The sequence below is a fragment of the Lepidochelys kempii genome, chromosome 24 (genome assembly GCF_965140285.1).
Source record: "Lepidochelys kempii isolate rLepKem1 chromosome 24, rLepKem1.hap1, whole genome shotgun sequence".
Lineage (NCBI taxonomy): Eukaryota > Metazoa > Chordata > Testudines > Cheloniidae > Lepidochelys > Lepidochelys kempii.
This window is the reverse complement of record NC_136403.1, coordinates 603,919-672,023: the sequence shown is the minus strand read 5'-3', so window position 1 is coordinate 672,023 and position 68,105 is coordinate 603,919. Positions and strand designations below refer to the sequence as shown.

Sequence of the window (68,105 nt, the reverse complement as noted above, 5' to 3'; positions counted from 1 at the left end):
GAGCCAGTAAGAAACGGCACTAAAGGGCGGCTCCGCCATAGGCCCCGATCCCCAGCAAGAGCCCCTGAGAACTCCAGCGCCCTGCAGAACGAGAGCTCAGGGCTGGCACAGCTCCACCCAGCCCCATCCCAGGGCCAGGGCAGCCACTGCTCCCACCCTTCCCCAGGGACTGGCCTGTGAGCCAGCGGTGCCCAGTGCCAGGAACAGGGCTGGATCAACGCCTATGCACACTAGACATGCCTGGGGCCCACATGTGGGGGGAGGGACCTGGGGGCCGACAAACAGCCAAACGGTGCACTCTGTGGCCTGGGAAATTTGAGTGGAGGTGCGACACCCCCCCCAGCCATGATGAGCAGCAAAAGGACGCACAGCTGGTCCCAGAGCAGCCACAGCACGGCCAGCCCAGCTGCAGGGAGTGGGCTGTCTGATGCCGTGCTGTTATGCATCACTGGGTAGGGCCCCTATGTGTGTTTTGCCTAGGACCCCAATGGGTTAATCCAGCCCTGGCCAGGAAGTCTGGCTACCAGCTGTCAGCTTCCCTATGTGTCTGTCCCTGCCCTCGCCCACGACACTGCCCATGCCCGTCACAGGAACAAGCAGCGCTGCCCAAGCAGGCCCACGACCCCAGGCCATGGAAAGGCATCTCAGCGTCCGAGCATCAAAACAGCTGGGTCCTGGGCAGCCCTTGAAGAGCTCCCCTGGAGACGCCGGGCTCAGGAAGATCAATGCACTAGCTCAGTTAAAGCAAGGGGCAGCTGGGTCTGTTCTGGCCCCTCGTGATGGTTTTATGGCCCCCGCCTCCTCTCGTCCAATTTTGCCTTTGGTGACATTGCAGGTTACGTGTGGCTGCCGTGAAACCCCATTTCCTGCAGTTCAGTCCCACTGAAATACCAGACAGAGCTTTGGCGCTGACGAGAGGGCTCTGGGTAACACCCGGGGGGATTCTGGGCACTGCCAACGTGCTGCCCCTCAGGATTCTGGGCACTGCAGGGCTCTTGGTCACACCGAGGCCAGTCTCAGAGCCAGACTTTTCTTTGAGTCCATTTTACACCTGCACAGCCATTTCCTTGCTGCGTTTTTGCTGCCCTCCTGCTCTCACCTGGCTGGAGGGGAGGAATTTTCAGGGGCTGAGCTCCCCTTTGTCAGAGCAGGAGAGGGCACCGGGTACCCTGGCCCTAGATGGCAGGATGACTTGCTGGGCTGTTAGCTGTGTGCTGGGCGGTGCTGGCTCTGAGGGATGCCGGTCCCACAGCCCCCTGCGCATGAACCGTGGCGCTGATTCGCCTGCCCTGCGGGCAGCGTTGCCAAAGCAAACGTCCGAGAGGTGCAGGAGAAAACCAAGCAAGAGCCTGACTCATCACAGATCCCTTTATTGTGCACCCCTATAAATACAGACCTTCCCAAGGACATTGTGACCCCCACTTCCCCGTCACAGCGGGGCGGCCATCACAGAACGGCGTGGTTACAGATCACAGGTACAAAAACAGAGTCCCAGGCCAGCGGTGCAGGCCAACGCAACCCCTGGGGAGTCCCTGCCCCACTCCCTGCACTGCCCAGGCTGGTTGGCTTGGGGGGGATATATGGGGCAGCCCCTTTGCCCTCCCTTGTGGAGTGGGAGAGGAATTTGCCCCATTAGTGCTTGCCCCATGTGGCCCAATCGCAGGGCCAGGGGTTGCAGGGTCGGGGGGGCAGTCACCCCCTCCCCAATTGTGAATCCAACCCCCTGTGCGGCAAACCCCTGCCCGGGGCTGCCTTGTCGCCCTGCCCGGCACCCTGGAGTCCAGCTGCAGGAAGCACGCGGCGATGCTGGGAGCTCTGCTCCCGCCGGTCCTCGGGGTGGCCCCCTAGAGATTCTCTGACGTGGCAGGGTTGGCGTAGAAGGCGTTGGTGCCTTTGCTGGCGGTGATCTGGGAGGAAGCAGAGGGGATGGGGTTAGAGCCAGGCTGGGCCAATCCACCCCCAACCAGGCAACCAGCATGTACCCCTGTCGGCATGGAAACCGGGGCTCTGGGGCTGGGGAGGGGCTCACTGGGCCGAGCCCTGGCGAACAGATCCCAGTCCTGTTCGATCCCGGCCACCCTGTCCCCGCTCACTCCATCACCCCTCTGTCGCTCGCTCTCCCCGACCCTCACTCACTTATTTTTACCAGGCTGCGGCAGGGGGTTGGGGTACAGAGGGTGTGAGGGCTCTAGGGTGGGGCCAGAAATGAGGGCTTCAGGATGCGGGAGGGGGCTTCAGGCTGGGGTAGGGGGTTGGGATGTGGGCTCTCGAGTGGAGCCTGCGATGAGGGGTTTGGGGTGCAGGAGAGGGCTCCAGGCTGCGGGGTGGAGGCGAGGGGTTCACAGTGCGGGAGAGGGCTACGGGCTGGGGTAGGGGGTTGGGATGTGGGCTCTCGAGTGGAGCCTGCGATGAGGGGTTTGGGGTGCAGGAGAGGGCTCCAAGTTGTGGGGTGGAGGCGAGGGGTTCACAGTGTGGGAGGGGGCTCCGGGCTGGGGTAGGGGGTTGGGGCGTGGGAGGAGGCGCCTAGGAGCTAAGGGGTATGTCTCTGCTTCCGGGGAGCTGCGTGGAGCCGGGCAGGGATTCTGCAGCCCCACTGTACCGCCAACTGCCCTTTAATGGACCGGCGAGCAGTGCTGACCAGAACCACCAGAGTCCCTTTTCAACCAGGCATAAAACTGGATATGCCTGGCCACCCTCGCTGGGCCTGGGGCTGGCCTGGGCCGGACCTGGGGCTGGGGCTGGGGCTGGTCTGGCTGAGGCCATTGAACAGCAGAGTGACTCAGTGCCCTGACATCCCCCCCTGGTCCCTGGCCAGCGTCCGTCAGGGCAGGCATCCCCCAGCCAGGAGCCTCCCACCGGGCGTGAGAGTGACACTAACCCCCCGTCCCAGGGCAGGAGTGGGGCCACCTGGGATCCATGGGCAAGGGGCCCAGCCAGCGCTGCCAAGGAGGCCATTTGTAGAGAGCCTTGTCTCAGAGCCAGGCATTGACCCACCTCCACCCCCCTCCCTGCCTGCCCCACCACCTCGCTCTGCGACCCCACCCCATCCCACTACCCCACCCTCAACCTCACCCCCACTCCATCCCCCCACCCACAGTGCCATCCTCTGACCCCACCCCCCTCTCTCCCTGCCCCACCACCCCACCTCCTCTCCATCACCTCACCCTGCCCCTACCCACACTACCAAAGCCACCCTGTGACGAAGTGGGACTGTTCTTAATGTTTCCTCTGAATAGTGTGGGGGTGCCTCAGTTTCCCCTAGGCAGTTCTTAAGTATCTAGGTGGTGGGGTAAGGGTGTATGGTCATTGCAGAGCCCTAGAGGGCCGGTGTGTGCAGGAGTCTGGACACAGAGAATGGCCGACACCCTGTTTCCTGGCAACTGATGGCCTGGGCCCTTCCCCCCTGCGAGGTGAGAGCTAAAGGGTTGGAGAACAAAGGAATCAGGTGACCACCTGGCCCGGGAAAGGAACAAAGCCCAGAGGAGGAGGGGCTGGAGGGAGTTTCAGTTTGGGGCTGGCTGGGACATGGAGTGAAGGGCAGACGTGGTTGTCTGGCTCACTGCCCCCCAAAATGGACCCAGCTGAGGGGTCCCGTTCTCTGCACCTGCAAGCTCTGTTTTAGACCATGTTCCTGTCGTCTAATAAACCTTCTGTTTTACTGGCTGGCTGAGAGTCCCGTCTGACTGCGAAGTTGGGGGGCAGGACCCTCTGGCTTCCCCAGGAGCCCCACCTGAGTGGACTCACTGGGGGGAAGCGCACGGAGGGGCAGAGGAGGCTGAATGCTCCGAGGTCAGACCGGGAAGGTGGAAGCTGTGTGAGCTGTGTGTCCTGAAGACAGGCTGCTCACAGAAAGGCGACTACCCCAGAGTCCTGCCTGGCTTCATGGGGAGCAGTTCCAGAGCATCGCCCAGGGACTCCGTGACAACTGGTGGCAGCGGTGGGATGTACTGCACCCCGTGGATGGCACTTCCTGCAGTAAGTGACTGGGGAGCAGTAACACGAAGGGGGATTGCCGAGGACCAGGCGTGCTGAAGGCTCAGAGAGGAGCGGTTTCGGGGGGCAGTTAACCCCTGGGAGTGTGTGACTAGCGAGAAGGACTGTGCAGTAATGGGGTCCCCCTAGGGACTGCAGTGAGCAGTCTCAGGGGCGGAGGAGCCTGCGGCTTGGCCCGGGGAGAGAGAAGGACTTTTGCAGTAACAGGGTTCCCCTGGGGATTGCAGTGAGCAGTCCAAGGGGCGGAGGAGTCTGCAGCTCGACCCTGGCAAAGAGGTGGTGACCTCGAGAAGGGCTGGCACACTAGGGGTTCTCCCTGGAATCCGTGGGGAGCTGAGAACACACGGGCCTGTGAGTCCACAACAACTTGGGAGGAGCGGAGTGATGGCCTGTCACCATCTCCTTAAGAAGGACATTGTAACCCTGTGCCAAAAGAGAGGGTTGAGCGTTGGAAAGTTCACCAAAGCACAGTTAATCGTGCAGCTGGAGGAGGATGACCGCTCTAAGGAACAGATTCCTGACCCCCAATGGGGCTATAGCAGGATCTGGGAGCAGCTGGAGTGGGAGCCAGGCATCCCCAAGACTCCTGTCCCCGACCAGACGGGGGTCTTCACGATCAGGTTCCCCATCCGGGGATCGGAGATGGACAGGATTGGAGCTGAGTCCGAGGGAGCAAGAGGACTGTGAGAGACAGCGAGAGCCCGAGAAAGAGCTGCAGAAGCAGCAGCAGCATGAACTGGCGGTGGGAAGTGGAGAGGCCTAGGGGACCTCCCCGGGGTGAGTGGGGATAGACCCTGGGGGGCCAGTTCCGCAGGGAACCTCGAGACTAAATTGCTGCCCCTGGTTAAGGAGTGGGGGGATGTGGATGCCACCTCACTGCCTTTGAGCAGGCTGGCGATTTGAACCAAGGGGACCCTGCGGAAAAGCCCCGGTGTCTAGCTCCCTTGCTGGGTCCTAAGGCCATAGACTCCGTCAGCCAGATGGTTGGGGATGTGGACAGGCTCCCACTCCTGGTCCCAACCTATATGTCTGTGTGGAGTTTCCTGGGGCCAGGCCCCTCGGATCTCCAGTGGGAGCAGAAGGTGATGGTCAATGGGGAGACATTCTTGGGGTGGCCAAAGGGCATGGGCTGCATAAACCTTCCCACATGCGGCCTGCGAGTGCTATCGACCACCCCCGACCTAAGGGAGGGCGTGAAACTGGAAGGGCCTGGTGTAACTCCTACCAAGGAAGGCTGGGGCATCCATGGGAAGGTTGGTGGCTTCGAACTTCCCCAGGTCACCGGCTAAAGTGACCCCGCTCAGTTCGATCTCGAAGGGGGGAGAGATGTGACGAAGTGGGACTCTTCTTAATGTTTCCTCTGAATAGTATGGGGGTGCCTCAGTTTCCCCTAGGCAGTTCTTAAGTATCTAGGTGGTGGGGTAAGGGTGTATGATCATTGCAGAGCCCTAGAGGGCCGGTGTGTGCAGGAGTCTGGACACAGAGAATGGCCGACACCCTGTTTCCTGGCAACTGATGGCCTGGGCCCTTCCCCCCTGCAAGGTGAGAGCTAAAGGGTTGGAGAACAAAGGAATCAGGTGCCCTCCTGGCCGGGAAAGGGACAAAGCCCAGAGGAGGAGGGGCTGGAGAGAGTCAGTTTGGGTCTGGCTGGGACATGGAGTGAAGTGCAGAGGTGGTCGTCTGGCTCACTGCCCCCCAAAATGGACCCAGCTGAGGGGTCCCCTTCTCTGCACCTGCAAGCTCTGTTTTAGACCATGTTCCTGTCGTCTAATAAACCTTCTGTTTTACTGGCTGGCTGAGAGTCCCGTCTGACTGCGGAATTGGGGTGCAGGACCCTCTGGCTCCCCCAGGAGCCCCGCCTGAGCGGACTCGCTGGGGGGAAGCGCACGGAGGGGCAGAGGATGCTGAATGCTCCGAGGTCAGACCCAGGAAGGTGAAAGCTGTGTGAGCTGTGTGTCCTGAAGACAGGCTGCTCACAGAAAGTAGACTTCCCCAGAGTCCTGCCTGGCTTCATAGGGAGCAGTTCCAGAGCATCGCCCAGGGACTCCGTGACACACCCTCTGACCCCCCTCTCACTCCGTCCCCCGACCCACTGTTGCACCCTCTGATCCCAGCCCCACTCCAGGCCCCCGCCCCTCTGGAGCAAGGCAGGGGGCTCATTCCCCACAGACAGCAACAGGAGTCACAGAGTCTAGGTTGGACTGTCCCAGGCCGGCCGGCCCATGGTGACCATCTCGTCTGACCAGAGACCGGCCCGGAGTGAATTGCTGCCGAACTAGGGCCGAGCGTTCAGCAAACGCCCTGTCTGGCGCAGGACCTGCAGGGGCTGCAGAAGCCAGCGGGGCCGGGGGCTGGTCAGGGGTTACTCGCCCCCAGCCACACCTAACGCTCTTCCCAGGCTGAGGCGGAGGAGCCGGTGGCTCCTTCTTTCTCTCCCCAAACAGCCCTGCTGAGGGTCCCGCTGGAGCCGCGCCGAGCCCCCATGGGAATGGAGAGCGATGGGGCGGGGGTACGGACCATCCGAGCCCTGGTCCCAGGGCAGGACCCGGGCAGAGCCGTGGGGGCAGAGCGGGCAGAGCCATTAGCTGCTGGTTTCACATCAGCCAGGAGCTGCCCTGTTAGTGATTAACTCAGTGAGGGGGGCCAGGGGCAAGGTCAGAGGCTGCCCCACGGGACCTGGGCTGCAGCCCCTCCCTCTCCAGCCCAGGGTTTGTGTTCTCTCTGGTGAGATTTTCTGGGATGAGCTGACCAAACCTCTGCCCCCTAAATCCCCCACCCCTGTGAGCAATGTGGGGGGCATCCACCATCTTCACCAGCCACTGGCACCTGCAGCGTGTGCCAGGCAGGGCTGCCATGTGCCGGGCACTGGCGTCCAGGGGTGAATCCAGGCAGTGTGCGGAGACAGGCATTGGGGCAGGACCAGGCCCCAGTGCTTACCTCATCATAGGGGGCACGCTTCATGCTACTTGCTCATGGTCTGGTACGAGGTCATTGAGCTGAACAGATCCAGGCTCCCTTGGCTCCTCCTGCAGCACATGGAGATGATCTAGAGGGGCGAGAGGAGGCTGGTGAGCGGGGGCGTGGAGGGGATGCAGGGGTCAGGCAGGGAGAAGGAGAGCGGCTGGAGGGGCCTGAGGCCGGAGGGATGGGCAGCGGGGGGCACTCACCAGCAGGATGAAGAGGAGAATGCTCAGCACCAGCCCAATGCAGACCAGGACCAGCAGGGCGATGCCCCAGCCGGGCACCAGGGGTGCTGGCGCCGAGGTGGGCGAACTTGTACCGATAAAACTGGCTGAAACACAAGTAGGAGCAGTCAGGGCTGGGGAGGACCCGGAGGGGAGGGATCCCGTAGAGGGGCCCACGCCAGGGGACGCAGCTGGCCAGGCAGAAGAGCCAGGGAAAGGGGCTGTGGGAAAGGGGCTGGCCCAGGGGTGCTGGGAAGAGGCTGAGTTGATGGCCGGGGGCCCAGCCGCAGGGTCAGCGAGGACGGCTCTGAATGGGCGCCCTGCCAGGGGGCCCAGAAACCCTCGCTCCCTCCCTGGGACAGATACAGGCTGGGCCGGGCTGGCAGGGCAGGGCAGGCACCCTCCACAGACACGCCCCAAAGCAGCCCAGCCAGGGGGCTCTGCTGGGAGCTGGAGGAGCCCCTGAGGGCAGCCCAGTCTCCACAGAGCTCTGCACAAGGGCCAAGGACACCAGCCCCCCTCAGCCATGGGCTGAGCCCCCCAGGACAGGGACCCCCGGACACGTGGCTGTGGCCACACTGTGGGGCCCGGCTGGAGCCTGCTCACCGCGGATACTGTCCAGCTGGAGCCCATCAAAGCTGTTATTCCTGCCCAGCCTTTGTCTCAGCTGCTGCTCAATGTCGGCGGCGCTGATGCTGGTGTCGTCGCTCACTCGGTACAGCAGGACGGACTCTGTCACCACCGAGCCCTGGCTGCCGAGCGTGCCGGAGAGGGGGCGTTAACTGGGTCTGGCCCCGGCCCTTCCCGTGCCCCTGCACCAACCTCCCCTATTCCCACCTGCCTCTGCCCCAACCCCCCCCTTCCCACCTGCCTCTGCCCCAACCCCCCCCTTCCCACCTGCCCCTGCCCCAACCCCCCCCTTCCCACCTGCCCCTGCACCAACCTCCCCTATTCCCACCTGCCTCTGCCCCAACCCCCCCCTTCCCACCTGCCTCTGCCCCAACCCCCCCCTTCCCACCTGCCCCTGCTCCGGCTCCTCCATTCCCACCTGCCCCTGCACCAACCTCCCCATTCCCACCTGCCCCTGCCCCAACCTCCCCCCTTCCCACCTGCCCCTGCACCAACCCCCCCCTTCCCACCTGCCTCTGCCCCAACCCCCCCCTTCCCACCTGCCCCTGCCCCAACCTCCCCCCTTCCCACCTGCCCCTGCCCCAACCCCCCCCTTCCCACCTGCCTCTGCCCCAACCCCCCCCTTCCCACCTGCCCCTGCCCCAACCTCCCCCCTTCCCACCTGCCTCTGCCCCAACCCCCCCCTTCCCACCTGCCTCTGCCCCAACCCCCCCCTTCCCACCTGCCCCTGCTCCGGCTCCTCCATTCCCACCAGCCTCTGCCCCAACCCCCCCCTTCCCACCTGCCCCTGCCCCAACCCCCCCTTCCCACCTGCCCCTGCACTGGCCTTCCCACACCATTCGTCTGCCCCCCACCTGCCACCTAGCCCTGCACCAATTTCCCCATACTACCCACTGGGCCCTGCACCAGCTGCCCCACCCACAACCCCCTTGAACCGTCCCTCCTTATGTCCCCATCTGCCCCTGCCCCAGCACCTCCGCCCCCTCCCCAGGGCAGCACACCTGCCCAGCACGGCCTCAGGCAGCCAAAGCTCTGGGCTGCTCAGATGTGACCCCCCAGGGTCACATGCTCACAGATTTAGCCTCTCTCTCCTCACCTTTCTCCCCCACCCCAGCCCTCCCCTGCCCACAGCTGGGGCAGCCCCATGGCACACACTGTACCTGAAACGCAGATCAGTCAATCCCAGGTAGTTCTGCCCATTCGGGCACGTTGGGCAGCCATAGATCTTGCCGTACTGTCACAGACAGAGGGGAACAGGGTCACCGCCAGCACCCAGCCAGCTCGGGGAGGCTGGGAGCACCCAGCTTGGCGGATCTGCCCCGGCCCCTGCCAACCTTCCTTGTTCTTCTTTGTGCTCTTCGCTGGGGTGCAGGGGCACGGGGTGTCTCCCCACAGCTGGCTGGAGAGGGGCAGAGGGGCCCAGAGCTGAGGGCAGGGTCCCGGGGAGGGGGCTCCCCAGACAGGATTGAGGGTCTGTCCCTTCACTGCTCCAGGACAGGAGACTCTGGGGCTGAGGGGCCTGGTGCCCAGGGCTGGGCCGGGGGGTGGGGTGGGGGTGTCTCCCCTCCCTGCTCCATGGGGTCTCTGTGTGTGGAGCCCGAACGGCAGCAGCCACCAGAGGCCCGAAGGCTCATTGCACGGCAGCTCGATGGAGCTCCCCGCGAAGCCCCCAGCCTGGGCCTGGCAGCCACCCGCAGCTGGCAGGCCGGGGCAGGGTGCCGGGAGGGGAGGAAGGGGCTGCTGTGCTCACCATGATCTGGATAGTGACTTGCAACTTCAGGTAGTTAATGGAGTTGGGGTCGAGAAGAGAGTTGTCGAAGATCCTGTTCACAATGCGGAACAACAGAGAGATTCGGATCACGACTGTCGTGGAGGGGCTCCGGGTTGAGGTTGTGTTGGTGCTGCCGGGGGGAGTGGTGTTTGCAATTTTGGTGGCGGTCACATCACCAGGGACGGTCGTGTCGCCAGGAGGCCCGGGGGTGGCTGTGTCACCGGGGAGTGTGGGGGTGGTTGTGTCACCGAGGGGGGCCGGGGTGGTTGTGTCACCAGGGGGTGCCGGGGTAGTCGTGTCACCGGGGAGTGTGGGGGTGATTGTGTCACTGGGAGGCCCAGGGGTGGTTGTGTCCCCTTGGGGCATGGGGGTGGTTGTGTCGCCAGGAGGCCCAGGGGTGGTTGTGTCACCGGGGGTAGTCGTGTCACCAGGAGGCCCAAGGGTAGTTGTGTCGCCGGGAGTCTCAGGGGTGGTTGTGTCGCCAGGGGGTGCCAGGGTGGTTGTGTCACCGGGAGGCTCAGGGGTGGTTGTGTCGCCAGGGGGTGCCGGGGTCGTTGTGTCGCCAGGAGGCCCAGGGGTGGTTGTGTCACCAAGGGTAGTCGTGTCGCCAGGAGGACTGGGGGTAGTCGTCTCGCTGGGAGGCCCAGGGGTAGTCGTGTCACCGGGGAGTGTGGGTGTGGTTGTGTCACCAGGGGGTGCTGGGGTCATTGTGTCGCCAGGAGACCCAGGGGTGGTTGTGTCACCGGGAGGCTCAGGGGTGGTTGTGTCGCCAGGGGGTGCCGGGGTCGTTGTGTCGCCAGGAGGCCCAGGGGTGGTTGTGTCACCAGGGGTAGTCGTGTCGCCAGGAGGACTGGGGGTAGTCGTCTCGCTGGGAGGCCCAGGGGTAGTCGTGTCACCGGGGAGTGTGGGTGTGGTTGTGTCACCAGGGGGTGCTAGGGTCGTTGTGTCGCCAGGAGACCCAGGGGTGGTTGTGTCGCCGGGAGGCTCAGGGGTGGTTGTGTTGCCAGGAGACCCAGGAGTGCTTGTGTCGCCAGAAGGCCCGGGGGTGGTTGTGTCACCGGGGGTAGTCGTGTCACCAGGACGACTGGGGGTAGTCGTCTCGCTGGGAGGCCCGGGGGTAGTCGTGTCACCGGGGAGTGTGGGGGTGATTGTGTCACTGGGAGGCCCAGGGGTGGTTGTGTCACTGGGAGGCCCAGGGGTGGTTGTGTCCCCTTGGGGCATGGGGGTGGTCGTGTCGCTGGCGGTTGTCATGCTGGCTGTGGCTGTGTCGGTGGTCGTGTTTCCTAGGAGAGAATCGGTCTGTTCAGTTCAGAGAAAACAGAACAAAATGCGGGGTTCAAGTGAGGAGCAGAAACCCCCAGGGCCATCAGGCGCCCACGAGTCAGGGGCAGTTATTTTACACAGCACGTGATGAGCCTGGGGAACTCACTGCCACAAGGTCCCAGCGAGGCCGAAAGCTCCCAGGGCTCAGCCAAGGCCTGGCCTGTCACAGGGACAAGGGGGGCAGCCGGTGACCCCGAGGGGATGAAGTGGCTCCTAGGCAGGGGTCAGACAAGGAGGGGGCACGTCACTGTTGCCTGGGGGTCCTGCAGGAGCCGGGGGTGGCCTGTGGGGACAGGTCCCGGGGCTGTGCTGATGATCCCCGTGCTGGTTGGATGGGAGCAACTGGAGCGCCTGGGGCCGCAGACTGACACATCGAGTCCCCCTCCCACCCCCGAACTCGGAGAGGGGCTGCGCTGCTGGGGCTCCAACACCCCGATGTGGGGTCTGATGTGGGCCCCGCCCAGCGATCCCTGGGCTCCAGCACAGCTCAGCCCCGCTGCGTATCAGGCACCTTCCCCGAGCCCCGTGTCTGGAGGCCGGACTCGGTGCGTGGAGCCGGGTTTCGGGAGCCCTTGGGGTCCCACCTGGAGCTGCCCGATGTCCCTCGTAAAGACAAGCCCTGCAGGGTCCCCGGGGAGCTGCCCCCACCCCTGGGTTCCCTGGAAAGCTCCCCAGACCTGTGTGCCCCATGTGGAGCGAGCCGTGGGGCGGGCTGGGCTGGACTGGGCTCTGCGTTCTGGCCCGTTGGTTTGGATTTTGACTTGGCTCCTTCCCCAAGTGGCTTTCGTTGGCGACGGTAGCCGGGGGTCCAGAGCGGGGGCCTCGCAGCGCCAGCCTGGCCAGAGTGTCCTGCCCACAAGGGGCTCCAGCAGCCTCTGCCTCCCTCCTTGCTGTGGAAGGTGCCTGGAGGAACGGCGCTGACCCCATGGGCAGGGCCCTCCCTGCCTCTCCTCCGCCTGCCGACACCCCCCAGGCAGTGCGGGCGGCCTGGGCTCCAGCCCTGGAGCGCTGAGGCTCTGACCCCATCCTTCCTGGGCCTCGCAGCGCCCCGCTGCGGCGTCCCGCTGAGCAATTCCTGCCGCTAACACAGCAGCCCACCCCGATGCCCAGAGCCCGGCCGGCCAGTGGGCAGCACTGCCCCGCTCACAGGCGGCCCATGGGCCACGCAGTCCTGGGACTGATAAAGACGCCCTCGACCTGAGCCCGCAGCTGGGGCCTGTCCTGCAGCCAGCACCAGCCTGGGGCTAACATCCCCCCTTCTCTTGGGGCGCGTGTCCCGGCCTCCTGGCAGGTCACTCGGGGCGTGGGCTCCCTGCACTCTCAGGAAGGGACCCACATGCTGCCCCCGGGGGTCCTGGACCGGACGTTCCCTGCTGGGCTTCCCTGACTGGTCCTGGGCCGTTAGCACTGGGCTCAGCCAGACCGACACAGTCCAGACACACCTGCGTCAGCCCCTGGGGAGTGTCGGCCAATGGCTGTCGGCCAACGCCCTCCTGGGTCCCAACCCGGGAGTTCCTGGGCACCGTCAGAAAGGGGCTCGGGGGAGGAGAAGGGGCTCCCCAAAGCACCCAGCCCAGGGGAGAGGGGACCCCATGAACACAGAGCCCTGGGTGGGGGCTGCGCAGAGGGCACCCTAGGAACACTGCGCCCTGGCGGGGCCTGGGCAGAGGGGACCCCAGGAGTGACAGGTGCTGCCCATGGTCCTCTGGGTCACTGGGCATCTGGGACGATCAGGCCCCACTCGCCCATTGTCCCCCTGTTGAGGGGCAGATCAGCAGTGAAACCAGCCCCGTGTTGGCAGCAAGAGCTGATAGGCCCCATCTGAGCAGCCCAGTGCCCTGGGGTGGGTCTGAGCCCACAAGTGCTGCTCAGGCCCGATGGCCCCCTCCCAGCAGCTCCTGGAGACTAAGGCTCACCTGTGGCCAGCAGCAGCAGGACTAGACCCAGCCGCAGGGCATCTGTGCTCAGGCTTCTGGGCTTCATGGCGGCTGGTGGGGTCGGGGCTTGGCCCCAGGTGTCCCAGCACCGGGCTCTGTCTCTCTCTGCCTCGCCTGGTGGGGCTGCGCCTCCCGTTAGCCCGCAGGGCTCTCGACAATCCAGGAATTGGGAACTGGGAGCGGCTTTGGGACTGGAGCTTTATAGCAGCACCTGCGAGCAGGTGGGGAGGGAGGGAGGCCCCACCCAGCGGACTGGGCTGGGCTGTGTCGCAGTGGGAATTTTTCATAATATTTTGGATGGCTATTGTCTGTGCCTCAGTTTCCCCATCCGCTGCATGGGTAACTAGGTGAGGGAAAGGGTTGTTTGCTCTTTGCAGGGACCCAGACACACAGGTATGACCCACCCAGGCTGCCTGGGGCCTGGAGAGCCAGGAAGAGTCCCAGACCACAATGGTCACTCCAATTGCCCAGAATTTGGCACCCAGGAACAAAGGACCCTGGGTGTCCCCCCGCCTTAGGACACAGCTGGCGGAGAAAGGACTGGGGAGGGGCCAGGTGGGGTTGGTTAGTATGGGCTACCCAGGGGAAGCTTCTGGACTGGGACTGAAGAGGGGTCAGAGGGCTCTGGGTTCTGGACTAACCCAGCTGGTCTTTGCTGTAACTTTCTGTTCTCGGTGGTAAGGCTATTCTCATAACCCACCGGCTGTTACGCTGCTGGCTGAGAGTTGCTGCAGTCAGGAAGTCGGGGTGCTCTGCTGCCTTTGTGGGTGCAATTCTCCCTCTGGTGTCCAGCTCGGGGAAACTCGGTGCAGGAAGCTCACGGTGTGATCCAGTGGGCTCCTCCCCTCCTGCCCCAGCCCTTCCCACATCCCTGTGGCCCCTGTTGGGCGGTGAGGGCAGCTCATTGCTCGAGCGACGCTGCCTCCTGCTGGGCATGTCTGTGTTCGCAGCAGCTCCCCTGGCCGCTCAGAGGAGGCGCCTGACGCTGCGCTGGGGTCTCTGAAGTGCAGCTGAGTCTGAGCCTGAGCGAGGGTCCCCAGGACAGGACAGTTCGGGGCCCGGCCCCTTGCTGAGCACCAGCCGCATCATCGTGCCTGGTTCTCTGGAAACGTGCTCAGCGTGCAGCGGCTGGCTAAGTAGAGGACACGGTGCTAGGCCCTGCTAGGGAAGGGGATAGACAATGAGACAGTAAATATCGTAATGGCACGATGTAAACCCCTGGTATCCCCCGCCCGAACACGGCCTGCGGGGCTGGTCGCCCCCTCTCCGAAAGACGTATTAGCCTTGGAAAAGGGGCAGAGAAGGGCAACAAAAACCGTCAGGGGGCTGGAACAGCTTCCGTATGAGGAGATTAAACCTGGGACAGCTTCAGCTTGGAAAGGAGCCGACTAAGGGAGGCTATGACAGAGGGCTGTAAATCTTGAGTGGTGTGGGGAAAGTGAAATGTCATTTACCCCTTGAAGTAACACAGAGACTGCGGGTTATGCCACCCCCGCGGTGGGACCCAGCCCTGGAGGAGGCACCCAGGCACACTCTTGCTGGCTGTACGCATCTGGGTCCCGCTCCCTCGTACAAATCTTTGGCCTTTGTGTAGCACCTTCCAGCAGCTGCCCCAGAGACCTTGGACATCCCAACCGCCCTAGGGAGAAGCCCGTGGGGGTGAAGAGATTTGCCCAAGTCAATCAGTGGCAGAAGGGGAACAGAACCCACAACTCCTGACCGCTGCTCTCACCACTAGGCCATGGTGCCTGCTGAAGAATGGCTGGTAGCTGCTGGGGGAGTGTCCAGAGCCCACGCCTGGCCTGGGTTCTGCTACGCTGGCCCGCCTCCCCCCGTTAGCAGGGGGCCTGGCCCTGGGGGGTGAAAGTGGCTTCCCTGGGGTCACAGCTGCTGCTCCCCGGTCTGTGCAGTCAGGCGTCCACCCGAACAGGCCTGTGGGTGGCAGACACGGGGCTGCACCACGACTGACGGCTGGCAGAGGGCAATGCCAGCCCAGCGATGGACACCGGGAGCCAGGGGAGGGGCTGCTGTGCAGACAGCTCCATGCGCTGCCGTGCCAACCCTACACTCTGGCCGTGTGTCCCGATGCCGTGGGCAGCAGGGGGCCGCCTCACGCCCGGGCACGGTGCGGGGCTGAGGCCCAGGGGCGTGCAGGGCTGTGGACACGTAGCTGGGAGGGCGCTGCCTGCTCGCCCGGCCCTCGGACGGCCCCAGACACGGGCTCTGCAGGCAGCGGCTGGGTGGGACGTCTGGGGCACCACTTCCTCGTCCCTGCCCAGCCTTCCCGTAAGGAGGTGGCATGTCCTTGCGGTGGGGACTGTAAAGGTTTATGAATGGTGTAAAGGGTCATAAAAGATCATAGTTTGGGCTGGGAACACCAGAGTCACACAGGTGGTGGGGGAAGGGGAAGGGGGGACAGGGAGGGGGTGGTAGAGGGCTGCACAGATTCCCCCGGGGGAGGGGGGTCTCATTCCCACGCGAGAGCCAGACGCGTGTCTTGGGGTTATGGACCCCCCAGTGCCCCGCACAGCCCACAAACTCCAGCCCGGCTCAGCGATGGGCCCGCTAGGAGCCAGCTGCTAGCACTGGGCCTCCAGCTCCCTGAGCAGGGCCTGGTTTGGGGCCCCAGGGGCTGAGTGTGACTGGCTCAGTGCCCGGGGATTCCCAGCTGAGCCCCGGGGAGGCGAGGAGGCTCATGCCCCTGGGCAGGGGCTAGCTGGCACCCCAGGGAGCCCATCCCGCTCTGATGCCTGGAAGCCCCTTGGGCGAGAGGAGCAGGGGCCCTCCCAGGGGGTGGGGGACTGTGATGCAGAGGGGCACACACACCCCCGCCCATCCCCTTGGCTCCTTTCATCTGGTGCAGCCAGGTCAGGGAAGAGTGGTCGGTGTAGACGGTGAAGTGTCGCCCGAAGAGATAGGGCTCTAGTTTCTTGAGGGCCCACACCATGGCCAGGCACTCCTTCTCGATGGCCACGTAGTTTTGCTCCCGGGGTGGCAACTTCTTGCTCAGGTACACGATGGGGTGTCTCTCCCCCTTTTCATCCTTCTGCATTAACACCGCCCCCAGTCCCGTGTCTGAGGCTTCGGTGAACACCACAAAGGGCTTGTCAAAAAAAGGATTTGCCAGAACTAGGCCACTGACCAGAGTCTCCTTCAGCGCCCGGAAAGCCTCCTGGCACTGCTCGGTCCAGACCACCTTGTCCGGCTTCCCCTTCTTGCATAGCTCAGTGATGGGGGAGGCTATGGTGCTAAAGTGGGGTACAAATCTTCGGTAGTATCCTGCCATCCCAATAAAGGCTTGGACCTGCTTTTTGGTGTGGGGAGCGGGCCAGTCTCTGATCACCTCCACCTTGGCTGGTTCCGGCTTTAGGCGGCCGCTCCCCACCCGATGGCCCAGGTAAGATACTTCAGCCATCCCCACCTTGCACTTCTCCACTTTTACAGTCAGCCCAGCCCCCTGGAGTCGGTCCAGCACTTGTCTAACCTGGGACACGTGGTCCTCCCAGGTCTGGCTAAAGACACAGATGTCATCAATATATGCCACGGCAAAACTCTCCATCCCCCTCAGTAGCTGGTCCACCATGCGTTGGAAGGTGGCCGGCGCTCCCTTGAGGGCAAAAGGCAGGGTCAGGAACTCGTAGAGACCCAGAGGGGTGATAAAGGCCGATTTCAGCCGGGCATCTGCATCCAGCGGCACTTGCCAGTAGCCCTTTGTAAGGTCCATGGTGGTAAGGTACCGGGCTCCTCACAGCTTGTCTAGGAGCTCGTCAGGCCTGGGCATGGGGTAGGCATCCGATACAATGATGGCATTGAGCTTCCGATAGTCCACACAGAACCGGACCGACCCGTCCTTTTTGTGAACCAGCACCACCGGGGAGGCACAGGGGCTGGCCGATGGCTGGATCCCCCCCAAAGCCAGCATGTCCCGGGCCTCTCTTTCCAGGTCCTGAGCAGTTTTCCCTGTGACTCGGAAGGGGGAGCATCTTATTGGTGGGTGCGACCCTGTCTGCACCCGGTGGACAGTCAGCCCTGGTCTACACTAGGACTTTAGGTCGAATTTAGCAGCGTTAAATCGATGTAAACCTGCACCCGTCCACACGATGAAGCCCTGTATTTCGACTTAAAGGGCTCTAAAGGAAAATCGATTTCCTTACTCCACCCCTGACAAGTGGATTAGCGCTTAAATCGGCCTTGCCGGGTCAAATTTGGGGTACTGTGGACACAATTCGACGGTATTGGCCTCCGGGAGCTATCCCAGAGTGCTCCATTGTGACCGCTCTGGACAGCATTCTCAACTCAGAGGCACTGGCCAGGTAGACAGGAAAAGAACTGCGAACTTTTGAATCTCATTTCCTGTTTGGCCAGCGTGCCAAGCTGCAGGTGACCATGCAGAGCTCATCAGCAGAGGTGACCATGATGGAGTCCCAGAATCGCAAAAGAGCTCCAGCATGGACCGAATGGGAGGTACGGGATCTGATCACTGTTTGGGGAGAGGAATCCGTGCTATCAGAACTCCATTCCAGTTTTCGAAATGCCAAAACCTTTGTCAAAATCTCCCAGGGCATGAAGGACAGAGGCCATAACAGGGACCCGAAGGAGTGCCGCGTAAAACTGAAGGAGCTGAGGCAAGCCTACCAGAAAACCAGAGAGGCGAACGGCCACTCCGGGTCAGAGCCCCAAACATGCCGCTTCTATGATGAGCTGCATGCCATTTTAGGGGGTTCAGCCACCACTACCCCAGCCGTCTTGTTTGACTCCTTCAATGGAGATGGAGGCAACACAGAAGCAGGTTTTGGGGACGATGATGATGATGATGATGATGAGGTCATAGATAGCTCACAGCAAGCAAGCAGAGAAACCGGTTTTCCGACAGCCAGGAACTGTTTCTCACCCTGGACCTGGAGCCAGTAGCCCCCGAACCCACCCAAGGCTGCCTCCTGGACCCGGCAGGTGGAGAAGGGACCTCCGGTGAGTGTACCTTTTAAAATACTATACATGGTTTAAAAGCAAGCATGTGAAAGGATTACTTTGCCCTGGCATTCGCGGCTCTCCTGGATGTACTCCCAAAGTCTTTTCAAAAGGTTTCTGGGGAGGGCAGCCTTATTGCGTCCTCCGTGGTAGGACACTTTACCACTCCAGGCCAGTAACACCGTACTCGGGAATCATTGTACAACAAAGCATTGCAGTGTATGTTTGCTGGCGGTCAAACAACATCAGTTCTTTATCTCTCTGTGTTATCCTCAGGAGAGGGAGATATCATTCATGGTCACCTGGTTGAAATAGGGTGCTTTTCTTCAGGGGACACTCAGAGGAGCCCATTCCTGCTGGGCTGTTTGCCTGTGGCTGAACAGAAATGTTCCCCGCTGTTAGCCACGGGGAGGGGGGAGGGTTGAGGGGGTAGCCACGCGGTGGGGAGAGGCAAAATGCGACCTTGTAACGAAAGCACATGTGCTATGTATGTAATGTTAACAGCAAGGTTTACCCTGAAAGAGTGTAGCCACTGTTTTATAAAATGTGTCTTTTTAAATACCGCTGTCCCTTTTTTTTCTCCACCAGCTGCATGTGTTTCAATGATCACAGGATCTTCTCCTTCCCAGAGGCTAGTGAAGATTAGAAAGAAAAAAAAACGCACTCGTGATGAAATGTTCTCTGAGCTCATGCTGTCCTCCCACACTGACAGAGCACAGATGAATGCGTGGAGGCAAAAAATGTCAGAGTGCAGGAAAGCACAAAATGACCGGGAGTAGAGGTGGCGGGCTGAAGAGAGTAAGTGGCGGGCTGAAGACAGGGCTGAAGCTCAAATGTGGTGGCAGCGTGATGAAAGGAGGCAGGATTCAATGCTGAGGCTGCTGGAGGATCAAACCAGTATGCTCCAGTGTATGGTTGAGCTGCAGCAAAGGCAGCTGGAGCACAGACTGCCACTGCTGCCCCTCTGTAACCAACCGCCCTCCTCCCCAAGTTCCATAGCCTCCTCACCCAGACGCCCAAGAACATGCGCTTCCCCCCAGCGAGTCCACTCAGGCGGGGCTCCTGGGGAAGCCAGAGGGTCCTGCACCCCAACTTCGCAGTCAGACGGGACTCTCAGCCAGCCAGTAAAACAGAAGGTTTATTAGATGACAGGAACATGGTCTAACACAGAGCTTGAAGGTGCAGAGAACAGGACCCCTCAGCTGGGTCCACTTTGGGGGGGCAGTGAGCCAGACAACCACGTCTGCACTTCACTCCATGTCCCAGCCAGCCCCAAACTGAAACTCCCTCCAGCCCCTCCTCCTCTGGGCTTTGTTCCTTTCCTGGGCCAGGAGGTAACCTGATTCCTTTGTTCTCCAACCCTTCAGCTCTCACCTTGCAGGGGGGGAAGGGCCCAGGCCATCAGTTGCCAGGAAACAGGGTGTCGGCCATTCTCTGTGTCCAGACCCCTGCACACACCTGCCCTCTAGGGCTCTGCAATGATCATACACCCTTACCCCACCACCTAGATACTTAAGAACTGCCTAGGGGAAACTGAGGCACCCCCACAATATTCGGAGGAAACATTAAGAACAGGCCCACTTCGTCACATCTCTCCCCCCTTCGAGATCGAACTGAGCGGGGTCACTTTACCCGGTGACCTGGGGAAGTTCGAAGCCACCAATGTTCCCATGGATGCCCCAGCATCTCTCCCATTCCTTGGTAGGAGTTACACCAGGCCCTTCCAGTTTCACGCCCTCCCTTAGGTCGGGGGTGGTCGATAGCACTAGCAGGCTGCATGTGGTAAGGTTTCTGCAGCCCATGCCCTTTGGCCACCCCAAAACCCCAGGGGGTCAAACTGGGATTGGGTTTTCTCCGAGTGCTCCAGTCTGGAGGGCTGCAATTCGGGCTCTCTTGGTTAAGGGCCCTCCTCGCCTTCCCACCCTGCTGACTGGACACAGCCATCAGATCACAAGGCTGCCTAGGCTCATCCAAACTTTCCTTACCAAGCACCTTGCCACTCCCCACAGATCCCCTTCCCTGCCTGTGTCTCCCCCCACTCAGCTGGGGTCTCAGCTCCCACTGTGCTCAGCGCTGCCCTTGCTGTCCTAGTGGGGCAGGCCACTGCTTTCCTCAATGCATCAGAGCCAGCGAGAGTCCCCGCTCTGGTGTGCAAGGGGGCAGGGAGCATCTCTCTGTCCCACCCAGCCCCAGGGGTCTGGTTACAGGCAGGCAGGTAGCCTGAGCCTAGCGGCTCCTCACTGCTGCCAGCCAGGTCATCTGCATTTTCACTGACCATTTCCCTCTCCGCCGATTGGTTCCCTGGATTCAAATTCAAAACCCTTCGCGGTTACAGGAACAGGGCCTGGATCCTGTCCCAAAGAGACACAGTCACCCCACAACAGGGTCTCGCAGCTGGTGTCCTGGAGAACCCCAACGACCAGCCAGCCCCACTCCTCCTGGGTCTGCACAGGGATCTGGGCCATAGGGAAGGCGAGGGGCTTCGTCCCTGGGACCCTCACCCAGCTCACACAGCCCCTCAGCATCTGAGGCTGCACCACCCAGGGCCTGACACCAGTTCTCTCTGTCCCAGGATCTCGCCACCCCAGGAATGTCTCCCCATTGACCATCACCTTCCGCTCCCACTGGGGGTCTGAGGGGCCTGGCCCCAGGAAACTCCACACAGACATAGAGGTTGGGGTCAGGAGTGGGAGCCTGTCCACCTCCCCACCCATCTGCCTGATGGAGTCTATGGCCTTGGGACCCAACAACGGAGCTAGACACCGGGGCTTTTCCGCAGGGTCCCCCTGGTTCAAATCGCCAGCCTGCTCAAAGGCAGTGAGGTGGCATCCACATCCCCCCCCCTTAACCAGGGGCAGCAATTTAGTCTCGAGGTTCCCTGCGGAACTGGCCCCCCGGGGTCTATCCCCACTCACCCCGGGGAGGTCCCCTAGGCCTCTCCACTTCCCACCGCCAGTTCATGCTGCTGCTGCTTCTGCAGCTCTTTCTCGGGCTCTCGCTGTCTCCCACAGTCCTCTTGCTCCCTTGGACTCAGCTCCAATCCCGTCCGTCTCGATCCCCCGATGGGGAACCCGATCGTGAAGACCCCCGTCTGGTCGGGGACAGGAGTCTTGGCGATGCCTGGCTCCCACTCCAACGGCTCCCAGATCCTGCTATAGCCCCATTGGGGTCAGGAATCTGTTCCTTAGAGCGGTCATCCTCCTCCAGCTGCACGATTAACTCTGGTTTGGTGAACTTTCCAACGCTCAACCCTCTCTTTCTGCACACGGTTACAATGTCCTTCTTAAGGAGATGGGGACAGGCCATCACTCTGCTCCTCCCAAGTTGTTGTGGACTCACAGGCCCGTGTGTTCTCAGCTCCCCACGGTTTCCAGGGAGAACCCCTAGTGTGCCAGCCCTTCTCGAGGTCACCACCTCTTTGCCAGGGTCGAGCTGCAGACTCCTCCGCCCCTTGGACTGCTCGCTGCAATCCCCAGGGGAACCCTGTTACTGCAAAAGTCCTTCTCTCTCCCCGGGCCAAGCTGCAGGCTCCTCCGCCCCTGAGAGTGCTCACTGCAGTCCCTAGGGGGACCCCATTACTGCACAGTCCTTCTCGCTAGTCACACACTCCCAGGGGTTAACTGCCCCCCGAAACCGCTCCTCTCTGAGCCTTCAGCAGGCCTGGTCCTCGGCAATCCCCCTTCGTGTTACTGCTCCCCAGTCACTTACTGCAGGAAGTGCCATCCACGGGGTGCAGTACATCCCACCTTTGCCACCAGTTGTCACGGAGTCCCTGGGCGATGCTCTGGAACTGCTCCCCATGAAGCCAGTCAGGACTCTGGGGCAGTCGCCTTTCTGTGAGCAGCCTGTCTGCCGGACACACAGCTCACCCAGCTTCCACCTTCCTGGGTCTGACCTTGGAGCCTTCAGCATCCTCTGCCCCTCCGTGCGCTTCCCCCAGCGAGTCCGCTCAGGCGGGGCTCCTGGGGAAGCCAGAGGGTCCTGCACCCCAACTTCGCAGACAGATGGGACTCTCAGCCAGCCAGTAAAACAGAAGCTTTATTAGACGACAGGAACGTGGTCTAAAACAGAGCTTGCAGGTGCAGAGAACGGGACCCCTCAGCTGGGTCCATTTTGGGGGGCAGTGAGCCAGACGACCACGTCTGCACTTCACTCCATGTCCCAGCCAGGCCCCAACTGAAACTCCCTCCAGCCCCTCCTCCTCTGGGCTTTGTCCCTGTCCCGGGCCAGGAGGTCACCTGATTCCTTTGTTCTCCAACCCTTCAGCTTTCACCTTGCAGGGGGGGAAGGGCCCAGGCCATCAGTTGCCAGGAAACAGGGTGTCGGCCATTCTCTGTGTCCAGACCCCTGCACACACCTGCCCTCTAGGGCTCTGCAATGATCATACACCCTTACCCCACCACCTAGATACTTAAGAACTGCATCGGGGAAACTGAGGCACCCCCACAACACTCGGAGGAAACATCAAGAACAGTCCCACTTCGTCACAGGCAGCTCAGGGGACCAGGCCCCTGAGGCTCTGGCTGGCACCATGCCCTTGGTGTGTCTGGAGGGTTTCCAGGAGTCTGCCTAGCCCCATGCCAGGGCCCATCCAGGGCTCCCTGGCCCCTATCTTCAAAAAAGAACTAGATCAGTTCCTGGAGGACAGGTCCATCAATGGCTATTAGCCAGGATGGGCAGGGATGGTGTCCCTAGCCTCTGTTTGCCAGAGACTGGGAATGGGCGACAGGGAAAGGATCACTAGATGATCACCTGTTCTGTTCATACCTTCTGGGGCACCTGGCACTGGCCACTGTTGGTAGACAGGATACTGGGCTGGATGGACCTTTGGTCTGACCCAGTCTGGCCGTTCTTATGTACCTGGGGTGGTGCTGCCTGGCCCTATGCCCTGGGCCTAGCTCCACAGACAGTTCCTTACATAGCTATTCACTTTTATTGCCTTGTTTTCTGGCGTTTCTGTGTTTGCCCAGTGCCTTGCCCATCCTATCCCATGAGTCTCAGCTTGTCCCAGGCTGGGTCTCTGGATCCACACCTCTGCACACAGCCGGAGGGAGGAGGGCAGTGGCAGGCGGTTTCTCCCCGTCACACGCAGTGAGCCAGTAAGAAACGGCACTAAAGGGCGGCTCCGCCATAGGCCCCGATCCCCAGCAAGAGCCCCTGAGAACTCCAGCGGCCCTGCAGAACGAGAGCTCAGGGCTGGCACAGCTCCACCCAGCCCCATCCCAGGGCCAGGGCAGCCACTGCTCCCACCCTTCCCCAGGGACTGGCCTGTGAGCCAGCGGTGCCCAGTGCCAGGAACAGGGCTGGATCAACGCCTATGCACACTAGACATGCCTGGGGCCCACATGTTGGGGGAGGGACCTGGGGGCCGACAAACAGCCAAACGGTGCACTCTATGGCCTGGGAAATTTGAGTGGAGGTGCGACACCCCCCCCAGCCATGATGAGCAGCAAAAGGACGCACAGCTGGTCCCAGAGCAGCCACAGCACGGCCAGCCCAGCTGCAGGGAGTGGGCTGTCTGATGCCGTGCTGTTATGCATCACTGGGTAGGGCCCCTATGTGTGTTTTGCCTAGGACCCCAATGGGTTAATCCAGCCCTGACCAGGAAGTCTGGCTACCAGCTGTCAGCTTCCCTATGTGTCTGTCCCTGCCCTCGCCCACGACACTGCCCGTGCCCGTCACAGGAACAAGCAGCGCTGCCCAAGCAGGCCCACGACCCCAGGCCACGGAAAGGCATCTCAGCGTCCGGGCGTCAAAACAACTGGGTCCTGGGCAGCCCTTGAAGAGCCCCCTCTCATGGAGTCCCCGGGTGATGCTCTGGAACTGCTCCCTACGAAGCCAGGCAGGACTCTGGGGAAGTCTCCTCTTTGTGAGCAGCCTGTCCCCAGGAAACACAGCTCACACGGCTTCCCCCTTCTTGGGTCTGACCTCGGAGCATTCAGCATCCTCTGCCCCTCCGTGCGCTTCCCACAGCGAGTCCATTTATGGTGTAACTCCCACCAAGGAATGGGAGAGATGCTGGGGAATCCATGGGAACATTGGTGGCTTCGAACTTCCCCAGGTCACCAGCTAAAGTGACCCCACTCAGTTCGTTCTCGAAGGGGGGAGAGATGTGACAAAGTGGGACTGTTCTTAATGTTTCCTCTGAATAGTGTGGGGGTGCCTCAGTTTCCCCTATGCAGTTCTTAAGTGTCTAGGGGGTGGGTTAAGGGTGTATGATCATTGCAGAGCCCTAGAGGGCAGGTGTGTGCAGGAGTCTGGACACAGACAATGGCCGACACCCTGTTTCCTGGCAACTGATGACCTGGGCCCCTACCCCCCCAAGGTGAGAGCTAAAGGGTTGGAGAACAAAGGAATCAGGTGACCTCCTGGCCCTGGAAAGGAACAAAGCCCAGGGGAGAAGGGGCTGGAGGGAGTTTTCAGTTTGGGGCTGGCTGGGTGTCACGGAGTGTGGGGGAGTCCAGGCCCTGCACCCCTCTTCCTGGGATTCACTGAGGCTCTCAGCCAGCCAGTAAAACAGAAGGTTTATTGGACAACAGGAACACAGTCCAAAACAGAGCTTGTGGGTACACCCAGGACCCCTCAGTCAAGTCCTTCTGGGGGAGCAGGGAGCTTAGACCCCAGCCCTGGGGTTCCCCGCGTTCCTCCACCCAGCCCCAAACTGAAACTAAACCCACCCAGCAAGTTCCCTGCTGCAGCCTCTGTTCACATTCCTGGCAGAGGTGTTACCTCCCCCTCCCCTTCCTGGCTCAGGTGACAGGCTCTCAGATCTCCCATCTCCAGGGCACATTCCCAGGTCAACACTCCCCCCTCCCTGTTGAGTTACATCCTCACATCTCTCCCCCCTTCGAGACTGAACTGAGCGGGGTCACGCTGACCAGTGACCTGGGGAAGTTCGGGGCCCCCTCTCCGGGACAGCGCGTCCGCTATCAGGTTGGCCCTTCCCTTCACGTGGACCACGTCCATGTGCTAATCCTGCAGGAGCAGGCTCCACTTCAGGAGCTTGGCGTTGGCTCCTTTCATCTGGTGCAGCCAGGTCAGGGAAGAGTGGTCGGTGTAGACGGTGAAGTGTCGCCCGAAGAGATAGGGCTCTAGTTTCTTGAGGGCCCTCACCATGGTCAGGCACTCCTTCTCGATGGCCGCGTAGTGTTGCTCCCGGGGTAGCAACTTCTTGCTCAGGTACACGATGGGGTGTCTCTCCCCCTTTTCATCCTCCTGCATTAACACCGCCCCCAGTCCCGTGTCGGAGGCATCGGTGAACACCACAAAGGGCTTGTCAAAGTCTGGGTTTGCCAGAACTGGGCCACTGACCAGAGGCTCCTTCAGCGCCCGGAAAGCCTCCTGGCACTGCTCGGTCCAGACCACCTTGTCTGGCTTCCCCTTCTTGCATAGCTCAGTGATGGGGGTGGCTATGGCGCTAAAGTGGGGTACAAATCTTCGGTAGTATCCTGCCAACCCAATAAAGGCTTGGACCTGCTTTTTGGTGTGGGGAGCGGGCCAGTCTCTGATCACCTCCACCTTGGCGGGTTCCGGCTTTAGGCAGCCGCTCCCCACCCGATGGCCCAGGTAAGATACTTCAGCCATCCCCACCTTGCACTTCTCCACTTTTACAGTCAGCCCAGCCCCCTGGAGTCAGTCCAGCACTTGTCTAACCTGGGACACATGGTCCTCCCAGGTCTGGCTAAAGACACAGATGTCATCAATATACGCCACGGCAAAACTCTCCATCCCCCTCAGTAGCTGGTCCACCAGGCGCTGGAAGGTGGCCGGCGCTCCCTTGGGGCCGAAAGGCAGGGTCAGGAACTCGTAGAGACCCAGAGGGGTGATAAAGGCCGATTTCAGCCGGGCATCTGCATCCAGCGGCACTTGCCAGTAGCCCTTTGTAAGGTCCATGGTGGTGAGGTACCGAGCTCCTCCCAGCTTGTCTAGGAGCTCGTCCGGCCTGGGCATGGGGTAGGCATCAGATACAGTGATGGCATTGAGCTTCCGATAGTCCACACAGAACCGGATCGACCCATCCTTTTTGGGGACCAGCACCACCGGCGAGGCCCAAGGACTGGCCGATGGCTGGATCCCCCTCAAAGCCAGCATGTCCCGGACCTCTCTTTCCAGGTCCTGAGCAGTTTTCCCTGTGACTCGGAAGGGGGAGCATCTTATCGGCGGGTGCGACCCCGTCTGCACCCGGTGGACAGTCAGATTAGTGCGTCCAGGCTGGCTGGAAAACAGCTGTCGGTACGGATGCAGCACCCCCCTGACCTCAGCTTGCTGGGCAGGGGTTAGCTGATCCGAGAGGGGAATTGTTTCCAGGGGGGAACCAGCTCTGGTCCCAGGGAATAGATCTACTAAAGGGTCATCTCCCTGCTCCTCCCACTGTCCACGCACGGCCAACACCACATTCCCCCTGGCATAATATGGCTTCATCATATTCACATGGTACACCCGGCGGTGGTGCGCCCGGTTCGACAGCTCCACCACATCGTTTACCTCGTTTAGCTGCTTGACAACCTTGAAAGGGCCCTCCCGGGCGGCCTGTAGTTTGTTTTTTCTCACGGGGATGAGAACCATCACCTGATCCCCGGTGGCGTAGGCACGGGCCTGCGCCGTGCGGTCATACCAGACCTTCTGCTTCCTCTGGGCTCTGGCCAGATTCTCCCTGGCCAGGCCCATGAGTTCAGCCAGTCTCTCTCGGAAGATCAGGACATACTCCACCACTGACTCTCCATCGGGAGTGGCCTTCCCCTCCCACTCGTCTCTCATCAGGTCCAGGGGGCCCCTCACCCTCCTGCCATATAACAGTTCGAAAGGCGAAAATCCGGTAGACTCCTGGGGCACCTCCCTGTACGCGAACAGCAGGTGAGGTAAGTACTTGTCCCAATCCTGCGGGTGCTGGTTCATAAAGGTTTTCAGCATCATCTTTAGCATCCCATTGAACCTTTCCACCAGCCCATTGGACTGGGGGTGATAAGCTGAGGCCCAGTCGTGCCGGACCCCACATTTCTCCCACAAGCACCGGAGCAGGGCCGACATGAAGTTGGAGCCTTGGTCTGTCAAGACTTCCTTGGGGAACCCCACTCGGCTGAAAATGGTCAGGAGCGCATCGGCCACGGTGTCTGCTTCAATGGAAGCTAAGGGCACTGCCTCGGGGTAGCGGGTGGCAAAATCTACCACCCCCAGAATGTATTTCTTCCCCGACTGGGTCGTCTTGCTGAGAGGCCCCACGATGTCCATGGCCACCTTCTGGAAAGGCTCCTCTATGATGGGCAAAGGTCTCAAAGCCGCTTTCCCCTTGTCCCGGGCCTTCCCCACCCTCTGACAGGGGGCACAGGATGGGGAATACTGCTGGACCGTGGTAAAGACCCCGGGCCAGTAAAAGTTCTGTAGCAACCTCTGCCGGGTGCGCCGGATTCCCTGGTGCCCTGAGAGGGGGATGTCGTGGGCCAGGTACAGGAGCTTGCGGCGATATTTCTGGGGGACCACCAGCTGCCTCCTGATCCCACAGGACTCTACTTCCCTTGTGGGAGCCCATTCTCGGTACAGGAACCCCTTCTCCCACAGGAACCTCTCCTGGCAGCCTCTCCTCATGGTCCACCCCACACTGAGGTCGGCCCAGTCCCTGAGCTTCCGCAAGGAGGGATCTTTCCTCAACTCGGCCTGGAACTCAGCGGCTGGGGCAGGGACGGGGCCCGGTTCCCTCTCGCTGGCCGGGTCTGAGACCTCTGCCTCTCTGAGCCGTGCCCCTCGGCGCTCCCTCCCCACCAGGGTAGGGTCCTGCGCCTCCGGTGTGGTACCCTTCCCAAGATCAGGGCACAGTGCCCCTCGCCGGCTCTGGCTACGCGTCACAACCAGGGCAGTCTGGGGCTTGCTTGGCCAGTCCTCTAGGTCTCCCCTCATCAAAACCTCAGTGGGCAAATGGTGGTGCACCCCCACATCTTTGGGGCCCTCCTTGGCCCCCCATTTCAGATGTACCCTTGCCACGGGCACCTTAAATGGGGTCCCGCCCACCCCTGTCAGTGTCAGGTAGGTGTTGGGCACCACCCGATCTGGGGCCACCACCTCAGGCCGGGCCAGCGTCACATCCGCGCCCGTATCCCAGTATCCATTGACCTTCCTCCCATCCACCTCCAGGGGAACAAGGCACTCTCTCCGGAGGGACAGCCCCGCGCCCACCCTGTAAACCGAGCACCCTGAGTCCAGAGCCTCCAGCCCTCTGGCGGAGCTGGCCTGGGGTACTCTTTCCTCCTGCGCAGGTGGTAAACTGGTAGCCCCCCTTTCCTGGGTTGTCTGCCCTCGTCCAGCTGAGTCCTTACCCAGTTAACCCTGGGTAGGTTGGGTTAGCTCAGTTTGTCCCTGAGCCCAGGGCACTGGGTCCGTACGTGGCCTCTCTGGCCACAGTGATAGCAGCTCAGGTCACGTTGGTCCCCTCGAGCGGGTCGGAGGGGCCCGACGCCAGGCGTTCCCCTTGGGAGGGGGTTCTCCCTATTTCCCCGCTGGGAGGCCCCATGGTGACTCTCTCTCTGCATCGGGGGGGGGGGGCCTGTTCTTTTGGGACTCCTCCCGGCTACCCCCTGACCGACTGTTCACAAACTCGTCGGCCAGCTGCCCTGCGTGCTGGGGGTTCTCGAGCTTTTTGTCCACCAGCCACAGCCTCAGGTCGGAAGGGCACTGATCATACAGTTGCTCCAGTACGATTAGGTCCAGCAGGTCCTCTTTAGCTCGGGCCCCAGCTGTCCACTTGCGGGCATACCCCTGCATCCGGTTGACCAGTTGTAGGTAGGTGACCTCAGGCTTTTTACGCTGACTCCGGAACCTTCTCCAGTACATCTTGGGGGTCAGCCCAAATTCACGGAGCAGGGCCTGTTTGAACAGTTCATAGTCCCCTGCCTCCGCCCCTGTCATTCGGCTGTACACCTCCACGGCTTTGGGGTCCAGTAAGGGGGTGAGGAACTGGAGCCTGTCTGCAGGGTCAACCCTGTGCAGCTCACAGGCATTCTCAAAGGCCGTCAGGAAGCTATCTATGTCCTCCCCCTCCTTCCGCTGGGCCAGGAAGCACTTATCAAAGTTCCTTGCAGTCTTGGGTCCCCCCTCACTCACCGCAGCCGGGGCCCCACTGCTCCTCAGCCTGGCCAGCTCCTGTTCATGCTGTCTTTGTTTCTCCTTCTCCTGACGTTCCCTCTCCTTCTCCTCCTGCTCATGTTGACATCATTTCTCCTCATGTTGACGTTGTTTCTCCTCATGTTGACGTTGTTTTTCATGATCCTCCAGCTCCCTCATTTTCATCTCCCTCTCCCATTCCAGCCGCCTCCGCTCCAGGGATGGGGAGCTCCGCCGGGAGGATCCCCTGCTGGCTGCTGGGGTCAGGGTGCCCTCGGTATTTCCTGGGCTTCCCCCAACCCCTCCCCCAGCCCTAGGTAGGAAGGGTCTTGGGATGTCCTCAGCAGCAGTCTGACCCTTCGCAGCCCGGTCAGGCCCCAGGGCCCACGCTGCGTCCGCTGGGCGGCTTCCCTCAGGGACAGGGATCGGGTCATCCAAGCGATCCCCCTCCTCCAACTGGGCAATCAGCTGTTCCTTGGTGGACCTCCCGATGCGCAGCCCCCTCTGCCTGCACAGCTCCACCAGGTCGCTCTTCAGGTGTTTAGCGTACATCTCCCTGCTGGCCACTCGCAGGCCGGGCAGCTTTCCACGGTTTCCAGGAAAAGCCCTTAGTGTGCCAGTCCTTCTCGAGGTCACCACGTCTTTGCCAGGGTCGAGCTGCAGACTCCTCCACCCCTGGGATTGCTCGCTGCGATCCCCCGGGGGACCCTGTTACTGCAAAAGTCCTTCTTTCTGGTCACACACTCCCAGGGGTTAACCGCCCCCTGAAACTGTCTCTCTCTGAATCTGAATCCATTCACGGGGTGCAGTAGATCCCACCTCTGACACCAGTTGTCACGGAGTGTAGGGGAGTCCGGGCCCTGCACCCCTCTTCCTGGGATTCACTGAGACTCTCAGCCAGCCAGTAAAACAGAAGGTTTATTGGACAACAGGAACACAGTCCAAAACAGAGTTTGTGGGTACACCCAGGACCCCTCAGTCAAGTCCTTCTGGGGGAGCAGGGAGCTTAGACCCCAGCCCTGGGGTTCCCTGTGTTCCTCCACCCAGCCCCAAACTGAAACTAAACCCACCCAGCAGGTTCCCTCCTGCAGCCTCTGTCCACATTCCCGGGCAGAGGTGTTACCTCCCCCTCCCCCTCCTGGCTCAGGTGACAGGCTCTCAGGTCTCCCATCCCCAGGGCACATTCCCAGGTCAACACTCCCCTCTCCCTGCTGCGTCACATTGTCACACTGGGACATGGAGTGAAGTGTAGACGTGGTTGTCTGGCTCACTGCCCCCCAAAATGGACCCAGCTGAGGGGTCCTGTTCTCTGCACCTGCAAGCTCTGTTTTAGACCATGTTCCTGTTGTTTGGGACCCAGCAGGACTTCCTGCTGGGTCCCAAGACCATAGACTCTGTCAGCCCGATGGGTGGGGAAATGGACAGGCTCCCACTCCTGACCCCAACCTATATGTCTGTGTGGAGTCTCCTTGGGCCAGGCCCCTGGGACCTCCAGTGGGAGCAGAAGGTGATGGTCAATGGGGAGACGTTCCTGGGGTGGCGAGATCCTGGGACAGAGAGAACTGTTGTTTGGCCCCGGGTGGTGCAGCCTCAGATGCCGAGGGGCTGTGTGAGCTGGGTGAGGGTCCCAGGAACAAAGCCCCTCACCCTGCCTGAGGCCCAGATCCCTGTGCAGACCCAGGAGGGGTGGGGCTGGCCTGTCGTTGGGGTTTTCCAGGATACCAGCAGCGAGACCCTGTTGGGGGGTGACTGTGTCTCTTTGGGACAGGATCCAGGCCCTGCTCCGGTAACTGCCAAGGGTTTGAATTTGAATCCAGGGAACCAATCGGTGGAGAAATGGTCAGTGAAAATGCAGATGACCTGGCTGGCATGGGGGAGGAGCTGCTAGGCTCAGGCTACCTGCCTGCCTGTAACCAGACCCCTGGGGCTGGGTGGGACAGAGAGATGCTCCCCGCCCCCTTGCACACCGGAGAGGGGGGCTCAGGGGGCTCAGGCTGGTGCTGATGCAGTGAGGAAAGCAGAGAGCTCACTGCCTACCCCCACTGGGACAGCAAGGGCAGCGCTGAGCAGTGGGAGCTGAGACCCCAGCAGAGCGGGGGGACCCACAGGCAGGGCAGGGGATCCATTGGGAGTGGCAAGGTGCTTGGTAAGGAAAGTCTGGATGAGCCTAGGCAGCCTTGTGAGCTGATGGCTGTGTCTAGTCAGCAGTGGGGGAAGGCGAGGAGGGTGGAAGACGAGTGTCCCTGGACCTTACCTGTTAGCTGGGTGGAGAATTGTGAGAGTGAAGGAAACGTGCCCGTGTCTGTCAGGGATATTGACTTGCCTATGGAGGGAGCTACCCTGATCTCCAAGCAGCTGTCTGTGACCAGCCTTGTGTGCTGGAACAAGGGGAGAGAGGTCCCAAGCTGTTTGTCTGGGAAAGGAGAAAGTTTGTCCGGCTCTTCTTTGTCTGTGGAGCAGACAGAAGGGGCCTTGCAGCCTGTGATGGTTGAGGGTCGTGCAGTTGTCTCAGAGCTGGTTCTGGATTCAGCTAAAGCCCAGGAAGGGAATGGTCCTAAGTCTGTGTCTGCTCGGGAGAATGGCCCTGTAACTAGGTCGCATCCAGTTAGTGTCTATGTAAAATCCCAGAGACCAGACAATTCTGGTGCTTCTATTTTGCCTGTTGCTAGTGTGTGGGTGGGAAAGGGTGGAGCAACTCTGTCTAATCCGGGTGAGATCCTACCAGGGCACAAGGAGAGCAGGAAGGTGTGTGATTGTGTTACCTACTGAGGGAGTGGAAACCTGTCGCAAGAAGGAAAAGATTCCTGAACTTGTGGCACCTTAGAGACGAACCCATTTATTGGAGCATGAGCTTTCGTGAGCTACAGCTCACTTCCTCGGATGCATCCTGTAGCTCACGAAAGCTCATGCTCAAATAAATTGGTTAGTCTCTAAGGTGCCACAAGTACTCCTTTTCTTTTTGCGAATACAGACTAACACGGCTGCTACTCTGAAACCTGAACTTGTGTGTGGCAAGGGGAAGGAGAAGGCTTCTGACCCTTTATCTAGGAAGTCTGTCAGTTTGCCTGAAAGGGGATTGTGTAGGAATCCACCGGATGGGCCAGAGGTAATTCTGGATGTAAGGGAGACCCAGAAAGAGTCTGTTGTTGCTCAGGAAAGTGTTCCTCTAGAGCAAGCCCTAGGGAAAGAGAGTAAGAGCAGAATTTCTGTGAGGGGTGAATTGTTGCATAGAAAAGCCCTCGGGAAAGGAATCCTCATGGAGTCTTTGCAAGCAGTTTACTGCCACTGAAGGGTGTGAAAGTGATTTAATCAAGAAAGTTTCAGTTCCTAACAGCCATAAATTTTCTGTTGTGAATGGATCCACTGACTTTCCTGTTGAAAGACACAGTGTGGAGAGCTTTGAGAAGGTCTCAGATGAAGGGAAAGCTGTTAAGAAAGTTAAACAGTCTGATAACCAAGTGGCTGTGTTTGGCCAGCTTGTTGGGGAGAAGACACAATCCCAGTTTGACCCCCTGGAGTTTTGGGTGGCCAAAGGGCACGGGCCGCACAAACCTTCCCACATGCGGCCTGCGAGTGCTATCGACCACCCCCGACTTAAGGGAGGGCATGAAACTGGAAGGGCCTGGTGTAACTCCCACCAAGGAATGGGAGAGATGCTGGGGCATCCATGGGAACATTGGGGGCTTCGAACTTCCCCAGGTCACTGGCTAAAGTGACCCCACTCAGTTCGATCTCGAAGGGGGAGAGAGATGTGACGAAGTGGGACTCTTCTTAATGTTTCCTCTGAATAGTGTGGGGGTGCCTCAGTTTCCCCTAGGCAGTTCTTAAGTATCTAGGTGGTGGGGTAAGGGTGTATGATCATTGCAGAGCCCTAGAGGGCAGGTGTGTGCAGGGGTCTGGACACAGAGAATGGCCGACACCCTGTTTCCTGGCAACGGATGGCCTGGGCCCTTCCCCCCTGCAAGGTGAGAGCTGAAGGGTTGGAGAACAAAGGAATCAGGTGACCACCTGGCCCCGGAAAGGAACAAAGCCCAGAGGAGGAGGGGCTGGAGGGGGTTTTCAGTTTGGGGCTGGCTGGGACATGGAGTGAAGTGCAGACGTGGTTGTCTGGCTCATTGCCCCCCAAAATGGACCCGGCTGAGGGGTCCTGTTCTCTGCACCTGCAAGCTCTGTGTTAGACCATGTTCCTGTCGTCTAATAAACCGTCTGTTTTACTGGCTGGCTGAGAGTCACATCTGACTGCAAAGTTGGGGGGCAGCACCCTCTGGCTTCCCCAGGACCCCGCCTGGGCGGACTCGCTGTGGGAAGCGCACGGAGGGGCAGAGGATGCTGAATGCTCCGAGGTCAGACCTAGGAAGGTGGAAGCTGGGGGAGCTGTGTGTCCTGGAGACAGGCTGCTCCCAGGAAGGAGACTGCCCCAGAGTCCTGACTGGCTTCATGGGGAGCAGTTCCAGAGCATCGCCCAGGGACTCCATGACATCTTGCCACTCCCAACAGATCCCCTGCCCTGCCTGTGTCTTCCCCCCCTCAGCTGGGGTCTCAACTCCCACTTTGCTCAGCGCTGCCCTTGCTGTCCCAGTGGGGGTAGGCAGCGAGCTGGCTGCTTTCCTCACTGCATCAGAGCCAGCCTGAGCCCTCTGAGCCCCCCTCTCCGGTGTGCAGGGGTGTGGGGAGCATCTCTCTGTCCCACCCAGCCCCAGGGGGCTGGTTACAGGCAGGCAGGTAGCCTGAGCCTAGCCGCTCCTCCCCCCTGCCAGCCAGGTCATCTGCATTTTCACTGACCATTTCCCTCTCCACCGATTGGTTCCCTGGATTCAAATTCAAACCCTTGGCTAAAAGAAAAGGAGTACTTGTGGCACCTTAGAGACTAACCAATTTATTTGAGCATGAGCATAAGGTGCCACGAGTACTCCTTTTCTTTTTGCAAAGACAGACTAACACGGCTGTTACTCTGAAACCCTTGGCTGTTACCGGAGCAGGGCCTAGATCCTGTCCCAAAGAGACACAGTCACCCTCCAACAGGATCTCGCAGCTGGTATCCTGGAGCACCCCAAAGACCAGCCAGCCCCACCCCTCCTGGGTCTGCACAGGGATCTGGGCCAGAGGCAGGGCGAGGGGCTTCGTCCCTGGGACCCTCACACAGCTCACACAGCCCCTCAGCATCTGAGGCTGCACCACCCAGGGCCTGACAACAGTTCTCTCTGTCCCAGGATCTCGCCACCCCAGGAATGTCTCCCCATTGACCATCACCTTCTGCTCCCACTGGAGGTCCGAGGGGCCTGGCCCCAGTTGGTTGGGGCCAGGAGTGGGAGCCTGTCCACCTCCCCACCCATCTGGCTGATGGAGTCTATGGCCTTGGGACCCAACAAGGGAGCTAGAAACTGGGGCTTTTCTGCAAGGTCCCCCTGGTTCAAATCGCCAGCCTGCTCAAAGGCAGTGAGGTGGCATCCACATCTCCCTCCCCTTAACCAGGGGCAGCAATTTAGTCTCGAGGTTCCCTGTGGAACTGGCCCCCCGGGGTCTATCCCCACTCACCCCGGGGAGGTCCCCTAGGCCTCTCCACTTCCCACCGCCAGTTCATGCTGCTGCTGCTTCTGCAGCTCTTTCTCGGGCTCTCGCTGTCTCCCACGGTCCTCTTGCTCTCTCGGACTCAGCTCCAATCCCGTCCATCTCCGATCCCCCGATGGGGAACCCGATCATGAAGACCCTCGTCTGGTCGGGGACAGGAGTCTTCGGGATGCCTGGCTACCACTCCAGCTGCTCCCAGATCCTGCTATAGCCCCATTGGGGTCAGGAATCTGTTCCTTAGAGCGGTTATCCTCCTCCAGCTGCACGATTAACTCTGGTTTGGTGAACTTTCCAACGCTCAACCCTCTCTTTCTGCACAGGGTTACAATGTTCTTCTTCAGGAGACGGTGACAGGCCATCACTCCACTCTTCCCAAGTTGTTGTGGACTCACAGGCCTGTGTGCTCTCAGCTCCCCACGGTTTCCAGGGAGAACCCCTAGTGTGCCAGCCCTTCTCGAGGTCACCACCTCTTTGCCAGGGTCAAGCGGCAGACACCTCCGGCCCTGGGACCGCTTGCTGCAATCCCCAGGGGAACCCTGTTACTGCAAAAGTCCTTCTCTCTCCCCGGGTCAAGCCGCAGGCTCCTCCGCCCCTGAAACTGCTCCCCGCAGTCCCCAGGGGGACCCCATTACTGCACAGTCCTTCTCGCTGGTCACACACTGCCAGGGGTTAACCACCCCCCGAAACTGCTCCTCTCTGAGCCTTCAGCATGCCTGGTCCTCGTCAATCCCTCTTCGTTTTACTACTCCCCAGTCACTTACTGCAGGAAGTGCCATCCATGGCGTGCAGTACATCCCACGGCTACCACCAGTTGTCACGGAGTCCCTGGGAGATGCTCTGGACCTGCCCCCATGAAGCCAGTCAGGACACTGGGGGAGTCTCCTCTCTGGGAGCAGCCTGTCTTCAGGACACAAAGCTCACACAGCTTCCACCTTCCTGGGTCTGACCTCGGAGCATTTAGCATCCTCTGCCCCTCCGTGCGCTTCCCACAGCGAATCTGCCCAGGCGGGGTCCTGGGGAAGCCAGAGGGTCCAGCCCCAGGGTCCAGCCCCTCCTCCTCTGGGCTTTGTCCCTTCCCCGGCCAGGTGGTCACCTGACTCCTTTGTTCTCCAACCCTTTAGCTCTCACCTTGCAGGGGGGAAGGGCCCAGGCCATCAGTTGCCAGGAAACAGGGTGTCGGCCATTCTCTGTGTCCAGACCCCTGCACACACCTGCCCTCTAGGGCTCTGCAATGATCATACACCCTTACCCCACCCCCTAGGTACTTAAGACCTGCACAGGGGAAACTGAGGCACCCCCACAATATGCAGAGGTCATTAAGAACAATCCCACTTTGTCCCACCCCCGTGGAAACGCCGGGCTCAGGAAGATCAATGCACTAGCCCAGGTTAAAGCAAGGGGCAGCTGGGTCTGTTCTAGCCCCTCGTGATGGTTTTATGGCCCCCGCCTCCTCTCGTCCAATTTCACCTTTGGTGACATTGCAGGTTACGTGTGGCTGCCGTGAAACCCCATTTCCTGCAGTTCAGTCCCACTGAAATACCAGACAGCGCTTTGGCGCTGATGAGAGGGCTCTGGGTAACACCCGGGGGGATTCTGGGCACTGCCAACGTGCTGCCCCTCAGGATTCTGGGCACTGCAGGGCTCTTGGTCACACAGAGGCCAGTCTCAGAGCCAGACTTTTCTTTGAGTCCATTTTACACCTGCACAGCCATTTCCTTGCTGCGTTTTTGCTGCCCTCCTGCTCTCACCTGGCTGGAGGGGAGGAATTTTCAGGGGCTGAGCTCCCCTTTGTCGGAGCAGGAGAGGGCACCGAGTACCCTGGCCCTAGATGGCAGGATGACTTGCTGGGCTGTGAGCTGTGTGCTGGGCGGTGCTGGCTCTGAGGGATGCCGGTCCCACAGCCCCCTGCGCATGGACCGTGGCGCTGATTCGCCTGCCCTGCGGGCAGAGTTGCCAAAGCAGACGTCCAAGAGGTGCAGGAGAAAACGGAGCTAGAGCCTGACTCATCACAGATCCCTTTATTGTGCACCCCTATAAATACAGACCTTCCCAAGGACATTGTGACCCCCACTTCCCCGTCACAGCGGGGCGGCCATCACAGAACGGCGTGGTTACAGATCACAGGTACAAAAACAGAGTCCCAGGCCAGCGGTGCAGGCCAACGCAACCCCTGGGGAGTCCCTGCCCCACTCCCTGCACTGCCCAGGCTGGTTGGCTTGGGGGGGGGAATATATGGGGCATCCCCTTTGCTCTCCCTTGTGGAGCGAGAGAGGTATTTGCCCCATTAGTGCTCGCCCCATGTGGCCCAATCGCAGGGCCAGGGGTTGCAGGGTCGGGGGGGCAGTTACCCCCTCCCCAATTGTGAATCCAACCCCCTGTGCAGCAAAGCCCTGCCCGGGGCTGCCTTGTCGCCCTGCCCGGCACCCTGGAGTCCAGCTGCAGGAAGCACGTGGCGATGCTGGGAGCTCTGCTCCCGCCGGTCCTCGGGGTGGCCCCCTAGAGATTCTGTGACGTGGCAGGGTTGGCGTAGAAGGCGTTGGTGCCGTTGCCGGCAGCGATCTGGGAGGAAGCAGAGGGGATGGGGTTAGAGCCAGGCTGCGCCAATCCACCGTTACCTGGCAACAGGACCCCAAACCAGGCAACCAGCATGTACCCCTGTCGGCATGGAAACCGGGGCTCTGGGGCTGGAGAGGGGCTCACTGACGATCAGACCCCAGTCCCGTTCAATCCCGGCCACCCCGTCCCTGGCAGCAGGGAGAGACCTCAGGGACCGCGCCAACTCCGCCGCCCCACGGCAGCGTGGGGGGCACGTGATGGGTGCTGGGCCTAGGGTGGCCAACTTTCTAATCACTCAAAAGCTAACGGCCTTGCCCTGTCCCCTTCTCCGAGGCCCTGTCCCCGCTCAGTCCATCCCCCCTCTGTCTCTCGCTCTCCCCGACCCTCACTCACTTATTTTTACCAGGTTGGGGCAAGGGGTTGGGGTACAGAGGGCGTGAGGGCTCCAGAGTGGGGCCAGAAATGGGTGGGGGGGGTGCGGTTCCAGGGTGGGACCAGAAATGAGGGCTTCAGGGTGCGGGAGGGGGCTTCAGGCTGGGGTAGGGGGTTGGGAAGTGGGCTCTGGAGTGGAGCCTGCGATGAGGGGTTTGGGGTGCAGGAGAGGGCTCCAAGCTGCGGGGTGGAGGCGAGGGGTTCACAGTGTGGGAGGGGGCTCCGGGCTGGGGTAGGGGGTTGGGGCGTGGGAATGGGGCGCCTAGGAGCTAAGGGGTATGTCTCTGCTTCCGGGGAGCTGCGTGGAGCCGGGCAGGGATCCTGCAGCCCCACTGTCCTTTAATGGACCGGCGAGCAGTGCTGACCAGAACCGCCAGAGTCCCTTTTCAACCAGGCATAAAACTGGATATGCCTGGCCACCCTCGCTGGGCCTGGGGCTGGCCTGGGCCGGACCTGGGGCTGGGGCTGGGGCTGGTCTGGCTGAGGCCATTGAACAGCAGAGTGACTCAGTGCCCTGACAGCCCCCCCTGGTCCCTGGCCAGCGTCCGTCAGGGCAGGCATCCCCCAGGCAGGAGCCTCCCACCGGGCGTGAGAGTGACACTAACCCCCCCCGTCCCAGGGCAGGAGTGGGGCCACCTGGGATCCATGGGCAAGGGGCCCAGCCAGTGCTGCCAAGGAGGCCATTTGTAGAGAGCCTTGTCTCAGAGCCAGGCATTGACCCACCTCCACCCCCCTCCCTGCCTGCCCCACCACCTCGCTCTGCGACCCCACCCCATCCCACTACCCCACCCTCAACCTCACCCCCACTCCATCCCCCCACCCACAGTGCCATCCTCTGACCCCACCCCCCCTCTCTCCCTGCCCCACCACCCCACCTCCTCTCCATCACCTCACCCTGCCCCTACCCACACTACCAAAGCCACCCTCTGACCCCCCTCTCACTCCGTCCCCCGACCCACTGTTGCACCCTCTGATCCCAGCCCCACTCCAGGCCCCCGCCCCTCTGGAGCAAGGCAGGGGGCTCGTTCCCCCCAGACAGCAGCAGGAGTCACAGAGTCCAGGTTGGACTATCCCAGGCCGGCTGGCCCATGGTGACCATCTCGTCTGACCAGAGACCGGCCCGGAGTGAATTGCTGCCGAACTAGGGCCAAGTGTTCAGCAAATGCCCTGTCTGGCGCAGGACCTGCAGGGGCTGGAGAAGCCAGCGGGGCCGGGGGCTGGTCAGGGGTTACTTGCCCCCAGCCACACCTAACGCTCTTCCCAGGCTGAGGCGGAGGAGCCGGTGGCTCCTTCTTTCTCTCCCCAAACAGCCCTGCTGAGGGTCCCGCTGGAGCCGCGCCGAGCCCCCATGGGAATGGAGAGCGATGGGGCGGGGGTACGGACCATCCGAGCCCTGGTCCCAGGGCAGGCAGGGACAGGGGACGCTGGTGCTGCCCAGGACAGGACAGGCCATGGCAGGTACAGGACTGGCGGCCCCCAGAGACCCGGGCTGAGCCGTGGGGGCAGGGCGGGCAGAGCCATTAGCTGCTGGTTTCACATCAGCCAGGAGCTGCCCTGTTAGTGATTAACTCAGCGAGGGGGGCCGGGGGCAAGGTCAGAGGCTGCCCCACGGGACCTGGGCTGCAGCCACCTGACTGGGGAGAACAACACTTCCACTGGCTCTGGTCAGACCCATCCCCTGTCCCCCCAGGAACATGCACCCCCACACCACAGGACTACCCGCCAGGACCTCGCTCTATAATCCCCCAGACACCCCCAGGAACCACACCCCATAACCAAACCAAGACCATGCCCTATAATCCCACAGGATCACACCCCATAACCTCCTCTCTACCCCAGGAACACCCCCCACATTGCATCACCCCCAGCACATCACCCCGCCCCCCGACGAGCTGTATAGTGCAGCAGGGCCCCGTGCTCACATTCCTGGCTCTGGGACTCCCTGTGCTCTTGACCCTCCCACTTGGCTCTCTCGCGGGGGTGGGGGGTGCATTGAGTGGGGCAGTTAGGACCATGGGAAGCACCATGCCACCATCGCACACTAGCCCCCCCACGCCCCCCCCGGGTTTGTGTTCTTCTCTCTGGTTAAATTTTCTGGGATGAGCTGACCAACCCCCTCCTCCGCCCAAAACCCCCCTCAGTGAGCAATGTGTGTGGTGGGGCATCTGTCATCAGTGCCAGGCATTGGCACACCCAGCGTGTGCCTGGCAGGGCTGCCATGTACTGGGGGCCGGCGTCCGGGGTGCACCCAGGCAGCGTACAGGGGACAGGCATTGGGGCACACGCTGGGCGAGGGGGCACCCCAGGGCAGGACCAGGCCCCGTTGCTTACGTTACTGTAGGGGTTCTGCTTCTTGCCGGGGGCGCTGAAGCGCCCGTGGGTGTGGTAGGTGGGGTACTCGCTCCTGGGCTGGTACGAGGTATGTGAGCTGAGCAGATCCAGCTTCCCACGGCTCCTCCTGCGGTACGAGCAGACGATCTAGAGGGATGAGAGGAGGCTGGTGAGCAGAGGGGGATGCAAAGGGGATGGTGGGTGTGACACCCTGGCACCCCAAAATTCAGTACTGTCATGTAATTAGGATGTGTTTTGAACAAAGTGTGCCTTGTGAGGTGTCATTCTAAAAGTCTTGATCTGCTCGACAGTAATATCTCATTGGATTGTGTGTGTTGTCGTCGTGTGTGAAGTTATGAAGTTTGGCTACGTGTGTGTTACTGGAACGTGTTGTGAGGGTAAAAACACCCCCAAGCAGCCTTTCAGGTACAACAGTAAAAAGGCCAAACAATGTTAATGACTCATGGAGGAAATACACACAAGCACCAGGGCTACCCCAGGAACTGTAGACAATAGAAACCTCTCAGAGACAGCGCCACACAATGGGAACTTTTTGACCCAGGTCACAGCAAAAGAGCTTTCCAGCAAGTGGGGAGAAGATTTCAAAGGGGGGAAATGACATTACGAGGGGACCTCACTCTCCCTGCAACAACACACCTGGAAACACCTGAGGGGCAAGGACTGAACTGTGGGAAGTGATGGTCCCAGAACAGAGGGATTTCTAGCCTGTATATGAAAACCTGGGAAACTCAAGCTGCAAAGCAAAAGCAGCTTGTGCCATAAGCATCGGCCAGCCTGTTTATCACCCAAGGAGAGAATTTGCTAATTCATATCCTACCTATCTAGTGTGGTGAGCTCAGTTGGCGGTATTGTTTATTTACTAGGTAATCTGCTTTGATCTGTTTGTTATCACTTGTAATCATGTAAAATCTATTTTTTATAGTTAATAAACTTGTTTTTGTTTTGTCTAAAACCAGTGTGTGTGGAAATCATGACTTGGGGCAGAAACCTGTGTATATTCCTCTCCACATTGAGGGAGGGAGAAAATTTCATGAATTTACGCTGTACAGTTCTCTTTGCAGTGCAAGATGGCATAATTTTGGGTTTACACTCCAGAGCGGGGTGTGCACTTGAGTAATTGGGTAGTTCTTTAGCTGAGCCTCCCACTGATCTCAGCATCTGTGTGTGAAGCTGCAGCTGAGTGTGTCCCTACTGGTGTGAATGCTGGTGAAAGAGCAAGCTTGGAAAGCTTGGCAACTTCTCACAGCAGCATAGTGTGAGAGGGAGCCCAGGCTGGTGGGCCAGGCGGGTTCAGTGGTACCCCAGGTCCAGATGGCACCCTGAAGAGTGCGGGGGGGAAACACATCACAGTGGGGTCAGGCAGAGAGAAGGAGAGCGGCTGGAGGGGCCTGAGGCCGGAGGGATGGGCAGCGGGGGGCACTCACCAGCAGGATGAAGAGGAGAATGCTCAGCACCAGCCCAATGCAGACCAGGACCAGCAGGGCGATGCCCCAGCCGGGCACCAGGGGTGCTGGCGCCGAGGTGGGCGAACTTGTACCGATAAAACTGGCTGAAACACAAGTAGGAGGAGTCAGGGCTGGGGAGGACCCGGAAGGGAGGGATCCCGTAGAGGGGCCTACGCCAGGGGACGCAGCTGGCCAGGCAGAAGAACCAGGGAAAGGGGCTGTGGGAAAGGGGCTGGCCCAGGGGTGCTGGGAAGAGGCTGAGTTGATGGCCGGGGGCCCAGCCCCAGGGTCAGCGAGGACGGCTCTGAATGGGCGCCCTGCCAGGGGGCCCAGAAACCCTCGCTCCCTCCCTGGGACAGATACGGGCTGGCAGGGCAGGGCAGGCACCCTCCACAGACACGCCCCAAAGCAGCCCAGCCAGGGGGCTCTGCTGGGAGCTGGAGGAGCCCCCGAGGGCAGCCCGGTCTCCACAGAGCTCTGCACAAGGGCCAAGGACACCAGCCCCCCTCAGCCATGGGCTGAGCCCCCCAGGACAGGGACCCCCGGACACGTGGCTGTGGCCACACTGTGGGGCCCGGCTGGAGCCTGCTCACCGCGGATACTGTCCAGCTGGAGCCCATCAAAGCTGTTATTCCTGCCCAGCCTTTGTCTCAGCTGCTGCTCAATGTCGGAGGCGCTGATGCTGGTGTCGTCGCTCACTCGGTACAGCAGGACGGACTCTGTCACCACCGAGCCCTGGCTGCCGAGCGTGCCGGAGAGGGGGCGTTAACTGGGTCTGGCCCCGGCCCTTCCCGTGCCCCTGCACCAACCTCCCCTATTCCCACCTGCCTCTGCCCCAACCCCCCCTTCCCACCTGCCTCTGCCCCAACCCCCCCCTTCCCACCTGCCTCTGCCCCAACCCCCCCCTTCCCACCTGCCCCTGCCCCAACCTCCCCCCTTCCCACCTGCCTCTGCCCCAACCTCCCCCCTTCCCACCTGCCCCTGCCCCAACCTCCCCCCTTCCCACCTGCCTCTGCCCCAACCTCCCCTATTCCCACCTGCCCCTGCCCCAACCTCCCCCCTTCCCACCTGCCCCTGCCCCAACCTCCCCCCTTCCCACCTGCCCCTGCCCCAACCTCCCCTATTCCCACCTGCCCCTGCCCCAACCTCCCCCCTTCCCACCTGCCCCTGCCCCAACCTCCCCCCTTCCCACCTGCCCCTGCCCCAACCTCCCCCCTTCCCACCTGCCCCTGCCCAACCCCCCCCCTTCCCACCTGCCCCTGCCCAACCCCCCCCTTCCCACCTGCCTCTGCCCCAACCCCCCCCTTCCCACCTGCCCCTGCCCAACCCCCCCCTTCCCACCTGCCTCTGCCCCAACCCCCCCCTTCCCACCTGCCCCTGCCCAACCCCCCCCTTCCCACCTGCCCCTGCCCCAACCTCCCCCTTCCCGTGCCCCTGCACCAGCTCCCCTATTCCCACCTGCCTCTGCCCCAACCCCCCCTTCCCACCTGCCCCTGCCCCAACCCCCCCCTTCCCACCTGCCTCTGCCCCAACCTCCCCTATTCCCACCTGCCCCTGCCCCAACCCCCCCCTTCCCACCTGCCTCTGCCCCAACCCCCCCTTCCCACCTGCCCCTGCCCCAACCCCCCCCTTCCCACCTGCCCCTTCACCAACCTCCCCTATTCCCACCTGCCCCTGCCCCAACCTCCCCCCTTCCCACCTGCCCCTGCCCCAACCCCCCCCTTCCCACCAGCCTCTGCCCCAACCCCCCCCTTCCCACCTGCCTCTGCCCCAACCCCCCCCTTCCCACCTGCCCCGGCTCCTCCATTCCCACCTGCCCCTGCCCCAACCTCCCCTATTCCCACCTGCCTCTGCCCCAACCCCCCCCTTCCCACCTGCCCCTGCACTGGCCTTCCCACACCATTCGTCTGCCCCCCACCTGCCACCTAGCCCTGCACCAATTTCCCCATACTACCCACTGGGCCCTGCACCAGCTGCCCCACCCACAACCCCCTTGAACCGTCCCTCCTTATGCCCCCATCTGCCCCTGCCCCAGCACCTCCGCCCCCCTCCCCAGGGCAGCACACCTGCCCAGCACGGCCTCAGGCAGCCAAAGCTCTGGGCTGCTCAGATGTGACCCCCCAGGGTCACACGCTCACAGATTTAGCCTCTCTCTCCTCACCTTTCTCCCCCCACCCCAGCCCTCCCCTGCCCACACTGGGGCAGCCCCATGGCACACACTGTACCTGAAACGCAGATCAGTCAATCCCAGGTAGTTCTGCCCATTCGGGCACATTGGGCAGCCATAGATCTTGCCGTACTGTCACAGACAGAGGGGAACAGGGTCACCGCCAGCACCCAGCCAGCTCGGGGAGGCTGGGAGCACCCAGCTTGGCGGATCTGCCCCGGCCCCTGCCAACCTTCCTTGTTCTTCTTTGTGCTCTTCGCTGGGGTGCAGGGGCACGGGGTGTCTCCCCACAGCTGGCTGGAGAGGGGCAGAGGGGCCCAGAGCTGAGGGCAGGGTCCCGGGGAGGGGGCTCCCCAGACAGGATTGAGGGTCTGTCCCTTCACTGCTCCAGGACAGGAGACTCTGGGGCTGAGGGGCCTGGTGCCCAGGGCTGGGCTGGGGGGTGGGGTGGGGGTGTCTCCCCTCCCTGCTCCATGGGGTCTCTGTGTGTGGAGCCCAAACGGCAGCAGCCACCAGAGGCCCGAAGGCTCATTGCACGGCAGCTCGATGGAGCTCCCCGCGAAGCCCCCAGCCTGGGGCTGGCAGCCACCGTCAGCTGGCAGGCCGGGGCAGGGTGCCGGGAGGGGAGGGAGGGGCTGCTGTGCTCACCATGATCCGGACTCTGATCTCCAACTCCTGGTAGTAACTGGTGGTGGGGTCGAGAAGGGAGCTGTTGAAGATCCTGTTCACAATGCGGAACGAGAGAGAGAAACGGCTAACCACTGTGGCAGTGCTGAGGGGGTTGGAGGAGGTCGTGTTGCTGGGGGGTGCCTGGGTGGTTGTGTCGCCAGGAGACCCAGGGGTGGTTGTGTCACCGGGAGGCTCAGGGGTGGTTGTGTCGCCGGGAGACCCAGGGGTGGTTGTGTCACCGGGAGGCCCAGAGGTGGTTGTGTCACTGGGAGGCTCAGGGGTGGTTGTGTCGCCGGGAGGCCCAGGGGTGGTTGTGTCGCCGGGAGGATCAGGGGTGGTTGTGTCACCAGGAGACCCAGGGGTGGTTGTGTCACCGGGAGGCCCAGGGGTGGTTGTGTCGCTGGGAGGCCCAGGGGTGGTTGTGTCGCCGAGAGGCCCAGGGGTGCTTGTGTCACCAGGAGACGCAGGGGTGGTTGTGTCACCAGGAGACCCAGGGGTGGTTGCGTCGCCGAGAGGCTCAGGGGTAGTTGTGTCACCGGGAGGCTCAGGGGTGGTTGTGTCGCCAGGAGACCTAGGGGTGGTTGTGTCGCCGGGAGGCCCAGGGGTGCTTGTGTCACCGGGAGGCTCAGGGGTGGTTGTGTCGCCGAGAGGCTCAGGGGTGGTTGTGTCACCAGGAGACCCAGGGGTGGTTGTGTCACCGGGAGGCTCAGGGGTGGTTGTGTCACCGGGAGGCTCAGGGGTGGTTGTGTCGCCAGGAGACCCAGGGGTGGTTGTGTCGCCGGGAGGCCCAGGGGTGGTTGTGTCACCGGGGGTAGTCATGTCACCAGGAGGCCCAAGGGTAGTTGTGTCGCCGGGAGTCTCAGGGGTGGTTGTGTCGCCAGGGGGTGCCGGGGTCGTTGTGTTGCCAGGAGGCCCAGGGGTGGTTGTGTCACCAGGGGTAGTTGTGTCGCCAGGAGGACTGGGGGTAGTCGTCTCGCTGGGAGGCCCAGGGGTAGTCGTGTCACCGGGAGGCCCAGGGGTGGTTGTGTCACCGGGAGGCTCAGGGGTGGTTGTGTCACCAGGAGACCCAGGGGTGGTTGTGTCACCGGGAGGCTCAGGGGTGGTTGTGTCACCGGGAGGCTCAGGGGTGGTTGTGTCGCCAGGAGACCCAGGGGTGGTTGTGTCGCCGGGAGGCTCAGGGGTGGTTGTGTCGCCAGGAGGCCCAGGGGTGGTTGTGTCACCGGGGGTAGTCGTGTCACCAGGAGACCCTGGGGTGGTTGTGTCACCGGGAGGCTCAGGGGTGGTTGTGTCACCGGGAGGCTCAGGGGTCGTTGTGTCGCCAGGAGACCCAGGGGTGGTTGTGTCGCCGGGAGGCTCAGGGGTGGTTGAGTCGCCAGGAGACCCAGGGGTCGTTGTGTCACTGGGAGGCTCAGGGGTGGTTGTGTCGCCGGGAGGCCCAGGGGTGGTTGTGTCGCCGAGAGGCTCAGGGGTAGTTGTGTCACCGGGAGGCTCTGGGATGGTTGTGTCGCCAGAAGACCCAGGGGTGGTTGTGTCGCCGGGAGGCCCAGGGGTGGTTGTGTCGCCAGGAGGCTCAGGGGTGGTTGTGTCGCCGGGAGACCCAGGGGTGGTTGTGTCACTGGGAGGCTCAGGGGTGGTTGTGTCGCCGGGAGGCCCAGGGGTGGTTGTGTCACCGGGAGGCTCAGGGGTGGTTGTGTCGCCGGGAGGCCCAGGGGTGGTTGTGTCACCGGGAGGCTCAGGGGTGGTTGTGTCGCTGGGAGGCCCAGGGGTGGTTGTGTCGCCGAGAGGCTCAGGGGTAGTTGTGTCACCGGGAGGCTCAGGGGTGGTTGTGTCGCCAGGAGACCCAGGGGTGGTTGTGTCACCGGGAGGCCCAGGGGTGGTTGTGTCACCGGGGGTAGTCGTGTCACCGGGAGTCTCAGGGGTGGTTGTGTCGCCGGGAGGCTCAGGGGTGGTTGTGTCACCAGGGGTAGTCGTGTCGCCAGGAGGACTGGGTGTAGTCGTCTCGCTGGGAGGCCCAGGGGTAGTCGTGTCACCGGGAGGCTCAGGGGTGGTTGTGTCGCCGGGAGGCCCAGGGGTGGTTGTGTCACCGGGAGGCTCAGGGGTGGTTGTGTCACCAGGAGACCCAGGGGTGGTTGTGTCACCGGGAGGCCCAGGGGTGGTTGTGTCACCGGGGGTAGTCGTGTCACCGGGAGTCTCAGGGGTGGTTGTGTCGCCGGGAGGCTCAGGGGTGGTTGTGTCACCAGGGGTAGTCGTGTCGCCAGGAGGACTGGGTGTAGTCGTCTCGCTGGGAGGCCCAGGGGTAGTCGTGTCACCGGGAGGCTCAGGGGTGGTTGTGTCGCCGGGAGGCCCAGGGGTGGTTGTGTCACCGGGAGGCTCAGGGGTGGTTGTGTCACCAGGAGACCCAGGGGTGGTTGTGTCACCGGGAGGCTCAGGGGTCGTTGTGTCGCCAGGGGGTGCCGGGGTCGTTGTGTCGCCAGGAGGCCCAGGGGTGGTTGTGTCACCAGGGGTAGTCGTGTCGCCAGGAGGACTGGGGGTAGTCGTCTCGCTGAGAGGCCCAGGGGTAGTCGTGTCACCGGGAGGCTCAGGGGTGGTTGTGTCGCCGAGAGGCTCAGGGGTGGTTGTGTCACCGGGAGGCCCAGGGGTGGTTGTGTCACCGGGAGGCTCAGGGGTGGTTGTGTCGCCGGGAGGCCCAGGGGTGGTTGTGTCACCGGGAGGCTCAGGGGTGGTTGTGTCACCGGGAGGCTCAGGGGTGGTTGTGTCGCCGGGAGGCCCAGGGGTGGTTGTGTCGCCGGGAGGCCCAGGGGTGGTTGTGTCGCCGGGAAGCCCAGGGGTCGTTGTGTCGCCGGGAGGCTCAGGGGTGGTTGTGTCACCGGGAGGCCCGGGGGTGGTTGTGTCACCAGGAGACCCAGGGGTCGTTGTGTCGCCGGGAGGCCCAGGGGTGGTTGTGTCACCGGGAGGCTCAGGGGTGGTTGTGTCACCAGGAGACCCAGGGGTGGTTGTGTCACCGGGAGGCTCAGGGGTGGTTGTGTCACCAGGAGACCCAGGGGTGGTTGTGTCGCTGGGAGGCTCAGGGGTGGTTGTGTCGCTGGGAGGCTCAGGGGTGGTTGTGTTGCCGGGAGGCCCAGGGGTGGTTGTGTTGCCGGGAGGCCCAGGGGTGGTTGTGTCACCTGGAGGCTCAGGGGTGGTTGTGTCACCAGGAGACCCAGGGGTGGTTGTGTTGCCAGGAGACCCAGGAGTGGTTGTGTCGCCAGAAGGCCCGGGGGTGGTTGTGTCACCGGGGGTAGTCGTATCACCAGGACGACTGGGGGTAGTCGTCTCGCTGGGAGGCCCGGGGGTAGTCGTGTCACCGGGGAGTGTGGGGGTGATTGTGTCACTGGGAGGCCCAGGGGTGGTTGTGTCCCCTTGGGGCATGGGGGTGGTCGTGTCGCTGGCGGTTGTCATGCTGGCTGTGGCTGTGTCGGTGGTCGTGTTTCCTAGGAGAGAATCGGTCTGTTCAGTTCAGAGAAAACAGAACAAAATGTGGGGTTCAAGTGAGGAGCAGAAACCCCCAGGGCCATCAGGCGCCCACGAGTCAGGGGCAGTTATTTTACACAGCACGTGATGAGCCTGGGGAACTCACTGCCACAAGGTCCCAGCAAAGCCGAAAGCTCCCAGGGCTCAGCCAAGGCCTGGCCTGTCACAGGGACAAGGGGGGCAGCCGGTGACCCCGAGGGGATGAAGTGGCTCCTAGGCAGGGGTCAGACAAGGAGGGGGCACGTCACTGTTGCCTGGGGGTCCTGCAGGAGCCGGGGGTGGCCTGTGGGGACAGGTCCCGGGGCTGTGCTGATGATCCCCGTGCTGGTTGGATGGGAGCAACTGGAGCGCCTGGGGCTGCAGACTGACACATCGAGTCCCCCTCCCACCCCCGAACTCGGAGAGGGGCTGCGCTGCTGGGGCTCCAACACCCCGATGTGGGGTCTGATGTGGGCCCCGCCCAGCGATCCCTGGGCTCCAGCACAGCTCAGCCCCGCTGCGGATCAGGCACCTTCCCCGAGCCCCGTGTCTGGAGGCCGGACTCGGTGCGTGGAGCCGGGTTTCGGGAGCCCTTGGGGTCCCACCTGGAGCTGCCCGATGTCCCCCGTAAAGACAAGCCCTGCAGGGTCCCCGGGGAGCTGCCCCCACCCCTGGGTTCCCTGGAAAGCTCCCCAGACCTGTGTGCCCCATGTGGAGCGAGCCGTGGGGCGGGCTGGGCTGGGCTGGGCTCTGCGTTCTGGCCCGTTGGTTTGGATTTTGACTTGGCTCCTTCCCCAAGTGGCTTTCGTTGGCGACGGTAGCCGGGGGTCCAGAGCGGGGGCCTCGCAGCGCCAGCCTGGCCAGTGTCCTGCCCACAAGGGGCTCCAGCAGCCTCTGCCTCCCTCCTTGCTGTGGAAGGTGCCTGGAGGAACGGCGCTGACCCCATGGGCAGGGCCCTCCCTGCCTCTCCTCCGCCTGCCGACACCCCCCAGGCAGTGCGGGCGGCCGGGGCTCCAGCCCTGGAGCGCTGAGGCTCTGACCCCATCCTTCCTGGGCCTCGCAGCGCCCCGCTGCGGCGTCCCGCTGAGCAATTCCTGCCGCTAACACAGCAGCCCACCCCGATGCCCAGAGCCCGGCCGGCCAGTGGGCAGCACTGCCCCGCTCACAGGCGGCCCATGGGCCACGCAGTCCTGGGACTGATAAAGACGCCCTCGACCTGAGCCCGCAGCTGGGGCCTGTCCTGCAGCCAGCACCAGCCTGGGGCTAACATCCCCCCTTCTCTTGGGGCGCGTGTCCCGGCCTCCTGGCAGGTCACTCGGGGCGTGGGCTCCCTGCACTCTCAGGAAGGGACCCACATGCTGCCCCCGGGGGTCCTGGACCGGACGTTCCCTGCTGGGCTTCCCTGACTGGTCCTGGGCCGTTAGCACTGGGCTCAGCCAGACCGACACAGTCCAGACACACCTGCGTCAGCCCCTGGGGAGTGTCGGCCAATGGCTGTCGGCCAACGCCCTCCTGGGTCCCAACCCGGGAGTTCCTGGGCACCGTCAGAAAGGGGCTCGGGGGAGGAGAAGGGGCTCCCCAAAGCACCCAGCCCAGGGGAGAGGGGACCCCATGAACACAGAGCCCTGGGTGGGGCTGCGCAGAGGGCACCCTAGGAACACTGTGCCCTGGCGGGGCTTGGGCAGAGGGGACCCCAGGAGTGACAGGTGCTGCCCATGGTCCTCTGGGTCACTGGGCATCTGGGACGATCAGGCCCCACTCGCCCATTGTCCCCCTGTTGAGGGGCAGATCAGCAGTGAAACCAGCCCCGTGTTGGCAGCAAGAGCTGATAGGCCCCATCTGAGCAGCCCAGTGCCCTGGGGTGGGTCTGAGCCCACAAGTGCTGCTCAGGCCCGATGGCCCCCTCCCAGCAGCTCCTGGAGACTAAGGCTCACCTGTGGCCAGCAGCAGCAGGACTAGACCCAGCCGCAGGGCATCTGTGCTCAGGCTTCTGGGCTTCATGGCGGCTGGTGGGGTCGGGGCTTGGCCCCAGGTGTCCCAGCACCGGGCTCTGTCTCTCTCTGCCTCGCCTGGTGGGGCTGCGCCTCCCGTTAGCCCGCAGGGCTCTCAACAATCCAGGAATTGGGAACTGGGAGCGGCTTTGGGGCTGGAGCTTTATAGCAGCACCTGCGAGCAGGTGGGGAGGGAGGGAGGCCCCACCCAGCGGACTGGGCTGGGCTGTGTCGCAGTGGGAATTTTTCATAATATTTTGGATGGCTATTGTCTGTGCCTCAGTTTCCCCATCTGCTGCATGGGTAACTAGGTGAGGGAAAGGGTTGTTTGCTCTTTGCAGGGACCCAGACACACAGGTATGACCCACCCAGGCTGCCTGGGGCCTGGAGGCCCAGGAAGAGTCCCAGACCACAATGGTCACTCCAATTGCCCAGAATTTGGCACCCAGGAACAAAGGACCCTGGGTGTCCCCCCGCCTTAGGACACAGCTGGCGGAGAAAGGACTGGGGAGGGGCCAGGTGGGGTTGGTTAGTATGGGCTACCCAGGGGAAGCTTCTGGACTGGGACTGAAGAGGGGTCAGAGGGCTCTGGGTTCTGGACTAACCCAGCTGGTCTTTGCTGTAACTTTCTGTTCTCGGTGGTAAGGCTATTCTCATAACCCTCCGGCTGTTACCCTGCTGGCTGAGAGTTGCTGCAGTCAGGAAGTCGGGGTGCTCTGCTGCCTTTGTGGGTGCAATTCTCCCTCTGGTGTCCAGCTCGGGGGAACTCGGTGCAGGAAGCTCACGGTGTGATCCAGTGGGCTCCTCCCCTCCTGCCCCAGCCCTTCCCACATCCCTGTGGCCCCTGTTGGGCGGTGAGGGCAGCTCATTGCTCGAGCGACGCTGCCTCCTGCTGGGCATGTCTGTGTTCGCAGCAGCTCCCCTGGCCGCTCAGAGGAGGCGCCTGACGCTGCGCTGGGGTCTCTGAAGTGCAGCTGAGTCTGAGCCTGAGCGAGGGTCCCCAGGACAGGACAGTTCGGGGCCCGGCCCCTCGCTGAGCACCAGCCGCATCATCGTGCCTGGTTCTCTGGAAACGTGCTCAGCGTGCAGCGACTGGCTAAGTAGAGGACACGGTGCTAGGCCCTGCTAGGGAAGGGGATAGACAATGAGACAGTAAATATCGTAATGGCACGATGTAAACCCCTGGTATCCCCCACCCGAACACGGCCTGCGGGGCTGGTCGCCCCCTCTCCGAAAGACGTATTAGCCTTGGAAAAGGGGCAGAGAAGGGCAACAAAAACCGTCAGGGGGCTGGAACAGCTTCCGTATGAGGAGATTAAACCTGGGACAGCTTCAGCTTGGAAAGGAGCCGACTAAGGGGGGCTATGACAGAGGGCTGTAAATCTTGAGTGGTGTGGGGAAAGTGAAATGTCATTTACCCCTTGAAGTAACACAGAGACTGCGGGTTATGCCACCCCCGCGGTGGGACCCAGCCCTGGAGGAGGCACCCAGGCACACTCTTGCTGGCTGTACGCATCTGGGCCCCGCTCCCTCGTACAAATCTTTGGCCTTTGTGTAGCACCTTCCAGCAGCTGCCCCAGAGACCTTGGACATCCCAACCGCCCTAGGGAGAAGCCCGTGGGGGTGAAGAGATTTGCCCAAGTCAATCAGTGGCAGAAGGGGAACAGAACCCACAACTCCTGACCACTGCTCTCACCACTAGGCCATGGTGCCTGCTGAAGAATGGCTGGTAGCTGCTGGGGGAGTGCCCAGAGCCCACGCCTGGCCTGGGTTCTGCTACGCTGGCCCGCCTCCCCCCGTTAGCAGGGGGCCTGGCCCTGGGGGGTGAAAGTGGCTTTGCTGGGGTCACAGCTGCTGCTCCCCGGTCTGTGCAGTCAGGCGTCCACCCGAACAGGCCTGTGGGTGGCAGACATGGGGCTGCACCACGACTGACGGCTGGCAGAGGGCAATGCCAGCCCAGCGATGGACACCGGGAGCCAGGGGAGGGGCTGCTGTGCAGACAGCTCCATGCGCTGCCGTGCCAACCCTACACTCTGGCCGTGTGTCCCGATGCCGTGGGCAGCAGGGGGCCGCCTCACGCCCGGGCACGGTGCGGGGCTGAGGCCCAGGGGCGTGCAGGGCTGTGGACACGTAGCTGGGAGGGCGCTGCCTGCTCGCCCGGCCCTCGGACGGCCCCAGACACGGGCTCTGCAGGCAGCGGCTGGGTGGGACGTCTGGGGCACCACTTCCTCGTCCCTGCCCAGCCTTCCCGTAAGGAGGTGGCATGTCCTTGCGGTGGGGACTGTAAAAGTTTATGAACGGTGTAAAGGGTCATAAAAGATCATAGTTTGGGCTGGGAACACCAGAGTCACACAAATGGCGGGGAAAGGGGAAGGGGGGGCAGGGAGGGGGTGGTAGAGGGCTGCACAGATTCCCCCGGGGGAGGGGGGTCTCATTCCCTCGCGAGAGCCAGACGCGTGTCTTGGGGTTATGGGCCCCCCAGTGCCCCGCACAGCCCACAAACTCCAGCCCGGCTCAGCGATGGGCCCGCTAGGAGCCAGCTGCTAGCACTGGGCCTCCAGCTCCCTGAGCAGGGCCTGGTTTGGGGCCCCAGGGGCTGAGTGTGACTGGCTCAGTGCCCGGGGATTCCCAGCTGAGCCCCGGGGAGGCGAGGAGGCTCATGCCCCTGGGCAGGGGCTGGCTGGCACCCCAGGGAGCCCATCCCGCACTGATGCCTGGAAGCCCCTTGGGCGAGAGGAGCAGGGGCCCTGTGGGGTGGAGGAGGAGCCCTCCCAGGGGGCTGGAGGCTGTGATGCAGGGGGCAGGACGGCCACGCTCGGGGCAGGGGACGTGGGAGGGGTTGGGCAGCAGGGCGGGGAGGAAACATCTCGCCCTGTCCCCAGCTGTCTCCATTCCTTGCTCAGTGACTTAGAGGGAACCGGGGGCTGTGGCAGGCGGGTGATAAGCGTCTCTGTGATGTACCTGTGTCCAGGGCCGCGGCAGGGTGGGCCAGGCGCTAGGGGGCAGGGTGGGCAGCGCTGGTCCAGCTCCTGCCCAGGGCCCTGCTGAGCCTAGCGATGGCTGGGCAGGGCAGGCAGCCCTGGCGCCGTGTCCGGTCCCCAGGAATGGAAGGTGGCTCGTTTGCACATGGCAGCACCTCCACCCAGCACATGGGACTCAGTTCTGAGCCCGGGAGAGAGAAGCCCTGAGGGAGAGACCCAGGCTCCTGGCCCAGCCGTGCTGCCTGCGGTGCCCCAGGCCAGGGATCCCCTGGGCCCTGGCCCTGCTTCCCCATAGGCCCTTTGGCCCCACTGGGGTTCTTTGTCCCTACATGCAGCACTGTGCAGACGGCGCAGCCAGGTGGTGACTCAGGTGTCCCCCTGCACAGAGCGGGTGCAAGGTGCTCCTGGATTGCCCCCCACCAGCCACAGCCATTGCAGGGGGGCCAGCGGCTGAGCCCACGGGCTGGAGAGCCAGGCAGAGCCCTGCTAACCCTGGCTTTGGCTGCCCCGGGGACAGGCACTGTGTCCAGCACTTACCTCCGGAATAGCTTTACTGCCTACCATCTTGGGGTGCCCCACACACCTACCTGCCTCAGAAACCTCCGCCACCGCTTCCCCCGAGTCGACGCCCTGCCCCAAACTGGCTGGCAATGGACTGGAGCAGTCTGGGGTAGCCGGCTTCCAGACGGCTCTAGGAACCCGCTTCTGGAATGCCCACGGTGCCCTCGTGCGGGTGTCTACACTGCAGGGTCGGAGCAAGCTGCTCCCAAGGCTCCAGAAATGGAGCTTTCCCCCAGTGCCGATCATCCCCGGCCTGCAGGACGACGTGATCCCACCGGCCTGGGCTTCTGGCACCGGGCCGCAAGCGCCAGTCCACGTAGGGGGCATCAGTGGCTGTGCGGAGCGCAGTGAGCAGCACCAGGCCGTGGCAGGCTGCCATGCCAGGGTCCTCGTCCTCCTCCTTCTGCTCCATCATAAAATCCTCGGACGGGTCAGACAACGTCGCCGAAATGTCTCAGCGGCTCACGGCTGCTCTGCGCCTTTCCTGACACAGGAGTGACAGCAAGCGAGAGGAATTCTTCCAACAGCGCCTCCTCCATGTGGCTGGCTCCGGCAGCTGGGCGCACGCGGCCCAGAAAGCCGCCCGGCAGGCTGTGCTGGGGCTGCTCAAACCTTCTGGGCCGTGCAGGGTGGAAGCCAAGTCCCCCCTCAGCGCATGGTGGTCACGGGGCTGGAGCGGCCCTATTTCGGGCGGGCGCTGGGGAGTTGGGCTGGGCTGACGCAGGGCTGCAGGGGGGCGCCAGGACCCTGGGTTCAAACCCGGGTTCGAGCACTGTTAAATGGGGTTCAGCCTTAGTGTAGCCGCTCACACCCCGGGGTCTCTCTCATGGGTCAGCTGACGTGAGTCCCTCTGACCCTGGGCTCACACTGCAGTGTGGACACACCCGAGAGGCCTCTGCCCTGAATCACAGGGGAGAGAGAGATGAGGGGGGAAGGAGGCTGGGCAGAGCTGGCAGGCAACACCACAGTCACTCTCGTCAGGGCTCTGCCAGGGCCCCGCTCTGAGGGGGGCCCACGGTTCAGTGACGCAGGAGCTTAGGGCTGTGATCCGCTGCTCCTTCACCACACATGGCTCCTGTAATCTCCCCTGGCCTGGCCGCACCCAGCCCTCAGGGCTCTTTATAGCTGCCTGTTCCCGCAGAGCAGGGACCGTGTCCATTACGCGCTGGCCTGCCCACCCAAACAGCCCCCTCTTACCCCACCCCTGCCTGCCTCAGCCCCTCACACCCAGCCCCTCCTGCGTAAGCCCCCCCCCGCCTGCCTCATTCCCTCATACCCAGCCCCATGGTCCACACCCACCTGCCTCAACCCCTCACACCAATCCCCCCATCTGCCTCAGCCCCCCCCACCTTCCTCAGCCCCCCACATCCAGTCCCACGGCCCACCCCCACCGGCCTCATCCCCGCACACTCAGCCCTAGCCCCCACCTTCCTTTTTTCCTCACATCCAGCCCCATGGCCCTCCAACTGCCTCATCCTCTTACAGCCAGCCCCCTTGCCTGCCTCATCCCCTCAAACACCCCCACCCCCGCCAAGCCTGTGAAAGAGTGTGAATTTGTCATAGTACTTTGGGTGGATATTGTCTGTGCCTCAGTTTCCCCTATGTGGTGCATGGGTGGGGGTAAAGATTGTTTACTCTTTGCACAGACCCAGAGATGCAGGCCTGACCCACGCAGAGCTGCCTGGGACCCACACCCATGGAGAGTCCCAGAAGACAGACAATGGCCACTCCAATTGCCCAGATATTTGGCACCTAGCAACAAGATACCATGGATGATCCAGGAAGCCAGCGGGGTGTGACCGTCTGGAGGACAAAGTACGAGGGAAGGGTCAGGTGGGGCTCTTGCTGTGGGCTGCTGGAGGCAGGAGAAGCTTCTGGACTCAGACTGTAGAGGGGTGAGTGGGCTCTGGGCTGACCCAGCTGGACTTTGCTGTAATTTTCTGTTCTCTGTGGTAACTAAGGCTGCTCTATGCTGTGTCCAGACACCCGATAACCCTCCTGCTGTTACTGCACTGGCTGTGAGTCGCTGCAGTCAGGAAGTTGGGGTGCAGTGTTCCCTTTAGGGGTGCAAGTCTCCCCAGGCATCCAACTCTGATGGACTCCCTGCAGGGAGCTCACAGCATGACCCAGGGATGCTGAGGGCTCCGAGTTCCAGGAGGCGGTGAAGCGAAGGGACTGACCCCAGTGACAGTTTGCCTCTAAGGGGGCTGACACACGGACGGGCTCCTCCAAGGGGCTGTTCCAGAGCCATGCGAGAGCACCGGGCCTGGGGATCCGGGACAGGTGGAGCCAGAGGATGGTTTCTGAATGCGCCCAGTAGACGGTTGGCTGCTGAGTTATTGCATTTGCAATAAGTGACTGGCAGCAGTAAAACAAGGGAAGTTAAAGGACACAGCGGGGAAAAGCCGTATAACCCTCTCCCGAAGACAAACACTGCAAACCCGTGAAGGGAGAGAGGGTTCCATGTGGAGAAGCACAACGAGGCACAGCTGATTGGACGGCTGGAGGAGGACAATCGGTCCAAGAAGCGGGTTCCAGGCCCAAGCCGGGCTTTGAGAGAGTCTGGCCGCAGCCGAGGCAACAGCTGGAGCGAGCAGCAGCTAGGCATCCACCAGACCCAGCGCCCTGTCCAGCAGTGGTCTTCATGACCTGGCTACCCATCGTGGATTTGAAGCAGTGGGAGCTGGAGCTAAGAGCAAAGGAGCGGCAGCTGGAGCAACAGAGGCTAGCCGAACACTAAGGAGAAGGAGCGAAAGCATGAACCGGAGATGGAAAAGCCGAGGGGCAAGAGGGCCCACCAAGGGGTAAGTGGGGAAAGGCCTCGGGATGCCAATTCCGTAGGGAACCTAGATACCAAATTGTTTCCCGGTTTAAGGGGTGGGGGAGATACAGACACCTACCGCACTGCCTCAAAAGGCTAGGGATTTGAACCATGCAGATCGACTCTACTTCTCACCCCCTTACTCGGTCCCAAACCCATAGAGGCATACAGTCAAGTGAACGGAGTGGAGATTGGGAACTATGAACTGCTCAACAGAGCTTTGCTGCTTCAGTTTGAATTGACTATGGAGGCATATAGGAAGAGGTTTTGGCGTGTGCAAAAGACTGCGGGTGTGACCTCCGTGGAAGTCACCACCCTGCTGGGAGAATATCTCCGCAAATGGGGTAAGGGTGCAGGTGTCACTATGCCGGAGAATTTGTATACCCTGGTTGGGTTGGAGCAGCTGGATGAGATCTGTCCTCAAGACCTGGCAATGGGGTTAGTGGACAGGAAGACCTGCAGCCTAGGCTGGCAGATGAGTTTGTGGACAGTAGGTCCGGGTATGAAAAGAGACTGAAAGGGGACGTGAGATATTACTACTGTGGGCAGAAATGGGCGCAATGCCCAGAGACCAAGGAAATGGTGGCCAAGCAGAACTCTCGAAAGGTTAACTTGGCAAATGCCCAGGACAGAGGGGCTAACTCAGCCTCTGCTGGCCCAGGGAGGCAGCCTGTAGGCCAGGCTCCGAGAGTGAACTGTGTGAGGGAAGCAGCCACCCAGCCAGCTCCTCAGGGGCACAGAGGGTGAGAGGTGGGCTCCCATGCTAGGCCCCAGTACACATGTCCTGTTGTACCCTATTGGGCTCAGGCTCCTCCGATCCCCAGTGGGAGCGGAAGGTGACGGTCAATGGGGAGACATTCCTGGGGTGGCGAGATCCTGGGACCGAGAGAACTGTTGTCAGGCCCTGGTGGTGCAGCCTCAGATGCTGAGGGGCTGTGTGAGCTGGGTGAGGGTCCCAGGGACGAAGCCCCTCGCCCTGCCTATGGCCCAGATCCCGGTGCAGACCCAGGAGGGGTCGGGATGGCTGGTAGCTGGGGTTCTCCAGGACACCAGCTTTGACATCTTTTTGGAAAATGACTGTCTCTCTTTAACAAAAAGAACAGGAGGACTTGTGGCACATTAGCGACTAACCAGTTTATTTGAGCATGAGCTTTCGTGAGCTATGAAGTGAGCTGTAGCTCACGAAAGCTTATGCTCAAATAAATTGGTTAGTCTCTAAGGTGCCACAAGTCCTCCTTTTCTTTTTGCGAATACAGACTAACACGGCTGCTACTCTGAAACCTCTCTTTAACAAAGGATCCAGGGAGCCCTGCATCTGTAACGGCCAAGGATTTGAATCCAGGGAGCCAGAAGGCGGAGAAGGCAAGTGCATGTGAAGATGTGAATTGCCGGGCTGGCAGGGAGGAGGGGATTTTCCCCCGACTGGTAACACAAAGGAGGAGCTGCTACACTCTGGATACCGGCCTGTCTGTAACCAGAGCCCGGTGTCTGAGTGGGAGGGAGGGATGGTCCCCACCCATCCTCCCATGGGAGATGAGACTCATGCTGGCTCTGATGCTGCCTACCCTCCCTGGGGAAGCAAAGGCAGAGCTGAGCATGGTGGGGGCCGAGACCCCAGCTGAGCACAGCGGGGCCCCAGGCAGGGCAGGACCATGGCTAAACATGTTTGCCCTGTCCAGGGGTGAGAGAGACCCCAGAGAATAGGGGAGCAGCTGGAAGGATGCTGCTGGTAACACAGGGGCCTGGTCGGGGGGGGCATGGCCATGGTGAGAGCCCAAATCACAGCCCTCCTGGAAGGGGGGCTGGGAGAGGACTGAGTCCTAGGAGTGAGGCCAACTGGTTAACCCCACAAGGGGAGCTGGGCTCCTGACATATGCACAGCCCTGGGGTTGGGAGATGACTCCGGGGGGCTGCAGGGGCACCCTGGCCTCACCATCCCCTGGGGCACCAGAGCCCCAGAGAGAGGGCTGGGGTAAGCACCAATGATCGTGGTGTGACTCCCTGTGCCAACCAGGGGGAAGGACACTCCAGACTGTGGCCAAGGCAGCTGATACATGGAGGTAGGTGGGGTCCTGCCCCCCTCACTCCCTGACAGACGAGGGGGAGGGGCAGTGACAGAACCCCAGCCCAGTTTCAAACCCAAAGGTTTTGGGGTGGCAAAAGGGCATGAGGCCGCATGAGAACTTCTGTACCCCCTGCATGTGCTAGCGACCAGACCGGAGCTAAGGGAGGATGTGGCTCTGCTCTGACTGGGTACTGGGAACTGTAATTGGGATGGACTAGCCAGGGTGCTCACGGACTCCTGGCCCACTCCCACCTGCCTCGTCCCCTCACACCCCACCCGCCTCATCCCTGTCACGGGTTCGGTCACAGAGACCCCCTTGGGACTGTCACCCAACGTGCTGAAACTACCTCTGAGCCTGTTTTCCCTGCCAGCTTGGGACTCCAGAACCCTGCCTTGTTGAGCCAGACACACCAGCATGCTGCAAACACAGACCCAGGGTCTGAACCATGCCCCAAAGCTGCAGACTTGAACTGAAAACCACTCAGCAGGTGCTCCTGTCTCCAGCACCCTAACACCCAGTCCCCACTGAGATCCAAACCCCAAATAAATCCATTTTCCCCTATATAAAGCTTATACAGGGTAAACTCATAAATTGTCCACCCTCTATAACACTGATAGAGAGAGATGCACAGCTGTTTGCTCCCCCAGGTATTAATCACTTACTCTGGGTTAATTAATAAACAAAAGTGATCTTATTAAGTATAAAAAGTAGGATTTAAGTGGTTCCAAGTAATAACAGACAGAACAAAGTAAGTCACCAAGCAAAGTAAAACAAAACACACAAGTCTAAGCCTAATACATTTAAGAAACTGAATACAGTTAAATCTTACCCTCAAAGATGTTCCAATAAGCTTCTTTTACAGACTGCAGAGGGGAGCCGTGATAGTCTGTATCAGTAAAAACAACAAGGAGTCCTTGTGGCACCTTAGAGACTAACAAATTTATTTGGGCATAAATTTGTGGGCTATAACCCACTTCATCAGATGCATGGAGTGGAAAATACAGTAAGCAGGTATAAATATACAGCACATGAAAAGATGGGAGTTGCCTTACAAAGTGGGGAGTCAGTGCTGATGAGGGCAATTCAATTAGGGTGAGTGTCACCCATGCCCATCAGTTGACAAAAAGGGTTGAATATCAACAGAGGGAAAGGTTTCAAAGTAGCAGCCCTGTTAGTCTGTATCCGCAAAAAGAAAAGGAGGACTTGTTGCACCTTAGAGACTAACAAATTTATTTTAGCATAAGCTTTCATGAGCTACAGCTCACTTCATCAGATCTTTATGCTCAAACAAATTTGTTAGTCTCTAAGGTGCCACAATCCTCCTTTTCTTTTAACAGAGGGAAAATTATTTTTTGAAGTGCTAACAAGGCCAATTCAATCAGGGTGGATGTGGCCCATTCCCAGCAGTTGACAAGTTGATACTCACACCTTCTTAGTCTGGGCCCAATCCTTTCCCCGGTACAGTTCTTGTTAGTTCCAGTTCAGGTGGTAACTAGGGGATTTCTCATGACTGGCAGCCCCCTTTGTTCTGTTCCACCCCCCTTTATAGCTTTGACACAAGGCAGGAATCCTTTGTCTCTCTGGGTCCCCTCCCCTCCTTCTAAATAGAAAAGCACCAGGTTTAAGATGGATACCAGTACTAGGTGACAGAGTAGCAGCCGTGTTAGTCTGTATCAGTAAAAACAACAAAGAGTCCTCGTGGCACCTTAGAGACTAACAAATTTATTTGAGCATAAGCTTTTGTTAGCTGCAGCGCACGTCATCGGAATGCATCCGATGAAGTGAGCTGTAGCTCTGGAAAGCTTATGCTCAAATAAATTTGTTAGTCTCTAAGGTGCCACAAGGACTCCTTTTCTTTTTAGTACTAGGTGACATGGTCACATGTCCTGTGAGACCCCAAGCCTCCATTCTCTCTGCCCTGACTCACATGAACACAGGAAGGCTTACAAGTAAACCGATTTCAGAGTAACAGCCGTGTTAGTCTGTATTTGCAAAAAGAAAAGGAGTACTTGTGGCACCTTAGAGACTAACCAATTTATTTGAGCATAAGCTTTCGTGAGCTACAGCTCACTTCATCGGATGCATACTGTGGAAACTGCAGAAGACATTATATACACAGAGACCATGAAACAATACCTCCTCCCACCCCACTCTCCTGCTGGTAATAGCTTATCTAAAGTGATCACTTTAGATAAAGCCTGCTGCAGTTTCCACGATATGCATCTGAGGAAGTGAGCTGTAGCTCACGAAAGCTTATGCTCTAATAAATTGGTTAGTCTCTAAGGTGCCACAAGTCCTCCTTTTCTTTTTGCGAATACAGACTAACGCGGCTGCTACTCTGAAACCTCTCCTTACAATGTGTATGATAATCAAATTTGTGCTGGAAATGGCCCAACTTGATTATCATACACATTGTAAGGAGAGTGATCACTTTAGATAAGCTATTACCAGCAGGAGAGTGGGATGGGAGGAGGTATTTTTTCATGCTTTGTGTGTATATAATAAGATCTTCTACACTTTCCACAGTATGCATCCGATGAAGTGAGCTGTAGCTTACAAAAGCTTATGCTCAAATAAATTGGTTAGTCTCTAAGGTGCCACAAGTACTCCTTTTCTTCAAGTAAACAGAGTTATTTACAACCAATTGTCCTGGTTAATGGGAGCCATCAAGATTCTAAACCACCATTAATGGCCCACACTTTGCATAATTACAGTAGGACTTCAGAGTTATACTTCATATTTCTAGCTTCAGGTACAAGAATGATACATTCATACAAATAGGATGACCACACGCAGTAGATTATAAGTTTTGTAATGATACCTTACAAGAGACCTTTAGCATAAAGTGTATACCAGTTACATCATATTCACACTTATAAACGTATTTCCATAAAACATGCGGAGTGCAACCTCACAGTCCCCTCAAACCCCACCCCCACCTCCCTCATCCCCTCGAAAACCACCCCCACTTGCCTGGTCCCCTCATACCCAGCCCCACAGCCCACCTCCACCTGCCTCTTCCCCTCCCCCCCCCTTAGGGTCACACTATCAATGGGCTCAGCCCCTCGGCTTCACCGCCTCCTGGGACCGAACCTCTGGCACCTTCAGCACCCCTGGGTCACACTGTGAGCTCCCTGCAGAGAGCTCACCTGAGTTTGACACCTGGGGAGACTTGCACCCCAACTTCCTGACTCTGCAGCGACTCTCAGCCAGTGGGGTAACAGCAGGAGGATTATCTGGTGTGTGGACACAGCACAGAGCGGCCTTAGTTACCACAGAGAAGAGAAATGACAGGTTTCAGAGAAACAGCCGTGTTAGTCTGTATTCGCAAAAAGAAAAGGAGTACTTGTGGCACCTTAGAGACTAACCAATTTATGTCTCTGTGTATATAATGTTTTCTGCAGTTTCCACGGCATGCATCCGATGAAGTGGGCTGTAGCTCACGAAAGCTCATGCTCAAATAAATTGGTTAGTCTCTAAGGTGCCACAAGTCCTCCTTTTCTTTTAGAAAAGAGAAAGTTACAGCAAAGTCCAGCTGGGTCAGTCCAGAGCCCTCTCACCCCTCTTCAGCCCCAGTCCAGAGGCTTCTCCAGCCTCCAGCAGCCCACAGGTAAGAGCCCCACCTGGCCCCTCGCCAGTCCTTTGTCCCCCATCCGGTCACACCCACCTGGCTCCTAAGGGCGGGGGAGGGGCATCCAGGGTCTTTTTTTTGCTAGGTGCCAAGAGTCCCAGCAATTACAGTGGCCATTGTCCTCTGGGACTTTCCATGGGCCCCCAGGCAGCTCGGGGTGAGTCACGCCTGTGTCTCTGTGTCTCTGCAAAGAGCCAACAACTATTCCCCCCCACAACTAGTTACCCATATACCACATGGGGGAAACTGAGAAACACAATATTCATCCAATATATTATGCCCAATTCCCACGCCGTCACAGGCTTCTCCATCATCCCGCCTGACTGCTTGTGGGCAGAATTAGCTTCAAAACACCCCACGGGACAGTGGCATTTCCTGCTTCCTCCTCCCCATAGAGGGGCCAGAAGGAGTTCACGGACCCCAGGGCGTAGTCATGGCCGTGGGCTCCAGCCCCTCCTGGGTGCACTCCATATCAACAGACTGGGGTCAGGCCCTCCCTGGGGCAGCAGGGGTTTGGGGCTGTAGCTGCAGCTTTCCTGAGTCAGGAGCCAAGGAGCCCAGTAACCCGCCTCTGAGGGTGGGGTGGGGGAGCTAAGGGGCCCAGGGACCTGAGGCTCTGGCTGGGGTGGTGCTGCCTGGCCCTGTGCCCTGGGCCTAGCCCCACAGTCAGTTCCTTACATAACTATTCACTTTTGTTTCCTTGTTTTCTGGCGTTTCTGTGTTTGCCCAGTGCCTTGCCCAGCCCTTCCATGAGTTTCAGCTTGTCCCAGGCTGGGCCCCTGGACACACCTCTGCACACAGCCAAAGGGAGGAGGGCAGTGGCAGGCGGTTTCTCCCCGTCACATGCGGTGAGCCAGTAAGAAATGGCACTAAAGGACGGCTCCGCCATAGGCCCCGATCCCCAGCAAGAGCCCCTGAGAACTCCAGCGGCCCTGCAGAACGAGAGCTCAGGGCAGCCACAGCTCCCACCTTTCCGAAGCAGAGGCCCGAGAGGTGCAGGAGAAAACCAGGCTAGAGCCTGACTCATCACAGATCCCTTTATTGTGCATCCCTATAAATACAGACCTTCCCAAGGACATTGTGACCCCTCCTCCCCCGTCACGGCGGGGCGGCCATCACAGAACAGTGTGGTTACAGATCACAGGTACAAAAACAGCCCCAGGCCAGTGGTGCAGGCCAACGTGACCCCTGGAACCAGTACACTGGGGGCCTTGTGGCCAGATACGGCATTTGGCAAGTGATTGGGGGCAGGAGGTGCTTGGAGCTGGGGGGAGTAGGAGAGGTTCTTCCCTCACATTGTTCATCCAGTTCCTTCATGTGTTCGGACGCTCGCTCCCATCTCCTGGGAACAGGCGAGAGCTGGGCCAGAGAGGGCCCCCCAGGGCAGTGGGGCAGGGGAACAGCCCATACGCAGCTCGGGGCAGTATGGGGGGGGCTCCCCTGGGGAGTCCCTGTCATATTCCCTGCACTGCCCAGGCTGGCTGGTGGGGGAATATATGGGGCAGCCCCTTTACCCTCCCCCATTAGGAATTTGCCCCATTAGTGCTCACCCCACATGGCCCAATCAGAGCTGGAGCAGCTCCCCCTCCCTCAGGGCTGGGGGTTGCAGGGTGGAGGGGGCCGTCACCCCCTCCCCACCCTGGCCCACTGTGAATCCAACCCTCTCCCCCACAGTGCAGTCGCCCTGCCCGGCACCCTGGAGTCCAGCTGCAGGAAGCACGCGGCGATGCTGGGAGCTCTGCTCCCGCCGGTCCTCAGGGTGGCCCCCTAGAGATTCTCTGACGTGGCAGGGTTGGCGTAGAAGGCGTTGGTGCCGTTGCCGGCGGCGATCTGGGAGGAAGCAGAGGGAATGGGGTTAGAGCCAGGCTGGGCCAATCCACCGTTACCTGGCAACAGGACCCCCAACCAGGCAACCACCACGTACCCCGTCGGCATGGAAACCGGGGCTCTGGGGCTGGGGAGGGGCTCAGTGGGCCGAGCCCTGGCGAACAGACCCCAGTCCCGTTCGATCCCGGCCACCCCGTCCCTGGCAGCAGGGAGAGACCTCAGGGACCGCACCAGCTCCGCCGCCCCACGGCAGCGTGGGGGGCACGTGATGGGGCTGGGGGAAGGTGACCCCACCCCAGAGCCCCGCAGGGCTGTGGCTGCCTCACGGGGTTAATGTTCAGAGCACCTGGTGCCACAGGAGCAAGCGCTGGACTCCTGCCAGCAGCACCACAAACAGCCCAGTGTCTACTGTAAATATGGCTCTTGTCACGCGCCCAGCTCTGCCCCTCACTGCCCCCCACCCCGACCTGCACAGGCCTGCCCTGCCAGCGGGCCAGGGGTCCGGGCGGAGGGGGCACACCCTCCAGGCAACACCAGCCCCTCCAAGGTGCCTAGGAGCTGGCTACGCGCCCCGCCTGTCCCGCCCCAGCTTCCCATGACTTGGCTCTTTTGTCTCTAGCCGGGCAGAGGTAAATATTTACTCAGGCCGGGTGTTTGAACAGCCTGAGCTACCGTCTGCAGAGCAGAGGAGCTGGAGCCAGCCCAGCGAGGAACGGGGACACAAACACCCAGGGACACAAACACCCACCGGGGCGGCTTCAGGGCCCAGCCCCCCAGGAACCTCACCGGGCAGCAGGGCTTCTCTGCCATGCCAAATGCACAGCCGGTGACAACAGGGACTGACGAGCCCCCAGCTGCCCACTCCTCCGAGCACCGGCTCACGCCAGCTCCCAGCCCAGCCCACGAGGCTCAGCTGGCGGGGCCCCCCGCAGACGCACCCCCCACCCCCTGCAGAGGGGCTGCAGGCTCTTGGTGCTGGCATCACTAGGCCCCTCACGCCGATAGTGCCCCCCAAGTCCTCCACCCCTGCACCGGCCTCGGCTCCCCGTCACTGAGCCCTGGCAGAGCTCCTGGCAGCCCCGGCGCGCCATGGCACCAGGCAGCTGTGCCGGGCCAGTGCCGGGGGCAGCGGGCAAGGGGGCAGGGGAGGCTGTTCAGCCACAGGGAGAGAAACGTGGAGCCGAGGAGGCACCAGCCACCCGCTAAGGGCTGCCGGGGCTCCATGGGGAGGCAAAACCAGAGCCTCACGTCCAGACTCCGCCTGCTCCCGCCCAGCCGCCCTCCCCGAGGGCACCTGCCACCCCGGGCTCAGCAGGGGCCTCGGCTGCCCTCCCACCAGTCAGCAGGGGCGTGAGAGCAACATTAACCCCCCGTCCCGGGGCAGGAGCGGGGCCGCCTGGGATCCATGGGCACGGTGCAGGGGGCAGAGCCCAGCCAGGCCGCCCCAGGCAAGGGGCCCAGCCAGCGCTGCCAAGGGGGCCATTTGTAGAGAGCCTTGTCTCAGAGCCAGGCATTGACCCACCTCCACCCCCCTCCCTGCCTGCCCCACCACCTCGCTCTGCGACCCCACCCCATCCCACTACCCCACCCTCAACCTCACCCCCACTCCATCCCCCCACCCACAGTGCCATCCTCTGACCCCACTCCTCTCCCTCCCTGCCCCACCACCTAGCTCTGCGACCCCCTCCCCCTCCCTGCCTGCCCCACCACCTCGCTCTGTGACCCCCTCCCCCTCCCTGCCTGCCCCACCATCTCGCTCTGCGACCCCACCCCCCTCCCTGCCTGCCCCACCACCTCGCTCTGCGACCCCCTCCCCCTCCCTGCCTGCCCCACCATCTCGCTCTGCGACCCCACCCCCCTCCCTGCCTGCCCCACCACCTCGCTCTGCGACCCCCTCCCCCTCCCTGCCTGCCCCACCATCTCGCTCTGCGACCCCACCCCCCTCCCTGCCTGCCCCACCACCTTGCTCTGCGACCCCCTCCCCCTCCCTGCCTGCCCCACCACCTCGCTCTGCGACCCCCTCCCCTCCCTCCCTGCCCCACCACCTTGCTCTGCGACCCCCTCCCCCTCCCTGCCTGCCCCACCACCTCGCTCTGTGACCCCCTCCCCCTCCCTGCCTGCCCCACCACCTCGCTCTGCGACCCCCTCCCCTCCCTCCCTGCCCCACCACCTTGCTCTGCGACCCCCTCCCCCTCCCTCCCTGCCCCACCACCTCGCTCTGTGACCTCACCCCATCCCACTACGCCACCACCTCACTCTGCGACCCCAACCCCTCCCTGCCTGCCCCACCACCTCACTCTGCGACCCCACCCCCCTCCCTGCCTGCCCCACCACCTTGCTCTGCGACCCCCTCCCCCTCCCTGCCTGCCCCACCACCTCGCTCTGCGACCCCCTCCCCTCCCTCCCTGCCCCACCACCTTGCTCTGCGACCCCCTCCCCCTCCCTGCCTGCCCCACCACCTCGCTCTGTGACCCCCTCCCCCTCCCTGCCTGCCCCACCACCTCGCTCTGCGACCCCCTCCCCTCCCTCCCTGCCCCACCACCTTGCTCTGCGACCCCCTCCCCCTCCCTCCCTGCCCCACCACCTCGCTCTGTGACCTCACCCCATCCCACTACGCCACCACCTCACTCTGCGACCCCCCGCCCCCTCCCTGCCTACCCCACCACCTCGCTCTGCGACCCCACCCCATCCCACTACCCCACCCTCAACCACACCCCCACTCCATCCCCCCTACCCACAGTGCCATCCTCTGACCCCACTCCTCTCCCTCCCTGCCCCACCACCTAGCTCTGCGACCCCCTCCCCCTCCCTGCCTGCCCCACCACCTCGCTCTGCGACCCCCTCCCTCTCCCTGCCTGCCCCACCACCTCGCTCTGCGACCCCCTCCCCCTCCCTGCCTGCCCCACCACCTCGCTCTGCGACCCCCTCCCCTCCCTCCCTGCCCCACCACCTCGCTCTGTGACCCCCTCCCCCTCCCTGCCTGCCCCACCACCTCGCTCTGCGACCCCAACCCCTCCCTGCCTGCCCCACCACCTCGCTCTGCGACCCCACCCCCTCCCTCCCTGCCCCACCACCTTGCTCTGCGACCCCCACCTCCATCTCTGCCCCACTACCCCACCCTCAACCTCATCCCCATTCTATCCCCCTACCCACAGTGCCATCCTCTGACCCCAACCTCCTCCCTCCCTGCCCTACCACCCCACCTCCACTCCATCACCTCACCCTGCCCCTACCCCCACTACCAAAGCCACCCTTTGACCCCCCTCTCACTCCATCCCCCCACCCACTGTTGCACCCTCTGATCCCAGCCCCACTCCAGGCCCCCGCCCCTCTGGAGCAAGGCAGGGGGCTCGTTCCCCCCAGACAGCAGCAGGAGTCACAGAGTCCAGGTTGGACTGTCCCAGGCCGGCCGGCCCATGGTGACCATCTCGTCTGACCAGAGACCGGCCCGGAGTGAATTGCTGCCGAACTAGGGCCGAGCGTTCAGCAAACGCCCTGTCTGGCGCAGGACCTGCAGGGGCTGGAGAAGCCAGCGGGGCCGGGGGCTGGTCAGAGGTTACTCGCCCCCAGCCACACCTAACGCTCTTCCCAGGCTGAGGCGGAGGAGCCGGTGGCTCCTTCTTTCTCTCCCCAAACAGCCCTGCTGAGGGTCCCGCTGGAGCCGCGCCGAGCCCCCATGGGAATGGAGAGCGATGGGGCGGGGGTACGGACCATCCGAGCCCTGGTCCCAGGGCAGGACCCGGGCAGAGCCGTGGGGGCAGGGCGGGCAGAGCCATTAGCTGCTGGTTTCACATCAGCCAGGAGCTGCCCTGTTAGTGATTAACTCAGTGAGGGGGGCCGGGGGCAAGGTCAGAGGCTGCCCCACGGGACCTGGGCTGCAGCCACCTGACTGGGGAGAACAACACTTCCCCGGACTCTGGTCAGACCCATCCCCTGTCCCCCCAGGAACATGCACCCCCACACCACAGGACTACCCGCCAGGACCTCGCTGTATAATCCCCCAGACACCCCCCCGTTGCATCACCCGCAGGAACCACACCCCATAACCAAACCAAGACCATGCCCTATAATCCCACAGGATCACACCCCATAACCCCCTCTCTACCCCAGGAACACCCCCCACATTGCATCACCCCAGCACATCCCCCCCCCCCGATGAGCTGTTGTGACGAAGTGGGACTGTTCTTAATGTTTCCTCTGAATAGTGTGGGGGTGCCTCAGTTTCCCCTGTGCAGTTCTTAAGTATCTAGCTGGTGGGGTAAGGGGGTATGATTGTTGCAGAGCCCTAGAGGGCAGGTGTGTGCAGGGGTCTGGACACAGACAATGGCCGACACCCTGTTTCCTGGCAACTGATGGCCTGGGCCCTTCCCCCCTGCAAGGTGAGAGCTAAAGGGTTGGAGAACAAAGGAATCCAGTGACCTCCTGACCCGGGAAAGGGACAAAGCCCAGGGGAGGAGGGGTTGGAGGGAGTTTCAGTTTTGGGGCTGGCTGGGGACGAGGAGTGAAGTGCAGACGGGGTTGTCTGGCTCACGGCCCCCCAAAATGGACCCGGCTGAGGGGTCCTGTTCTCTGCACCTACAAGCTCTGTGTTAGACCATGTTCCTGTTGTCTAATAAACCCTCTGTTTTACTGGCTGGCTGAGAGTCCCGTC

At 61.4% G+C, this 68,105-nt stretch overlaps 3 protein-coding genes across 3 annotated transcripts in view; all 3 read right to left on the bottom strand.

The window, feature by feature from the left end:
* Positions 1 to 1,354: 1,354 nt before the first annotated feature.
* LOC140902877 (mucin-1) lies at positions 1,355 to 12,885 on the bottom strand. Its single transcript, XM_073323468.2, has 7 exons — positions 12,819 to 12,885; positions 9,559 to 9,791; positions 8,969 to 9,042; positions 7,785 to 7,930; positions 7,161 to 7,285; positions 6,931 to 7,039; positions 1,355 to 1,907 (listed from the first exon to the last, which is right to left on the bottom strand). The coding sequence occupies exons 1-6, from the start codon at positions 12,883 to 12,885 to the stop codon at positions 6,956 to 6,958; spliced, it is 729 nt and encodes a 242-aa protein (XP_073179569.1). The 3' UTR covers positions 1,355 to 1,907; positions 6,931 to 6,955.
* A 23,584-nt stretch (positions 12,886 to 36,469) lies between these two features.
* On the bottom strand, positions 36,470 to 49,577 carry LOC140902876 (mucin-1). The gene is made up of 8 exons (XM_078850570.1): positions 49,511 to 49,577; positions 47,314 to 47,557; positions 44,067 to 44,487; positions 43,477 to 43,550; positions 41,845 to 41,990; positions 41,231 to 41,355; positions 39,786 to 39,932; positions 36,470 to 37,025 (listed from the first exon to the last, which is right to left on the bottom strand). Exons 1-8 carry the CDS (start codon positions 49,575 to 49,577, stop codon positions 36,963 to 36,965), a joined length of 1,287 nt encoding a protein of 428 aa, XP_078706696.1. The 3' UTR covers positions 36,470 to 36,962.
* A 13,073-nt stretch (positions 49,578 to 62,650) lies between these two features.
* LOC140902615 (uncharacterized) overlaps positions 62,651 to 68,105 on the bottom strand; it is a 12,235-nt gene continuing 6,780 nt past the window's right edge. Inside the window, exon 7 of the mRNA XM_073322889.2 lies at positions 62,651 to 63,457. Coding sequence (XP_073178990.2) covers positions 63,395 to 63,457 — 63 coding nt within the window. The 3' untranslated portion in view covers positions 62,651 to 63,394. The remainder of the gene's footprint in view (positions 63,458 to 68,105) is intronic.

Excerpts from the sequence above, each read along its gene's own strand:
- LOC140902876 (XM_078850570.1), bottom strand. The coding sequence starts at position 49,577 with ATGAAGCCCAGAAGCCTGAGCACAGATGCCCTGCGGCTGGGTCTAGTC. Across the intron at positions 47,558-49,510 it reads CCTGCTGCTGCTGGCCACAG|GAAACACGACCACCGACACA; the intron begins GTGAGCCTTAGT and ends ATTCTCTCCTAG. Across the intron at positions 37,026-39,785 it reads AGCAGAACCCCTACAGTAAC|ATCGCTGCCGGCAACGGCAC; the intron begins GTAAGCAACGGG and ends GCTTCCTCCCAG.
- LOC140902877 (XM_073323468.2), bottom strand. The coding sequence starts at position 12,885 with ATGAAGCCCAGAAGCCTGAGCACAGATGCCCTGCGGCTGGGTCTAGTC. Across the intron at positions 9,043-9,558 it reads AAGTCACTATCCAGATCATG|TACGGCAAGATCTATGGCTG; the intron begins GTGAGCACAGCA and ends TGTCTGTGACAG. Across the intron at positions 7,286-7,784 it reads CCAGCTGGACAGTATCCGCG|CCAGTTTTATCGGTACAAGT; the intron begins GTGAGCAGGCTC and ends CTTGTGTTTCAG.